Raw genomic sequence first — 71190 nt, forward strand, 5'->3', positions numbered from 1 at the left:
CACTTTTTAGACCAGGCTAGCCCCAAACTCACAGCAATCTGCCTGCCTCTACCTCTTGAGTGCTGGGATTAAAGGCATGTGCCACCACCGCCTGGCTAGATGTTAGTTTTTCACATATTTTAAATTAAATAATTAAGTAGTGTGTGTGGCTGCTTGTGCCACTGTGCATTGGGAGGTCAGATGACACATTTAGGGAGTTGGTTCTCTCTTTCTGTTTTGTGGGTTCTAGTCAGCAGATGCAGGTCATCAGGCTTGGGTGGCAGCAAGCACTTTCACCTGCTGAGTCAGGTTGATGGGCCCAAAGCAGACATTTTTTGACATGGAATGGTCTGTGTGTCTCCTCAAGAATTTTCTGGGCTGGAGAAATGGCTCAGTGGTTAGGAGCACTGACTCCTCTTCCAGAGGTCCTGAGTTCAATTCCCAGCAACTACATGGTAGCTCACAACCATCTATAATGTGATCTGATGCCCTCTTCTGGCCTAGCAAGGGGGCAGGGGGTACAAGGAGGCAGAGTAATGTATACATAATAAATAAATAAATCTAAAAAAAAAAAAAAAAAAAGAACTTCCCCTTCACTGTTAGAGCAAAGTCTTGGAACATCAAGCCACTCTTTGGTGTCTAAGTTGTTTGTGGCATTGGTCAACTTTGAGTGCTCTGCCCTGCATGCATACAGGTCGGATTGCTTGTTTTTATTTTTATTTATTTATTTTTTTTTTCTCACTCTCTTTGGGAAGAACTGGGATGGCCACCCTAGTGATCACTACCTCCTGGAGGGACCTTCCCTTTAGTATCATTCCCAGATTCTCCAACAAGAGTGCAACAGTCTCAGGCCGTCTTGCAAGTCCGACACCAACCACATATAATTTCTCCATCAGAAGTCTGCAACCTAATTGAAAGCATGGTGTTGACACTTAGAAAGGACACTTGGAAAGTTGTTCCCTTACTACTATTATTCTGAGACAGGGTTCTGCTATGTACCCCTGGCTGACCTGGAACTTACGATGCACATAAGGCTACCTTCACACATTTTAAATTAATTAAAAGGTGATCCTTCTGTCTCAGACTCCTGAGTGTCATGGTCACAGGTGTGTGCCATCACTCTGGGCTCCAAACTGTACTTAATCTGGGCTTCTCTTTATGAATAAGTTTGCTCCTCATATTTTAAAGAATTTTTCTGTTTCTATGAATCTTGTGTTAATATTCTTTGTCCAGTTACCTAATGGATAGCTAATTTTGTTCTGGCCGAATTTTTCTTAGTGATTTTTTATCATTTTATTCAAACTCAAAGGGAATTGAGCTTCTTGTCTGTGTTATGAGTAGCAAATATTCACTTATTTCTCAACTATGTTTTTATGTTGACTTTTCTCTCTTTAATGTAGACCAGCTTACCAGTTTGTTTTAGGAGTTCTGGATGTTATGCTAGTCTTAGAAAAATCCTTGTAACTCCATGACAACAACAAACCACCTCATTTTATATAAAGTATATCTACCTGAAATAAAAAGCCATTCATTTTTTTTTCTTCTAGAACTTTTTTTCCCCCTTTTTTGAGACAGGGTCTCTCTGGGTAGCCTTGGCTGTCCTGGACTCGCTTTGTAGACCAGGCTGGCCTTGAACTCACAGCGATCTGCCTGCCTCTGCCTTCCGAGTGCTGGGATTAAAGGCGTGCACCACCACACCCGACTCTCTTCTAGAACTTTTATGGCTTCATTTTTTTTTTTTAACCTTAAGAATATTTAATTTACCTGGGATTTATTTTTATTTACTTTTCAAGACAGAAACCAACTTATTTTCCTACGTCTATCCAGTAGTGTCAACACCCCTTTATGGAGTGGTCGACTTTTCCTTTGACAGATTTGAAATGACCTCGTGTGTGTTTGTATTTTCTTTGGAACATCCTATGACAGATGAGCTTTAATTCTGCCCTGCCCTTGTCCTTAAGGAGGCTCACTACTGCTGCCATTTTATTTTTAAATGAGAGACACTTGAGCATGTGCAAATGCAGAGAGAGAACAGCCACTGGTGAAGGACACGTGAGGATGTAATGGCGCCAGCAACCAGTGACAGATTGGAGGAGCAAACTGGCTTTTCTGTCTAGGCAAGGGAATGTGTGCTCTGAATTTTTCAAGGTTGTTTTTCCCTCTGTATAATGTGAGGTAGATTACTCTTATGCCATTGTGACAAAACACCCCACAGAAACAATCTCGTGGGTTCAGGGCCTCAGTCCTTGGTTAGTTGCCTCCCCTCCCTGCTCTCCCTCCCCCACCCCCGCCCTTAGCTGGAGAATCACGGTGATGGCATGTGATAAAGGCACTTCTTACCTCCTGAAGGACAGGAAGCAGAGAGGGAGGAAGACAGGAAGAGCTAAGGGCATGACTTAGCACTCCAATCCCAAAGATGGCTGTTCAGTGACCCATTTTTAACTTTTCCATCTTAACACCATCACCCATTAATGAATCATATTAACTCTATCATGATATTAATCTATTCATTAGATCAGAACCCATGTGATGTGTCTCTTGCGATCCCCCCACAAACACATGTAGAGGTGCTTTACCAATCTCTTAGGCGTTCCTCAGTTCAGTCAAGTTGACAAGATTACCATTGGAGGGCCCCTTAAAGTCCTATATCTTCCAGAGAGCTACTGGCACTTAGTGGTTGCCGAGGAAAGGGGAGACATTTCTCTTAATGGTGTAGCCAATGGGAAGTTAGTTATAGCCCTGTCAGTAACCCCTCACTCATGCTCATGTAAGCAGCCCTAAGTAAAACCATTGGGTCACCGAAAAGGAAAAACAATAGAGGTTTGTTGGGAGAGCAACAGTAGGGGGCCGGGTAGGGATGATGGGGTGAATATGATCAGAATGCATTATATACATGTAGGAGAATGCCATAATGAAATCCATCACTATATATAATTAATATACAGTAATTAAAACAATCAAACAGATTAGCTCTCATAGGTAGTTTTCTCCCAGTCTATTAGTCCCTCATTGGCCTTTTCTTCCCTGCCTAGTCTGGGATTTGCATTATATATGCTTTCACAGGCATTCTTCTTCAACGTGGGTCAACAGAGCCTTGCCGTGGCCAGGCAGACATCCTCCATCATGGCTCCTAACCCATTCTAGGCCTCCTAGCCTAGCTGTCTGCTTGTCTTTGTTCAGTTTTCTCTCTCTCTCTCTCTCTCTGGCCTTTGGCGCTTATGCCAAACCTTGAAGTCCAAACCCACAGTCTCAGCGAGTGAGCTCAGATGCTCATCTAAGTAGAATGTGGGCCCTCTAGATGCTGTTTGTGGTTAAGATTCAGTAGATTAGGTGGATGGGGGCTGGCTTTGTGGGGAAAGTGCTTGCTGTGCAAGCCTGAGAACACGAGTTTGACTCCCCAGAGCCCCATGGAACTGGCACAATAAGGAAAAAAATCAGTCACGAGACTCGGATCGTCCACTGTGTAAATGAGTTGGCAGGTGCACACACTTGACATAGTGTATACCGGAAGACAAAGACACACTCACAATTCGTGTTAGAACAATAATTATGTGAAAGCTCAATGGCAGGAACTATGCTTATCTTTACATATCACAGTGCCATCGAGTCTGTCCCAAAGGTTAAGGGTCAAGCTGTTGATTAAAAAAAGATATGGTAGATTAGAAAAATGAAAATTATACATATAAAATCAATCTGCCTCTCTGTCTCTGTCTGTCTCTGTCTCTGTCGCTGTCTCTCTCTCTCTCTCTCTCTCTCTCTGTGTGTGTGTGTGTGTGTGTGTGTGTGTGTGTGTGTGTGTGTGTGTCAGGAGACAACCTATGGGAATCTCTTCTGTCCTTCTACCATGTGGTAGAAGTCAGGTGGTCAGGCTTGATGGCAAGCAGCCTTACCCACTGAGCTTCCTCGCTGGCCCTGGCTAGTGTGTCCTTGAGAAGAATTTCCCTGTGCATTTGATGAGTTCCTCAGCATTCCAGTTACAGACTGTTTACTTGTATGTCAGGTATACTTCCCTTAACTTTATGACCCTATGCTCCTCCTCTTCCTGTGCCAGGCTCGTCCTCTTCCTGTGCCAGACTGCATCGTTGCCGGCTCCAGACTGTGTGCTGTCCTTCAGCTCTGCAGGCTGTACCTCTGCACTGGCCTTCCTTTCTAGCTGGTCTGTTTCCCTCCTCCATGTGCAGACACCAGCAACAGCAGCTGCTAAGCTCAACTGTAGTCCTTTCTTCTCAGTTTGTCCCCAGGCATGCCCTATGATCACAGTCAGTGCATGTACATGCCTCTGGCACGTGCTCGCCACACAGTATTCTAGCTGTTTCGGCATATTGTCTGCTCCACTGGACTGTGGCATTGAACATCAGGCCTTATTTATTTTTGTTTTCTTGGATCAGTGCCTTGCATCTTGTCCAGGCTCAATAAATACATGCCAATAGGGACTGATTTAGTGTTCTTTCTTAGACCAGAAAACAATATAATGGTAGAGGATTCAACTACCCAAGTCTGGGACATTTTCCCCCTTGTGTTTTTCTTCTTCCTTTCAATATTCTGCTAGATTTTTGGCTGTAGCTAATTACCAAGTTGGCCCCAGAACCTTCTCTTGCTCTAACAGAGAACTCAGAGCTCATTCTGGAAGCATACTTTGTATCATTAACACTTAAATCACTGTGATTTCTGCCCACAACAGAGATTGGTAGCTTGCTAGGAATATAAGCAAAGCCCACTTTGGAACAGTCTCCCACAAGAACCCCCCCATCTTATTGTCTCTGAAATTATACATTTATAAATTATCTAATTGCAGTGTACGAGAGGCTGGAGGCACCATGGCAACATATGTAATTGCTAATGATATACAATTGTGAATTAAAAATGACCTCTGCTCAAATGCACTACAATGTCGTGTCTAACTTCTTCATGCTGGGCCTATTGCCAGTGGTAGTTTTCTCTCTCTCCTCTTGCAAATTTTGCTTGCCATGAATATATGCCATTGTTTTGATAACGGCGCCTTCACTTCCTCTGAGGGACCCTGTGGTTCAGAGGCAAGAAATGTACACAGCACTGAGGGAGCCCAAGGGAACCCTGTCCAAGTCACTCTGACCCAAGATGGCAGCCAGCCAAGGGTTGCTAACACTAAGTCCTGTTTCGGGCTTGAAGGAGTGAGATCCACCTGGTTTCCGTTGACTCACCTCTATCCAGAGCCACTTTAGTCTCTGCCCTTCTATTCAACTCATGTGATCAGTTGCTGGGGGTGAGGTGGGATGGGGGTTGGGGGAGTGGGGCTTTCTGGCTGTGGATTGGCGTTAGAAATCCTATTTTTTAAAATTTTTCTTTCTTGCTGTAGACAAAAAAATCTAAGTGCATTATTTTGAATTGTATTGTGATTTATACAGCAGTCTGCGGTGAACAAACTGTGGTAGGCTCACTTCTCGTCTGCCTTGTTTGCGGTAAATGTACTTCTTGATATTAGAGGTTTGAGGGCAGTAAGTGAGGAGGGCATGCGCAGGCTTTTTAAAAACAGTCCATCTCAGTGGACAGCGCCGACCCAGTCATATCAGCCACCATGTGCCAGAGTGTGCCAGCTCCTCTCCCACTGCTGTTCTACACAAGGATTCTGAGACCTGGGTCAGTAGTTATCTACTGAGATAGGGATTCACAATGGCCAGACACGGATGCTGGCACATCTGGGGTGAACCGAGGGTTGACGGTATACCATAAGAAAGACTGGAATTGGCATTAGAATCTGGTGGGGAACCAAAGGCGAGATGGAAGCTAATACTGGCATATGTCTTTGACCCTGTGGTTGGTGTTCAATGACAGCACTCCCTCCCTCCCTCATGTCAGCGGGACTTGAATTCTCGATGCAGTTCAAGAAAGCCGTGACTTTGTGATCCTCTTGCTTTAGTGTCCAGAATAGTGGGATTACAGGTCTGTGCCACCAGATCATCGCTCCTCCCTCTCCCTCTCAGTGCCCCCTCCCCACCTTCATAATAGCCCACAATGGCTGGCTGGCCAAAAGAAACAGGATATCAGGATATTCTTGCTGACAGTACTGCCTGCTTCAGGAAAGCCAAGAATATTAAAAAACAACAAAAAAAAAAAAAAAAGGCTGCAATGTCTCAGATACAGAAGACATTGTATTTACGTATGTTTAAAACTATACTTCAGGATTCTCCTTTTGTAAAACCAGCCTTCTAATTGTAATCCTCTAAATGAAAAGGTTATGGAATGGTAAACAACTTCTAACCTTGCATACAAGGTCATAGTTAAACAGTGGCAGTGGTGGTGAGTGCTGGGGACTGAGCCCAGCATGTCAGTCCCACCCACATGCCCACACCCAGGACGTCAGGCCCACCCACATGCCCACACTCTGTTAAATAGCTTTTTTTTTAACAGTGAAAAAAACAAAAACAAACAACAGCAACAACCAAACCAAACAAACCTAAAACCAAACCCAAACCCAACCAGCCAAAGAGCTCTTCTCCAGCTACAGAAGGCTCTGGAAGTGCAGTGTGGAGCCTCAGCAGGGCATCAGAAGCCAGGTGAACTAACACCTGGGGAAAGGAGGCTGGACACTGCTGACACTTTGTGAGTCTGTCTTGTAAGCCCTCAGTGTTGACTCCTCCTCTTGGGTATAGTGCACTGGAGAGGCTTTTCTAGAAAGACCCATAGCACCATAGAAAAGCGGAAGTGGACAAGGCTTCAGGATTGAGAGCTGTGCCCCACCATCATCCATTTCAGAACAGTACCAACATTACTAGCCTTCATAAGACCCAAGAAGTAACATGTAACATTGAGTAACTTATGTAACTCCGAAACATGTAAGGCTCAGCTCCACACACACATCTCAATCTCGCCCCTCACAAAGGATAATTACATACTAATGTGATAAACGTGCTGCTAACACCTCGACAAATTGATAAACTCTATATAGACCATGTCCCTTACCCTACAAGCAGGGCTCCATTTTGTGTTGAGGCCAACCCAAAAGTCTTACCATGAGTTGGCCACCGCCTCTCTTGTTTTAGTCCCTCACTACCAAAACCATCGACTCCATCTGCTCACCAGAATGTGCTCACTGTTTGAGGCTGGTAATCTACCTCAGCTGAGAAGTCAGAGACCTGGAGAGGCCATGCAGTGAACTGGAAGGCCAACGTCAGTGGTGAGACGTCGGTCTGTCCTCTCCAGAGTTTGCACCTGGCCCTACTCCTCTCTTGCTCATTGCGAAAGGCATCAGAGCCCTATAAAATGTGGCCAAGAAACGTAGGATACTTTTCTTAGAAAATGCCGACAGGGCAGGAGAGATGGCTCAGAGGTTAAGAGCACTGGTTCCTCTTCCAAAGGTCCCAAGTTCAATTCCCAGCAACCACATGGTGGCTCACAACCACCTGTAACAATGAAATCTGGTACCCTCCTCTGGCACAAAGGGGGAACACTGTATATGTGATAAATAAATAAATAAATAAATCTTAAAAAAAAAAAAAAAGAAAAAAGAAAAAAGAAAATGCTGACAGACAGGGGAGTGGATTCAAACAGGCCTTCCGCTGTTTGGAAGTTGGGATGACAGGATGAACACCTTTTTGTAATGCACACAGAGCTACTTAATTTTTTTTTTTTTTTTTTTTTTTTTTTTTTTTTTTTTTTTATTGTCAATGTTAAATGGGGATTTGTGTCACCATGTGGCTAAGCCTCCCCCGCCCCCCGGGTGGCAGTAAGGCAGTACACCTAGTGGTCTGTCCCTTATCTGAGACCACAGGAAGCAGAGTAAGCACATTACAGTCCTATCTCCTCTCACTGAGAATGCAGGGGCACTGAGCATGCACAAATGAAATTTTTACTTTTAAGATTCATTTATTTTTTTTTAAAGATTTTATTTATTTTATTTATTGCATATGAGTGCTTTATCTGCAGAAGAGGGTATCAGATCACATTATAGATGGTTGTGAGCCACCATGTGGTTGCTGGGAATTGAACTCAGGATCTGTGGAAGAGCAGGCGGCACTCTTAACCACTGAACCATCTCTCCAGCCCAGATTCATTTATTTTTAAGATGACGTGTCTGACTGTGGCTTTGAGTACATGAAAACAGGTGACGATGGAGGCCAAAGAGGGAGTAAGGCAGCCTGGAGCTGGAGTTGCAGGGATTGTGGACCGGGTGCTGGGAACTGAATTCAGGGAATCTGCATGAGCAGCCAGTACTCTTAACTTTGGGGCCATCTCTCCAGACCATCATCTCCTTTTAAAAAGATTTGTTTTAATTTATTTTAGTACTTTAACTTTAAAAAGTATCAATTTCACAACATATGTTAGGTTTCCTCATAGCTAAAAAATACTTTTTTTCCTCTCATGGGGGGGGGGGGGCGGGGATCACAAAATGAAAAGGGCAGAATGAATACTTTTTCTTGGATTTTTGAGACAGGGTCTCTCTTCATAGGCCTGGCTGTTCTGGAACTTGCTCTGTAGGCCAGGCTGCCTTTGAACTCACAGATGTCTGCCTGGCTCCCAGTGCTGGGATTACAGGTGCATGCCCTTGTGCCTGGCCAGAACTAATATTCTTGTATAAAGTTTTATGGGCAGAAACTCACACACCTTAGTCCAAGGGCAGATCTGTCCAATTCCATGGACACAAGAAGCCTCTTCAATTGACTCAGAAACAACTCAAGATTTTAAAAGCAATAGTTTTTGAATAGGCTCCTTACACCAGTACAAAAAGTGTGACACTATTAAGAAATACTTTATATTGTAAATATAACAGTTTGCCCAATTTTTATAACGTTCACAGGAACTGGGGATGAGAATGTTTCCCATCAAAATCCTATGCTTCATGAGACCTAAAATACAGAGTTAGCAGAATAAGAAAATCTGCAGGAAATACACAGAATTCGCATTTAGGCTTTATCTCCCTATTTAGGAATAACTGTTTAACAGCTTAAGAGGCTTTGCTTACAGCATTAAACATGTAATACTCCCACAGTGTGGTTATTAGTACAGATTTCCTATTTCCAGTGATGACTTGGTTATTTTTAAAAGCCATCCAGAATTAACATTCCAGTAAACCAGCTATCAAGTGCTACATGCATATGAGCCAGATGATCCCATGTCAAGTTCCAGGACGCAGTCAGCTTGAGACCATGAAGACAGAGTCCCATAGATGTGTGTAATGTCCTTCAGACTGCCTCCCATACAAATATTCACTATTAAGGTTTTTAAAAATCGCAAGACTATTTCCTTAACATGAGATAACCAAACAATCTTTTTTACCTTAAAACCAATGAAACAACAACAATAACAACTTACCAGACAGTAAGTAAAAAGTTCCAGGCATAAAAACATGGAAAAGCAGGAAGGACAAAAGTCCATTTTCTGTATTTTCTAGCAGGTGTGCATTCACTAGGTGCACTTTGGAGGACAGGCTAGGCAATTCATGAATTTGCAAGACTTGGGAGCAAATTAAATATATTTGAGAAAAAAAAAAAAAGTCCAGGCTGTTATAGAGACTCAGTACAGTCTCACACAGAACTAAAAAGAAACTTGTATGACACCATAAAAAATTAGGGACTGGGGAGTTGTGGGGATGGACTCTTAAAAGCCAAGAACACTCAAATATTCTATTCTATATAAGAAACACTGACTGTCTGTTCCCATATTACTTTAAAGGAGACACAGACCAGGGTAAATTTGTATGTTTTTAAAGATTCTCTAGCAAGTAATGGTAATGGTAGACAGACAGACATCACACAGGGAAATCTCTCTGAGGTAACAATTCAGTTAGCTGAAAAGCATTTTAAAGTTTGTATTATCCTTTAAAATCACATCTGAATACTGATGTCCAGTTCATACTGCTACAAATCATGAGGAACTTAACTTAAGAAGCACCCTCTGCTCTCACACAGTTCCTTACCCGACACCACAAACTCTCAGATTCCCATCTGAGATGGAGAGATGGCAAACTAGCTGTCACTCAACTGAGAGCGGCTTCTGAAGCAATGAATCTCTTCTGATTGTGATCTTCAAAGAACTGGGCATAGTTGCACTCGCCTTTAATCCCAGCACTTGGAAGACAGAGGCAGGTGAATCTCTGTGAGTTTGAGGCCCTCCTGCTGGTATACACAGTGAGTTCCAGATTAGCCAAGGTTATGAGATCCTGCCCCTGAAACAAACAAGCAAGTGAACAAACAAACCTAACAAAAAAAAAAGAAAAAAGAGAAAGATCTTTGTTTTCCAGTGGATTGCATGACCACTCAGGCTGCACGCCACAGTCTGTGATGCACCTTCTCTCTTCATTGGAACCCTTAGCTTTTTTAATAAGCAATGTCCTGTTTGGCTATTGTGAAGACAAAGCTATTTTTTCCCAATAAGCCACATTTCCCCTCCAACTTTCCAATAGTTACAATTTATGAAAATGCAGATGCTGAATCTTCTTTATTACAAAAGGAAATGTATTTGTGCACATAATTACTATAGACCAGGGATCTTCTGAGGGCTCAGGCCCATCGGGATGGCGCGCTCATTGAAGCACACTTCCTTATAAAAACATGTTCCCTTTGCCGTGTGAAAACCGGGTGTTCAGTTCGTGGGATTTCTTTATTAGGGCTTTCTTCTGAGCCTCATCAAAGCGGTTAACCTTGAGGTCTTTATCCCGGTCAAATGGTATTCTCTCTTGGTGCCTGTTTTTATCTTCAGCAGCTTTAGTCTTTAACCTCTTATGATGAATGTCCATGAGGGATTCTGATCTTTTTGATTCCTAGGGACAGTAGGAAAACAAATAAAAATCTTAGTTCATGTAGATTACAGACAGCCTACAACCAGGAAGCAGACTGGGCCAGCGCATGTGAACACGCAATGTTTGCAAACCTTCATGGGGGTTTCTGGACCCAAGATGGCATCTAGGAAGAAAATGTACACGTGTGCTGCACATTCGCATGCAGTTCAAATGGGGAAGAGGAAGACAGGAAGGAGGCACGGTCCTTATGGGAACTCAAGTCCTAACAGGAGGATCAATCAAGAACAGAGGTGGGAAAGAACGGGCAATTTTATTCCCACCTCAGAGATGACCTGGTCCCTGAAGCCACTCAGGCAGAAAGGGGTGAAAGCGCTAACAGGGAGAAGCTAGAACAGAAGTGAGGTAGGAAAGTAAGGGGCTCAGGAGCGGCCTAATGCTAGGCTGTGCAGATGGCGCAGGCCAGAGCTGCAGGGTGTGTGTGTCACCCACTGTTCTGCTTGTGCTCTTTCCCCTAAGCTGCCTCTTTCCCCATCTTCTCTTGGCTTGCGTTGATGCTCACATTTTCAGGTCTAAATAGATACCATTTTCAGACAAGGTCTGTGCAGAGGCAATTGGTTTAATAAATTTAGGGATTTTCTGTGGACCTCTGAGTAGACTAGCCTGGGACGGAAAGATCAAGGAAGGGGCCTCAAAGCTGGGTGGATGTACACATACTCAGGGCTGCACAGGATGGTGTCAAGACCAGGTAAAGGTTTTAAGGTTATTCACAATGATTGTTATTTACTTAGGTGTTTTTTTGTTTTTGTTTTTTTTAAAGATTGTACACCTTCAGGCCAGAAGAGAGTATCAGACTACAGTATAGATGGTTGTGAGCTACCATGTGGTTGCTGGAAATTGAACTCGGGACCTCCAGAAGAGCAGACTGCTAAGCTGTCTCTCCAGAGCTCTTGGATGCATTTAAAAGTAAATTGCAGACATAAACACTTCAGCATGCATTCATTGCCAGATTCAATACTTATATTTTTTCCCTAACAATGAAATTGAATGCACAGGTATGAGGTGCAAACTCACTGATGTTTTCTAATTCAAATCCCCATAAGGATCTTGGCCATTTCCAAGCTCTGAATGCTGCTCCTGAGTAAATCTAGCACTCCTCTCCAACAGCCACCATTGGACAAAACGTTCGCTCTGCGCAGGGCAGGTCCACGCTGGCTTTTCTTTCTCTCACTGATGGACACCTGTGCTGTTACAGTGATAGCTATTATGAATTACCTTCTGCTGATATTTTATAGTTTTGAGGCTATTGCAAATAATGTTCTATTGGGAGGGGGGGATTGTGTTTCCAGCGTCACACTGTAGGTGTTTAGTTTTATAAGAAATGTTGGTTTGGAAAAGATCAAGCTAATGAATTTCAAGCCATTCTTTCTAAGATAACCCATTCTGGCTATATACGTGTGTCCCCATGTTTCAGAAAGTTGTGTTTATTCTTCAAGTCTACACAGTCTACCTTTCATTTTCATCTCCTCTTTGGATCTGTACGCTTCCCAGTTATGCATGTCTTTTAGGCTGTTCTGAGTGCAGACAGTGTGGGCTAAATGACTATGGTTCTTCAGCTATCCGGGACTTGACTCCTGAGCCAGCAGCTTACACAAATGTTTCAGAACCACTTCACACGTGCCTTACTGATTATGGTTCCAGTCAGCACATGGCCAAGAAATCGGCTTTTACACAATCTTCATTAACTTAAACACCTGAAACAAAGGCAATTTTCCTAAATACCTAAGGCCTTTTGAGGGCCAGTGGGTTCAGTAATCAACACTTAATCTCTGAGCTAGACCACTCCCCAGTTTTTGAAAGGGAGACTAAAACAAAAAAATGAAAAAATGAATAGGGACCTTACTATATAAATTCAGATTGAATGTAAAGCATTTAAAGTATTTTTCTCTAATGTATCAATCTTCCCACCAAACACTCCAAATTGCTTATAATTTTCAAAGTTACACACTAAGGATCTCTGAGGAAACAGGGCTATTGCTTTCTGACCACGTGCCTGTTAGTAATTAGGCTTTGTGTTTGTTTTCTGAGACAAGGTCTTGCTATGTAGCCTTGGCTGGCCGGGAACTCACTATATAGATCAGGTTTGCCTTGAACTGACAGACATCCTCCTGCCTCTGCCTCTGCTTCCTGAATGTGGGGATTAAACACATGTGCCACCACACCCAGCAGTAACTAATCTTTTGATGTAAGATTTACTAGATAGGAATTAAAACTTAAAAACATCTTATAAAATATACAGAAAGATCTTATACAAATGTCACAGACAATAGAGTCAAACATTTTTTTTAGGACTGAGACATGTTTGAAGTAAAAGGCAGTTGTAAAAAGGGACAGAAATGAACTACCACAATGGCCATGCTGGGTGGGGGTGGGGGGTGCGGGGAAAGCCGTGCGTCTGGTTCAAGCCCATCCTGGTGGGTGACAATGGCACTGGGAAGAAGACATTCTTGAGGTGCCAATTGATGGGTGAGTTTGAGAGTATGTAGACACTGTGGGGATGCAGGTGCAACTGCTGTGCCCACACTAACAGAGGACCCATCAAGTTCAAGGTGTGGGACACAGCCAGCCAGGAGAAGTTTGGGGGCCTACCGATGGCTACTACAACCAAGCCCAGTGTGCCACTGTGATGTCTGGTGGGACGTCAAGAGTTACTTATAAGACATACCTACCTGGCATAGAGATCTGCTAGGTGTGTGAGTGAACTGGGAAGTGAAAGGGAACTCTATTGTCTTCCACTAGAAGAAGACTCTTCAGTACTGTGACACTTCTAAGTAACTACAAGTTGCAAGGCCTTTCCTCTGGCTTGCCAGGAAGCTCACTGGAGATCCTCACTTCGGATTTGTTGCCATGCCTATCTTGTCCCACCTGAGGTGCTCATGGGCAGCTTTGGCAGCTCAGTACGATTTAGTGGTTGCATAAACAACTGCCCTCTCTGACAAGACTAATGATGGGTGAGGAAGCAAAGCTGGAGCCCTGCATCAAAAGTCTAGTGATATAGGCAACTGTCTGTGCTGTCAGCGTGGGACCACCTTGTTTAGCTAAGCAGATCGTGTACTCCATCGGGATGCTGAAGGAGATGCGTGGGTTTCCGGTGGATGTGGTAGTTAAAACACACAGTTTTTGGACTTGCATACTTAGCTGTTTGGAACACAGTTGTTTCCTTCTTGCATTTCAAAGGTGAGACTGCTGGCACACCACACTCAGTGGTCAGTGCTGAGACCTGCTGCTGTCATGCCCATTCTTCTTGTTTAGAGTCAGAGTAAAGTTGATTTTAAATAATCAGAGAGGGAGACAGAGTCAGAGAGAGAGGGGGGGGGGGAGAAGGGGGAGGGAAAGAGAAGTGGGGAGATGGGAGGGACATGGAGGGACATGGTAGGGACAGAAAACCAGCCAACTCTGGAGAACAAGTGTGAGGGCAGCCTGGGTTATGTGGTGAAATCCCAGCACAAAACAAAACACAATGGAAAAGAGAGGAAGAGAGGGAAAAGAAACAGATTATTTATATCTTTATGAATTTTATTTTCTTACTTACATTGTATGAAGATACTTGCTCAGCCAATCTCTTATCCCTTCCTGACAAGATGTTCTCTTCGTCTTTCTTACTGAATGACTTCCTTGCTTCTTGTATTTCCTGAAGAACGAACATAATAACATCACTTAAAACAGAATAAAAAAAGAAATACTATTAATTTTACTTAGATTAAATGACAAGAAACTGAAATAAAGCCAGGCTGGCTGAATTCCTCCCAGTCAGAAATAGCTATATACTTGAGAAGGGAAGGTTAGAGCAGGGGCTGGTCATCTCCTGAGAAAGGGAACCGTAAGATCCAAACCAATCCCCTCTCCAATCACCCAACTGGAAGACACTCAGGATGTGTCTGGACTAACAATGACAAAATGTTGGAAAATAACACACAAGAAATCTTCCACTGTCTGTTTCCAAAAATGGTAAAATAAAAATAAATAAATAAATAAAATACATATTGACCCCCCCAAAAAAAAAGCAGGAAAGAAAAAGAAAAGGACATTGCCACTATTCAATGATGTTAAGAGTGTCTATGTAGAAAACCTAGATGCCTACCAACAACCCGGAGCTAATGACAGCACAAATAGCAAAGGTATGGGACACCAAGTCAAAGAGAAGATAGGCCACGAAAGAAACAAAATAAAAATAACAAAGCAATTGCGCGTGCGCGCACACCCCCCACCCCCTAGCTTTCCCTGCAGGACGAGGAAGGTGCATGAACATGACAAGACGCCGTCCTGAAAACATATTTCAAAACTGCTTCTTGCTTGGGAAACCCTCGTATGATTCCCAGTATCCTCGTGGGGGCTCACAACTGTCTGTAACTCTCAGGGGCTCTAACGACCTCTCTGACATCTGTGAGCATCATGCATGCATATGGTGCACAGACATACAAGCAGGCAAAATACTTGCACACAACAACATGATTAAAACTTGTTAAAAAAAAAAAAAGAACAACTTGGCTAAGAGAAATGGCCAGCTCATGTTCCCAGCACTGGGAAGCACCGTGGGGAGACTGCTGAGTTCGAGGCTAGCCTGAGCTACAGGAAAACCTTGTTGCAACAGAACTGAAGCAAGCACTTCAGAGCCAATAGTCTCTGCAGGACTTAGATGTGTGTGTGTGTGTGTGTGTGTGTGTGTGTGTGTGTGTTTTCTATGTAGACTGGATTGCCTCACCTATTACCATACTCAGATTTCTTCTAATCTTTGGGATTAAAGAGGAGTTAAAATACTGCAAAGTGTACAGGCAGGATGCCAAAACGTGGAGAACTCAACACTCGTACTTTACCTCCTCTTTTTAAAAATATCTTTTACATTTTAATGGGGGGGGGATCTATTCCATGGTGTGGAAATCAGGTGACAACTTGGGAGAGTCATTTCTGTCTCCACCACGTGAGTCCTGGGGTCTGACCCTAGGCCACCCCACTGCTCCCCACCTTACCACTTCTAACTCATAACCAACTCTTCACCAAATGAAAGCTCACAGACAGCTTTCATCTTATTCACTTCTTTCTGTCACCTGCAACCAAACCCAAAGATTCGGCCCATAGCCACATGTGGCAGACGGAGCTGCTGAGATGCAGGGGCTGATGAACAAGAAAGACAGAGTAAATCAGATGGAGAGCTGTTTAGACCAAAACCGAGAAAGCTACTATCCCAAGGTGACAGTCAAGACTGATGTGGAACACTGTATAGTGATGAAACACTGAGATGAGACAAGTTTCACCAGTAGTTCTGGACACACTGGCTCAGGTACCAACACCCAATAGAGCATTTCTTATTAAACAAAAATGTAACAACTGCTACACTTTATGCACACATGCTTTTACATTTTTGTAATTTATTTAATACAGCAGTATTTAAAAAGGAGGTGCTTTTGCCTACGTTGGAACCTGATACAGTTGTTCTGAAGGGATCTCTATGTGTCGCTTCATTTGCTAGCTTAGCCTGCAAGATGAGTTTTCTTTTGAACTATTTTAGGGTATTATTTCAGGTGCAGTATAGCGGTGTATATAGAATAGTATATAATTTCATAGATAGTGTGAAGATCGGGGAATTTGGAGTTAGAAATTTAAACATGAATTGTTTTCAGTGGCCACTAACTAGCTCTGTGACAACCTGCGAAGGGTGTTCTCAGAAAGGGTGGTTTCCTGTCCATGAAAAGGGGGCACTTAGCCCAGTCTTGGAGCTTCCCTTAGGTTTAAAGATGGCAGTGGATTGGAAGACAGAAGCAAGCACTGTGACGTTCCTTCCTCCTAACTATTCTGCAGAGGACGATTCTTATTTTTCCTTCAAAGTCAGAATCTCAAAAAGTAGTAACGCAGGGGCTAGCACTCCATAGGAAATAAGGAAGATGGGCCCAGGGCGAAAAGTGCAAGTGGTTTGGGGATGTGTAGTGGGAAGACTTAAGGATTCAAAGAAATGTCCAGGTGACACTAGTGAGGCAGAGACACAGGGAATGAGTATCAGAGAAGAGAAGCTTGCAGCAGGGTATGAGGGAGCACACAGACCACGGGAGAAAGCAGGGTGCTGGACCAGTGTCAGCAGACTGGCTGTCCCTGGCTCAAAGCTGCTGAGGGCCTATAGCCCTTTCTTCTATCCTTTAGGTAATTGCACAGACTCGACTGGAAGTAAAGATGGTTTCTAACAAGAAACTTCCAGGGAGCTGGAGAGATGGCTCAAAGGTTAAGAGCACTGGCTGCTCTTCCAAAGGTCCTGAGTTCAATTCCTAGCAACCACATGGTGGTTCACAACCATCTATAATGAGACTAGCGCCCTCTTCTGGAGTGCAGGCATTTGTGCGGGCAGCACACACTATATATATTAAACAATAAATACATCTTTAAAAAAAAAAGGGCCAGGCGTGGTGGTGTACACCTTTAAAGGCAGAGGCAGGTGGGTCTCTGTGAGTTCGAGGCCAACCTGGTCTACAAAGTGAGTCCAGAAGTCCAGGACAGGCATGACTACAAAAGAAACCTTGACTCAAAAAACCAAACCAAAAAACAAAAACAAAAAACCAGACTTGTCTCAAAAAACAAAAGAGAAATTTCCACCTAGAGCACTGCCCCATAGACAGGGGCTTAGGCATGAGATAACCAAGAAAAACTGCAGCACTTCCTGGTGGCTGTGAGAACAGACAGAACTTGGTGTGGTTAACAGCATCTGAAACACTTGCAAAGCTAGAGTGAGAAACAGCAGCCAGTGACTAGCAGCTAGCAGACAGTCGAGGTCAGAGGTCAGACAGGGACAAAGGGGCCGCTTTGACCATGCCTAGCTTGATGGGCACATACCCAGCACATCTCTCTGGTTGGACCAGGGAACATGCAAGGAGCATGCGGGCCACCCATTACCTCCATGATAGCCCAGTGAACTAACCAGCCTCATAGTGATTACTCGGTCCTGTCTAGTCTTTACCACAGACCTGTAAAAACCTAATACAAGCAAGTTCTTGAAAACCCATGCCGCTCTCAAGAGTTCCAAATTCCCTTAATTTCACACTTTTCCTCCATTTCTCACATCTCTACAATGCTCCTGAATAAAACTTGCCTCTACTTTCCATGATGCCATTGGTACCATGTTTTCAGTCTTCACTAGTGTGAGACAGTGAACTCAGCGCCACCATCCCAAGTCATGTACACCTATTCTGTTGCCCTCAAAACACTGCATCAGTAGTACTCAAATAATTTCCTATTGTATCATTGCAAGTTCAAGGCAAACTAGACAGAATACACAAACAAAAATCAAGAAAACCAAAACATCTGTTACCTTAGCTTTCCTTTCCCGGTCGGCTGGAGTGTCTGTCCAGACAGACCGGTCTCCAGATTTGTCATCAGCTCTTCTCTTAAAGGTTCTTGGCCCAAGGCCAAAGTCTTTCATTTCTGGAGGAAGCTCAGTCATCCACGACTCTCTTGTGATTGGTTTAGATGAATCCTGTATAAGAAGTACAGTTAGAAACAAAGTCGTAAAGCTGGGCGCAGAGGTGCACCCCTGTAATCCCAGCACTTGGGAGCAGAGGCAAGTGGATCTTTGTGAGTTTGGTTTGTCTACAAAGCGAATCCAGGACAGCTAGGACTACACAGACAAACAAACAAACAAAAAAAGGAACAAAGCATTAGCTGAGCAAGCAGATGTCTATATGTTCAAGGTTAGTGTTGGCTACACAGTGAGTTCTAGGCTAGCCAGGACTACAGAGTCTCAAAACAAAAACTTCACACAAACAAAAACCCTGTTTCAAAATAAAAATGTTACACAAACAAATGCACTTTGCTACTTCCTAGGAAGAGCTGGCTCAGGTTAAGAGCACTTGCTGCTCTTGCAGAGGACCCAGCTCAGTTCTCAGCACCCACATGGTGGCTCACAAACAACTGTAACCCCAGGCCCAGGGGATCTGACACCTTTTTCTAAGCTCCTCAGACACCAGGCATGCACTCGGTGCACACTTACACATGCAGGCAAACACTCATACACATAAGTCAACACAGGAACCTTGGAGAACTTACATCACCTCCTTTGGTCAACTTTTCCTTCATTCTCTGGGCCCTTTTTTCAAACTCTGTGGTTATGCTATAGTTAACCGGTCCTTTCGCAGGCATTGGTCCAACAATACCCTCATCTTCGCTGCTCTCTGCTTCCTTTGAAAACAAGACAGTATCTTTAATCTAAGAAACCAACAGGTCACAGACAATTATCTTAAACTCCTTGGAATTTAGCTGAGATGTATTAGATACAATCAAAGAAAACAGAGAGCACACTGTTAGCCCATCCCTGAACAGTGGCCTTTCCCTTGGCTTCTTGGCAACGACAGCTCCATAGCATGTGGACTATCCCATACCTCGTCCTATGTCACCAGAGACCCCATTGAATTATTCCTATTCATTCTTGATCCCCCTCCCCCATTTCTTCCCCTCCCCCTCTTCCCTCTTCCTCTCTCCCTCCATTGCTGGTAGGACCCAGGCTTTGTTATGTGTTTAGCAAGGGTTCTCCCACTCTCCAGTCACTTGTCTAGGCTTTCAGCCCTCTGGCTGATGGGTGGAGATCTGGTCTTAGATTCCTTTCTGACATATTGGTCCTGGTATTTATTACCAATTAGTCAGAAGTGACACGTTTGAAACTTATTTTATGACAAGTGAATCAGGGTGTTACTATCAGCTCTTATGAACCATGAACTGTGTGACAGCTCCCAAAACACTGACCCAGATGCGTCAATTCAGCTCCCAGTATAGTTGACTTACTGCAAAGACAGAACAGTGCTGTGATAAGTGGGTACCTCTTGTTTGTTCCCTCTTTCCCTCCCTCCCCCCTCTTTCTGCTCGTGCTCTCTCTCTCTCTCTCTCTCTCTCTCTCTCTCTCTCTCTCTCTCTCTCTCTCTCTCTCCCTCTCTCTCGATTTAACATTTATTTGACTGAGCTATCCCTTTCTTCTACCTTGTCTTCAACACCCAAGATTCTTTTCCATGTCTTGCACTCTGTTGGTGAGGCTTAACTTTGGGGGTTTTGTTTGACATCCTAAAAATTTCAATTCCAGGTTTTTATTTTATTGTTTTGTATTGTTTGTTTTTTGAGACAGGGTTTCTCTCTGTGTGTAGCCCTAGCTGTCCTGGAACCCAGCTTTTTAGACTAGGCTGGCATTGAACTCACAGAGATCTGCCTGCCTTTGCCTCCCAAGTGCTGGGACTAAAGGCGTGGGCTGCCATGCCCAGCTCCTTTCCAGTTTTATTTCAGTTTAAATTTATTTTATAGTGATTCTATTTCTTTGTTAAATTGTACTTTCAAGTCTTGAATTGTTTTCATTATCTCATTCAGCTGTTTGTGTTTTCACAGACTTCACTGAAGCATTTACTCAGACCCTTTTTAGGGTCCTTGATTATATCCATAATTGCTATTTTACAGGCCTTGTCTTGTACTTCATCTAACTGCGTTTTTCAGGACCCACTGTAATAGCGGCTTGGGGGGGGGGGGGGGCGCGGACTGCCTTGCTGTTCACATTTGTGTTTTTGTAATGGGACCCAGGCAGCACGTCTGAGGTATTTCTTGGTGTCAGTACCAGGTGGGTTTTCTGCTCTCTGGTTGCTGTTACCCTTTCTGGATCTTAGGCCCGTGTGGCTGTGGATCCCTGGTAGACAGTGCTTCTGTAGGTGAAGGGTGAGGAAAAGAATGCAGATGGGCTAGGAGGAAAGCTGAGAGGGGCTGTGGTAAAGAGCTAGGGGGCTGGGGTCCACATGAAGAGGCCCAGTGCCCAGGGAATGTAGGTGGGTGGGCAAAGGGGCTCCTGCAAGCAGGCTGCTACAGGACCAGGCAGGTCTGGGCAGATCCTTAGGAGGACAGGAAGGACAGGGAAAGTCAGCCCTCTTAATCCCAGCGCAGTAGGGGTTCAGCTGACACAAAGGAGTGGAGACGGGCTAGAACTGCATCTTGATCTGAAGTCTTGCCTGGGAACCACGCCTGTGCTATGCACATCAGCCAGAGTCTGCACTAGGAGGCCACCTTCTGTGCAGCAGGGCCACTTGAGCCCTGATTGCTCTATTGGTTGTGGTGTGTCTTTTCTTAATAAACTGTCTCTGCTTCTGATGCAACTATGTCTATGCTCAGTTCCTTGTCTGCGGACACAGGAGCCTGGGCCTCCTCTGCGGATGTCCACTGAACCCAGTATCTGTGATAACAACTTTATTTAAAAACACAATAGATATTATGCACCATTCTAGGCCATTTTCCACAGCCCTTGCTCGTTTTTGGGGGGTGAGTGTAATGTGATAATAACTCCTACCAATAAAGTCTCTATTGTTAGAAGAACCTACATCACTTGCCCTCTGTTGAACCATGAAGCTGGGGCTTTTCTAAGTCCTGGGGGGAACCTGGATAATTCAAAGCCATTCACTCATCAGTACTAACCTGACAGGCTTAGGCATGGGCATTTAATACAATTTTGGTTAAACAAACATGAATAGAGAGCCTACGTGAAACCTTTGGGGAAAGTTTTCCTTCCTCTGTCAGAGGTGAAAACATCCGTTCACCTTCAGCATCTGGACACGGGGAACTGCATGTGTATTTGAAGACTTTGGCAGGTGTAAGGGGCAAAAAGAAGGTATAAATCAGCTGAAGAGGTATTAGCTGCCTAAGAAGACAGAGGAGAAAGATGGGGGGGGGGTGAAACCTGGAGACTGTGTTGTTAAACCACCAATCTCAGACGAACCTTACGTCTAGGCCTCCTACTATGTACCATGTGTTGTTAAACTACCAATCTCAGACCAACCTTACGTCTAGGCCTCCTACTATGTACCAAACACACTCTCCTCGTTTTTAGAGTGCAGTGTGTTCACCACTGTGATACCTAGCCTTGACTGTCACTGTCAAGTTGACATTACATAGGAGCACCTGGGAAGAGGTATCTAGATTGCGTTAATTGAGGCAGGAAAGACACCACTATGGGTGGTACCATTCCCTAGGCAGAGGATCTTTATTGTGTAGCAGTTTCCTTCAAGGTTAAAACCTTCCATCTTGGAGGGAAACTTCCTTTGTTTGAGACAGGGTTTCTCTGTGTTGCCTTGGCCTGGACTCACTTTGTACTCCAGGCTGGCCTCGATCTCAGAAATATCCACCTGCCTCTGCCTCCCTGAGTGCTGGGAGTAAAGGTGTGCACTAGCATACCTGTCCAGAGGGAAACTTAAGACAGGAAGTGAAAAGTAATGAAAATACTCCTTCAAAGACAAGGAGCACAAACCATGATGCCCAGCAGTCTTGTTTTGTTAAACATTATCAGGTGCGAGATCAACTTTTATTTCATCTTGGGTGTTGTACTCTCGCAGGGTGTTCTACTCTCACAGTAAACTGACAGAGTGCTAAGAGACTCAGACCTGTGGTCTCATATCTCATGTGAAGCACATGATTACAGACACCTTTCAGTTCTGAGTTTGTTATACATTTTATTCTTTAAACGAAAACTTCCCAAACCTCCGAGTTGAAGAATGATGACACCTGTCCTTGAGCCTCTCGGCCTTTGTCACTTTTCTGTGAAGACTTAATGAAACCAGGTGGCAATGCAGGACCTATCATAGGCCTGAAAATAAAACATACCATTATCATTCTCTCTTGACTTTGTAAAGCTGTTTTCAAAATAAAAGTTCACAGTCATAAGAAAACCAGCTAATAAAAAATGTTGACAATAAGAATTTTCATAACATTATTTTCACTAGTATTAATAGTTTTCTACTAGGTGTTTAAAACTTAATTTTTGGACCTGTTATTTTCTATTACATCTCTAGAAAAACTGTTTTCATTTATTTATGGGCACGTGTGTGCCACTATGCATACAGAGGTCAGAGGACGCCTTTAGGGGATGGATTTTCTCTGTACGTTGACACTGGGGCTCGAACTCAAGCTCTGAGGCTGTGCAGGGCAAGTGCCTTCATAATAAAGCAAAGATTTCCCATCTTTTCAGACTGTATTCATGAGGGTATTTCCCATCCTGGGCTTCCAGTCTGTTTTGATCTTTGCTATCTACTGAAGGATTCCACTGGGCCTTATAATTACAGTCAAAACTACTAAAATAGAAAGTGCTCTTCTAAGGACACCTACAGAGGGTACATACAACAGATGCCAGCAGTCAGTGGCAATACAGCACAGCAGTGTGGATCTATATAGTCCCTGTTAATAATCCAGTAACGACAATCCAGAGGAATGTGGCTGGTCCACTGTGCCCCGCAGATGAAGACGGTGCTGTGCCAACCACATTTCACTCTGTGCATGTTTCTAGTTCCGTGTCTGCCACTGTGCTTTGGGAAAAATTAATAGTCAAGATCCACACAGCCAGTGAGAGGCTGAGCTGGGGTCTAAGCCCTGGACTCTTTGATGTTAAATTCATGATTTTTAGAGTTGCGCTACTGCCTCGTTCTCAGGGAACTGCACTGATACAAGAGAACTGCCACAATGCCGAGCCTTTTGTAGAAAGGAAACCCACTTCAGTTCATACTTCCAGTTCCTTGACCTGATGTCTCCTCAGGGTTCTCCCTGGTCAAGGTTTCCTACCCAGACACCACTGAGGTCCTCAGCTGATTTCCAGGTGGTACCAAGCTGACTCAGAGCCTCTCTGGCAGCCTTCTCGGCAGAGGGGAACCAGTTTTGAGATGGTCTAATCCCTTAATAATCTCATCTTGTTTCATGAACCAAGACAAGAGTAATAGTTTTGTATATGGCCGAGTGCAGTTTCAGATTATCAGAAGGATTCAATTAGCTACCATTGGCAAGCTATGAGGAAATGTTAGAGGACTTTTTTTCTAAGTATAATTCTTACCAGAGCTACACAAACATTAATTGTTCAACTTTATGATGTTAGAGTTTGTGGAGAGAAATTTGTGGCATACTCTTAGAAGACAGTAAATAGAGTGGGCCAGTGAGAAGGCTCAGTGGGTGAAGGCTCTCGCTGCAAAGCTGACAGCCTGAGTTCAGTCCCTGAGACCCACAGAGTGAAAGGAAAGAATCAAGTCCCACAAGTTGTCCTGTGACTGTCATCTGTGCCTTGGTGTCAGGTGTGTGTCCTCCCAAGAATAAATAAAATGTAATAAAACATTTAAAATAAAATTTAAAATAGTAAATAAAGCCATGACATTCTATAGTTTTTTTTTTGACATTCTATAGTTTTATTAGAGGTTTTTACTTCAATATATGCTATTACTTATTTTCCATATGGATTTTATTGTCCAAATGTTCCTTTCTTTTTCCTTTTTTTAAATCGAAAATAGGATCCCTCCATATAATATAGTCTGATTATGGTTTCCCTTCCCCTGACTCCTCTCAGATCTTACCCACCTCCCCACCCATCCAAATCTACAACCTTTCTTTTTCTCTTTCATTAGAAAATAGGCATCTAAAAATAAATAAAACAAACAAACCAGAATAGGATAAAACAACAGAAAAAAAAAAAAGAGCTAAAGAGAACGCATAAGAAAGATATCTGGATGTAGATACACACATTTGCATACAGAGAATTCTCATAAGAGCACAAGATCAGAAACCATCATATGTAACAAAAGACCTGTAAGGTAAGAAGAACACCCAGAGCAGACACGAGAATGTAATTTTCAAGACGGGATCTGCCGCAGACTAAGTGCAAGTTGAAGACAGCTTATCCAAGACGCCTGGACATGAGTACTTCAAACTTCAGAGTCTGAACTATTTACATATGCGCAATCAGAAACCTTGGGGAAAGGGTCTCAAGTCTAAATGTGAAAATTCACTTGTTTCGTATGAACCTTCTCCAAATAGCCTGAAGGCAACTGTATATACTATATACATAAAACAAGGTTTGTATACACTGAATAGCAGATGTGTGGTGTCATGCTGGCTGCACTTAAAGTCTGGGATTTAGAAGCATTTTGGATTGCAGATTTTCAGGTGAGAGATGGTCCATCTCTAATGGCTTCTTCTGAAAGGAATGTTACACCCCAGGGTCCAATAACTTATTTATAAAAGGCTAGAAATAGGTCCTAACCTTTAGACTTCCAGGGCCACACTGATGTGCCTGGATCATTTATATTACTCTTGCAAAATGTAAAAAGCATTATTTGTTTGCGGATGACACAAAAATGGCAGTGCACTGTGTAGTCCTGCTACACTTAAAGGAAACGGGGTTACATGGAAATTAGGAATTTGCACATAAGGTCCTAAACTCTGAATATAAAGGACACAGTCAGCTCTCCTGTGTTCTCTCACACACAGGCATGCATGTGACAGGCAGTATGTCAGTAAATTGCCATGTGCTCCTTAAGCTCCTGAGAAGTGGTTTTGGGAGCGGGGGGAGACCACTTCAGCAACAGGCATGTTTGTCTTACACTGTCCTCCAAGACCCCTTGTTCAGGGACAGGCTGGCCCCTGGCCTGTCAGACAGGAAAGGAAAACAGAAAACATGCCCCCCACCCCCAACCAAACAGAAAAAAGGTCCAGTGAGTGCAGATAGATAGAAAATCAGTTGGGTAAACACTCTGTTCTTGAACACAGCCTCACGGTGAATTGCCCCCAGCACCTTCACTGCGTTTATCAGGGTATAAAAACGCATGCTGTGGGAACGGCTAGCTGAGGCCCTACTCCAGAGCACCCACTCTGCCTGGTTTCTCTTTGTCTATCAGGGACTCTGGCTGAGTGTCCTCCCCAGTGCTTCCCCAGTCATTTTTGCTGGATGCAGTGAGCATCTGACTTGATGTTCTATTGTGACTCTGCTGTTTGAGTCTTCTAGTCTCACTTGCTACATACTAATACATTTGCTCACTCGTAACTAACAGGATGGCTATCATGGCTCAGTCTCCATATAAAACAGCCTAGTATTATGAGCTCCAAAGACTGGCTGAATCATTGCACATTATTACCGTGGAGGAGAGTCATCCTGCTTCTTAAACCCAGGAGGAAGGGCTGGACCAAAAAACCCATCATCGTCATCATCTCTATCTTGGTTTCTCCTCTGCTTTCTGAGAACAAAATTTAAGTTAAACATATGTTAAATATTTACAAAAAGAAAAGCTTTAATATCAAAAGGACAAATTAAGCAGATATCTAAACACTGAAACAATAACCTTGCCAAAACAACACAACACAATACAACAACAACAATAACCACCCCTTAACAGCAGAATACTACAACTGCTTTTAATCTTTTCCTGGAATTTATCTTCAGTTTCTTATTTATCAGGACTAGATCAGATTTCTGTATCTTGTGGAGAATTCACGATTCCACTAAGTGAGAAATCTCAGCAGTCTGCGGCGCTTTCTTAGTGATATGCACGAGTTCAGCCTTTATTTTCCCTTTCAGAAGCACTGTAAGTTGCCTTTTCTGTCTCACAATCTTGAAAGGGCATCACAAACCTTATTAATCTGTAAAAAGGTTCAGTATCTACCGGACCCATGGTGGGTAAGGCTAGATTAGAATCATTCACTCAGACAGAACATTCACTGCATATCAATTTTAAGAAGAATGTCTATGAGATTACTTTTAATTTTTAGTTATTTCAACAATATATTAAGGAAGCCCTTTATATATAATCTTACTGGACTAGAGATATAGCTCAGTAGTAGAAAGTTTGACTAGCCTGCTCAAAGCCATAGGTTTGATTCCCCAGTGCCATATACACAAACTTTATTAATTCATTCTTTGATTTTTTAGGTCTATCCACACACTACTAGAATAAGCTGCTTTTTATTTTTTTGGAGACAGGGTCTCACTATGTAGCCCTGGATAACCTCCAACTCACATGGGTAACTTGACTCTGTCTCTGGAGTGCCGAGATTAAAGGGGGGGGGTACCACCAATTAGAACAAGCTTTTTTACAGAAGATGCAGATGTTGTGAAATGCCATCTGAGATGTCATCTTCCCTGTGCTGTACAACTCCAAACAGTGTTCTAGTAGCCATTGCTTCAAGCCAGCGTAGGAGAGGTGTGAAGCTTGGTTCACTGTCGGATTTAGTGACATACCTTGCAGTTGGACCAGTGTCATCTTCAGACTCTTGATTTCCTTCTTCAGACAAAGAACTACTGTCCTCGTGGCTGTCTGAGGAGTCGGAACTGCTGCTTCTGTAATTAGGGGGCAAAGCTGGGCCTGCAACTGTATGAGGTTGGAGGGATATGTTACAGCTCTCCCACCAAGCCCTCTTGGCTGGAATTTTCTTTTCATAGCCCCAGCTGGCTACCATTTACTATGGACTTATGTCTTCTGACTATCCACCCACCTACCAACTCTCCATCCACCAGTGACAGAGTAAGTATTCCTAAAGAACCAAACCTAAAGAAATCGCTTCAGATAAAGTGCTGCTATTAAAACAGTAAAAAACACGTGTCTCCATCGAGGGGGCAATTTGGAAGAGAGAGGCCAGAGAAGGAGTCTGACAAGATTTTGGATAGACTTAAGTGATGAGACAACAGTAGCCATACAACACTCCAAAAGACCATTCTAGGCAGAGACAGAAGAGAGCAAGCGATGCAGTATCCACGAGAACAGCCTGATGCTGAAGGCTGAAGAGGCTAGCATGCGTAGCACAAAGCAAGGCGAGGACGTAAGCTTTGGAGCTGGAGTCTTTGGCTCTGAATCTGTGCTTTGCCACTCACTGTGTGAATGAACAGTGTAAGTTAGCTAGCCTGCCTGCGTTATGCTTTGTTGCTCTGTAAAATGTCTCTGATAAAGTTTAAACCTCAGACCGGGAGTTCTCACTAGAAGGAAACACTGAAGAATGCTATACAAATCAGCCCTGAGGACATTATGAAAAGTCTAACAGACAGTTTCAGAAACTGCCTACCGTGCGAGCCCCTCCCTGCAAACGGTACTTAAAGCAGCACATTCAGAGCAGGCTGGCAACTGCTAGGAGCTATGCGAAGGGAGGGATGGGGGCTCAGTTTGTGGCTACACAAATGGTATGAATATAGCTAATGCCACTGAAAAGCATGCTTGCACATGGCTAATGGAGGACATCTTCTCAGAACAAGTAAGGAAAAACAAAAACAAAAACAAAAAAACAAAAAAGCAACCAAAACCCGAGTGTCTTAATTAGGGTTACTACTGCTGTGATGAACACTATGACCAAAAGCTTGTGTCAAACTGACAAAAACGACCACCCACCTGCAGAGCAACACCTGTACATCTGTGTTTGTTGATGCCCTAGTCAGAGTACGGAGGAAAGGAAACTGGCCTAAATGTCCACCAACAGATAAATGGACATGGAAATATGGTATAAAATACACAGTAGGATTTTATTCAGCTGTAAAGAAAAATGAAATCACGAAAGTTGCAGCAAAATGGTTATAACTAGAAAATATTCTACAGTGAGGTAAGCCAATTTCAGAAAGGCAAATACAGAATGTCCTCCCTGATAGGAGCAGTCTAGCTTATAATATCCATATATGTGTATATAAGTGAGGTGAGTATGGATATCAGCTATGAAACTAGAAAAGGCCACAAGGGGGTTAAAAGAGGTGTTGAAGGATAGGGGACACATATTAGACATGAAAGGGGAAAGGAGGTTATGGGAAATAGGTGAAGGCTGTAAGAGGGGTGAGGGGGGATAAGAAAAAGAATCAACAACACTTTTATTTTAAAAAATGCCATAATGAGGTCTTGAGGGATGGCTCAACCAGCAGTTAAGAGTGTACATTGGAAAGCCCGCCCCCCCCCCCCAAGTTCTAGTCCCCCATCAGGAGGCTCACAATTGCCTGTAACTCCAGTATCAAGGGATTCTGCAGAGGAATGTTAATTCAGAACATGGCTGTTCTGGCAAGAGATCACATCCAAAGATCTAGGTCTGTGTGATCCAGCTGGAATACAAAGACACCTTTAATCCAGGAGACAGTTTCAAACAGATCTGAGTTTGAGGCCAGCCTGGTATAGAGCAAGTATCAGGTAAAGAAAAGCTTGGATCCAGGTGTGGTGGTACATGCCTTTAATCCCAAATGAAGGTAGAGTTAGTTTGTAGAAGGAAGCACCCATGTTTGAAAATGATGTCTAATTGAGTGGCAGAAAAGGTGACGAATCAGAGAAGATTTGACGGAATAGATATGCCCAACTCTCATGAGAAGAGAGAGGAAAGGGAAACTATTTAAGACGTAGTTTTACAGAGAGGAGGCGGTTTACCAGAAGAGTAATAGAGAGATGGGTTGCAGAGAGAGGGAGTGAACTCAGATGAAGATGGAACGAGCCAAAAAATGAGAAGACAGAAGATTAGAGCAGATTGCTGAGTTAGTTTGAGGCCAAGTAGAACAATTCTGGGATGAGAAGCCAGATTAAATAAATCAGCTGGGCATGGTGGCACACGCCTTTGATCCCAGCACTTGGGAGGCAGAGGCAGGTGGATCACTGTGAGTTCAAGGCCAGCCTGGTTTACAAAGTGAGTTCAGGACAGCCAAGGCTACACAGAGAAACCCTGTCTCAAACAGCAGCAACAACAACAAAACCAAAAACACCCTCCCCCAAAAAACCAAAACCAACCACACGAAACAACAGATTAAAAAAGTCAGCTGAGAGAAGAGTTTGAGTTAGAACAGCTGAGTTGAACCAGCCAGCCCAGAGCTCCGAAAGAACAAGGGTGAGCTTATTAAGCAGAGAGTCTCACAGGCTAAAACATTCTAGATTAGATTTTATGGAGGCTAGAAACTTCCAGGACTAGGCCTAGGCCTAAACCAGCAGAAGGAGATAGTAAGCCTCCCAGACAACAACTAAGCCAGAATAAATGTTACTTTTACAGGATTCCACAATCTGGCCTCCTCAGATTCCAAAACACAAACACACAAACACACACACACACACACACACACACACACACACACACAGAGAGAGAGAGAGAGAGAGAGAGAGAGAGAGAGAGAGAGAGAGAGAGATGAATATAAATAAGGAGACATAATGCTTTGTATACTAATTTTAAAAACTCAACAAATTAATAAGACAAACAATTCAATAGAAAATGAGCAAAAGACTTTATCAAAACACAATGGTAAAAAACTATAAGTGGTTACTTTCATTTCTCACAAGGAAATGCAAACTAAAACTACTATAGAATATGGCTTCAAAACATTAGCTTGAAGAGAGAAAACGATTAGGAAGAACGCAGAACAATCAGAATTCCCATTCTTGCTGAGGACTTTGGTAAATTGGTAGGATTCTGAAGCTGAGGGGATATAACACAGGATACACAGACAGACAGACAGACAGACAGACACACACTGCATTGTGCACTCTTCATAAGAATTAAAAACCAGAATCTACTCAAATGTCTGTCACCAGTAAAGCAGGTAAATAAATTGCCGGGGATTTACCCAATAGAATTCACACATATTTATGCAACCTCAATTGAGTGGGAAGTTCCTTGCTAACAAAGAATAAAAGGAATTTTTTTTTTTTAAACGGCTAAACTAGAAACAAGGTCTGGAGGGAAGACTCTGGTGGAGACACGGTCTCTGGGTGACCAGAAAAGGATAATCAGATTTAGAAACAGTTGGCAATATTCCTTCAGTTTTTTTTCTTTTCCCTCCAATTATAATCCTTCCCAGCCTTCGAATTGGAACAAACATTAAAGTCAGAAAAGCATGAAAGAGTGAGAAAGACAATGATGGGGCATATAGGATGTGCCTACTGCATGTGAAGGTTACAAGGCATAGTGAAATGGTGGAGACGGACATGTCAAAAAAATATTCGAATAGAGTGTGTTAAATATTAGTGTCACTGGGGAGAGGGAAACCGGGCGGAAGACGTGACAGTGCTAAGGAAGGTGAGGCGTAAACTGGGATTTAAGGCATGTGTTAGAGTTGTCAGGCGTAGAAGTACAATCAGAGCAGCCAAAAGAAGCCTATTGTCAAGGAAGCATAAACACGGACTGTATGAGTAAAATGGAACGATAGAATGAGAGGCCAGGAAGTCAGGCCAGGACGAGAGGGGCATCGGTTCTTCAGCAAGTTTTCGAAGTCCGAAAGTATACAGAGACTAGGTTCTAATTTGGGCTTCCTCGCTGACTAGCTGTGTATCCTAGGCACCGATTTATAACAGGTCCCAGTCACCATTTGTAACACACGCACCATCATCTTTTCTTAAAAAGTTAGTTGATGCAAGGGCTAAACAGTCGACTGGACGAAGACCGATCAGTTAGCACAGTCCGGCTCATATTAATAGCGAATTGGGGCTGAATCGTCGTTTTAATGATGACTAAGGTTCCTAACACTATTGCGTGCCCAGCTTGCTCCTCAGGGCTGACCGCGCCCACTCCGCCTTGCAAGCTAGCCCTTCCGGCGAGTGCAGGCGCCAGCTGCCGCTTACCCGGGCTCAGGTCCCGCTCCTCGTCCTCAACTGTCGCGTGCTCCTTGAAGCCTGGCGGCAGAGCCGGCCCGATCAGGTCCCTAGCCATTCGCTGCGACGACAGTCGCTCAGAGCCCAAGCCAAACTGCACTCGCAGCTTAGCTAAACCCAGCCTGGACACCAGACCAACTTTGCAGCGAGGGCCGGAAGTTTATCCGGCTTCGTCTGATGACGTAAGCTTGCGATTGGCTCATCGGCTAGACTGCCGTAACGGAAGTGACGCTTAATGTTGGGTCCACAATTGCACTTTGGGCTCTCTGCTAGGTAGCATGGCAGAGCCGACTCCCGCGGCGTGGCCTTCAGCCCCCCAGGTGACTCCCGCGCTGGAGACCTCGAGCGAAGCCGCTCCGCCGCGGGACAACTGGGTATACTGGGCCATGCTGCCGCCGCCGCCACCTCCTCTTTCGTCCCCAGCGGCGCGATCCGAGCCGTGCCGGAAGGGGCAGCCCCACGTGCAGACACAGCCTCTCTCCGGAGCGCTTCCGCCGTTCGATGTTCAGATTCCTCCCGCGGCTCAGCCTAATTTCGAATCCCAGGCCCCGCTGGATGTTCAGCCTCAGTTCAACAGCCAGCCTGCCTGGAACTTACAAGCTTCGACGCCTTGGTACTGGGGACTGTCTCCTAATGGGTTTCCCACGAATCACACGGCCTTCCACTCACCGGGTAAGCTGCTGTTCCTAGTGGTACCCTTTTACTGTCTCTTCCTTCCCTCTCCCAGCTTTCCCTTTTCATCCTTCAGCCCTGCCTTGTCTTTTTGGAGGCTGGTTGTGTCCCACTAGGTTTTCCTCTACCTGTTCATACAAAGTTTAATAATCCAACCCAACTAAATACTTATGTAGCAATCCACAAAACACAAAAATCCTTACCTTTTGGGTGAGGGGCTTCCTATCTTCCTAGTACAGGGGGACACAATACAGGAAATTAACCGATTAGGAAGTAATGATTGGTATGGATGTGTTAGAAAGGTATCGGTAGGGGCTGGAGAAATGGCTCGGCGGTGAAAAGGGTCTATTGCTTCTGCAGAGGACCAGAGCTCGGTTCTCAACACTCGCTTCGACCACCTGTAGCTACGGCTCTGTCTTCTCCCCTCCAGGGGACCCACGCTCACATGCTACCTACACACATTTTTTTTTTTTTTTTCTCTAAAGGAAAAAAGAGCCGGGCTTGGTGGCTCACGCCTTTAATCCCAGCACTCGGGAGGCAGAGGCAGGCGGATCACTGTGAGTTTGAGGCCAGCCTGGTCTACAAAGCGAGTTCAGGACAGCCAAGGCTAACACAGAGAGAGGCCTTATGTCAAAAAACCGAAAAGGAAAAAGGAGTGATAAATAATTGTACATTTCCAGTCTTACAAGAATCTCTCTTTTCTTTTTTAGCTACACGTTCTTATTATCCACGAACACATGATGGAAAATTCAGTGACTTCAGTTTGCCTCAAAACAGAAAGCAGAAGAAGAAGGTATTTCTGAGATGATGAATGTGACATTTTAATTCTTATATTACCGCTTTTAACTGTCATGTCTCTTGCGCATGTGGAGTTTTAGGGTAGGACTTTTAAAGAGCTTGGCTGTAAGTAAAAAGTTGAAGCAAGAAATAGTTTCGAAAAATAAATGATGAAATTATAGAAAATGAAAGAGAACATAAAAACAGTCTCTGTTCATGTAGTTGAGAGCCAGGCTTACAAATAAATGTAAGTATTAACCTTTGGTAAGGCTTTGAAGAGTGGTTCTCAACCTGGGGGCAGAATGACCCTTTCATGGGTTGCATATCAGATAGCTACGTTACAGTAAATATCGGTGGCAAAATTAGAGTTAGGAAGTAGCAACAAAAGTAATTTTATGGTTGGGGGGTGTGTCACCACAGCATGAGGAATTATGTTGAAGGGCAGTAGCATCAGGATGGTTGAGAAACACTGTTCAGAAAAAGTTAGGAAGATTGGGGCTGACGGCTAGAGCTTGAGAAGGAGACTGGAAGTTCCAGGCTTTTCCTTACCGAGTCGGAAGCACTAGCAAATTGTACTGACAAAGCTTTTGTTTTTCATAATCTTGTTGCTTTTTAGTATGAAAGAGTCTTTCTGTGATATAAAAGCAGATTCCCCATCCCCGCACACCCTCTGTTTTCTTGTTAAACCCAATTAAGCTATAATCTACTGTTTCAAATTTAGGATAATTTATATTTACCCAAGCTGTGCACATAATGTCTTAAATTCAGACAGGATCTATTGTGTTAGTATGTTTTTGTTTGTCCTGCTTGTAAGGTTTCAGGAATGGGTATTTGTCATTGTTGTGAAAGTCTTTTTTTCCTACTTTATTTTTTGTTGGGGGTGGGTTGTACGTGTGGCAGTAAGAGCACGGTCAGGTGTCACTTCTGCCATGTGGGTAGAACTGGGGATTGAACTCAGGTCCTGATGAAGCGTGGCAGCAGGTGCTTTTACCTGCTGAGGCATCTCTCTGGCCTGGAAGCCGTTTTTTTTTCAAGTGAGGTGAAATGCCTGCTTATACTTCACAAGCCAAATACTGTATTAAAATAGGTTTTCTTTATTCCAGTTTGAACCTAACTTACAGGTCAAGTTTCTTCTTTGTATAAGTCACATAGTTAGTTTAGAGTGGGTTGGGTACTGTCTAGAGCATGAGTTAATGCCCTCTTATTGTGGAAACTCTGTGCAGTTAGTGTCCTATGACTACAGTCTATGTATTCTGGTGAATAGCAACAATGTTTACAAGATGGAGCTTATTTCCTGTATCAGTTCCTAGTACATTACTACCCTTTGTGACACGCTAGGTCACATGCTAGATCTTGACAGGTGCTGTGTGTACCAAATCTTCATTAGGGCTCCAACCTGAAATCTATTTATAGTTTGCATTAGCTCTTTTAGATTTAATTGTTGCCTATTGTTCTATTGTTTCTGGCTTTTGCTATATTGATTTAAAAAAAAAAAAAAAAAGGAAGCCCCCCCCCCCAACCCCAGGAGTGTTTTAAAACAAATCAAATATGTATTCCTGGAATAGTTGTGTTCAGATGAACAGATTTCCCACCACAGTCTTACTGCTTATTTTTCTTTGCAGAAAAGAAAGGAACCGGTTTTCCAGTTTTTCTGTGATACCTGTGATCGTGGCTTTAAAAATCAAGACAAGTATGACGTACACATGTCAGAACATACAAAAGTAGGTTTTCCTGCTGGTTGTGATCTGATGCAGAAATAGCCTTTTATTTGTAGTTTTGGTAAAAGCGCCAAGCTTAGTTTCCTTTTAAGTTAGTTTTTAAAGAAAGAAATGTTTTGATGACACATGGGGACAGTGCCTGGGATTGGAGTTTGGGGGTGGGGAGCCCACTGCTTCACGGTGGGGAGGAGCTGTGGCAGCCTTTGCGTATGTGCCCCTCCGTGGGTAGCTGAGAGAAGAGAGCTGTAGCTCCCCTGCCGTTGCCCTGGGAACCTCTGAATGCTTTCCCTCTAGTGCTGTCCTGAGCTGCCTCTGTACTGTGTGGTGTGTCATAGCTTGCTTACCTCTAAATATGGTCAACATATTGCATGGCTTTTAAAATGTTAAGCCATTTAGAATGCTTGAGAAAATTTGTTTGTTTGTTTGTTTAAGAAAATTCTTGTTTTGGAAACATTCATTTGCAGAAATGCCTCTCACCATTAGGAATTAGGATTACTTTGGTGTGACTCTAGAGGAGGAACTAGGCTGTGCTGCGCCTGTGGAGGATGCTGTTCTTCCCTGAGTGCAGCTGTGTTTCACAGCCATCTGTGTCTTGCTGCTGGCCTAAGGATGAAGGAGCGATGTAGCCCAGGCAGAGTAGTTGTGAGAGGACCACAGTCTGTAGACCCCTGGTGGTGCGCATCATTAAATTGTCTTTGTTATACTTTCCAGTGCCCTGAGGTGGACTGCTCTTTTAGTGCACATGAGAAGATTGTTCAGTTCCATTGGAGAAATGTAAGTTTTTAAGGCCTTTTTCACCCTTTTTAAATGTGTTCTCTCTGTATGCTAATAAGTAATATTCATGGAGTGTTTTGTACGTTGTAAGAGTTTTACATCTACTCTATTTTAGTCTCAAACCATGTAAAATAGATGAATATTAGCTCCTCCTAACAGACTGAAAGAATGACCTGCCTGCTCAGAACTGATTCTTGCACCTCGAGTTGGGTTCTGGTTTTTACCATACCACACCTATTAAAATGATCGTGTCTGTGGCTGCTGACAAGAAGGCTCAGCAGTCAAGAGGTTGGTCTGCCCTTCCAGGAGACTCAGGTTCAGTGCCAGTACCCACAGCATACAACTACCTGTAACTCCTGCTTCGGGGATCCAGTGTCTGGCCTTTGAGGACACTCCTCCTCCTTTTTCTCCTCACTCTCAAAAGAAAAGGGTTGGGTAAAAAGGATCGTGTCTTTTCATTTCTTTAGTTGTCACCTTCAGTTTTTCTCAGTAAGTTGTCACTTGGGTATTTAATGTCAAGTGAGAAAAATGGGTTATATATCTGTGCAATAAAAATTACGCTGCTTTCCCCCTGTCAATAGCACTGAGCTAGCTTCATGAGAAATGGTTGCTTTTCCTTTAAAGGTAGGTAGGTTAGAGTGAGAACAATAGCTTAAAATATTTTCTGCTTGCAAGTTTAATGTCGGGCACAACGTTGCATTTAGCTAAAGCCCACAGTATGCTTCCTGATGTTCAGCAGGCTCTCTGCTCCTAGATGCATGCTCCTGGGATGAAGAAGATCAAGCTGGACACTCCAGAGGAGATTGCAAAATGGAGGGAAGAAAGGAGAAAGTGAGTACAGAGCTGAGAACTTTGTTTTACCATGTCCAGACTGGCTCTAACAAATAGGAAGAGAGAAACACGGCCTTTTATAACATTAGAGACAGTCCACTGAAAGTAACTGAGCTTGATTTTTGTGTTCAATAGTGGTACATTGCAACTAAGAATAGTGTTAGTTGATGGTTTAAAAGTAAACGTCGGTAATGCTGACACTAAGAATGTTGTATCAGGCTATTGAATGTAGTTTGCAGAGAGTCAGAGAACCCTCCATTTAATAACAGATGTGTCACAAAGCGACTCTGAAGAGAGTCCATGTCATAGTGGCTGGGGAAATGATAGTTAAAATGTAGAAAATATTGCTGTGTTTGTTTTTCTGTTTGAATGCACAGCTGAATGACTGTTCACAGTTAGGCAGAGTGGGTGCAGAAGCAAACAAGATGCACATGTGCTTGTCTTTACCTGTAAAAGTCCAGGAATTAACTCCTGTAATTAAGATTTAACTAATTAATTAGTTAATGTTAATGTGCCTTACTGTGTACCTTGTGGCTTTACACGTGGTAGCAGAGATGGCCTCGCTGATGTCTGGCTCCAGTGTGCCTGTGAAACACCTGCCTGTGCTCTGTTTGACTGCGTTCTCACATACTTGATTCTGTAACAGAAGACGGAGTAGAACCATCGAAGCGCTACGGTGCACTGTGAGAATCAGTTATTTACGTTAGTTCGTTGTCTGTTGCTCTGATAAAATACCCAGTAGCAACTTAGGGAAGAAAGTCTAGTTTGCCTTATGGGTCCAGAGAGGTGGTAGGAATGGTGTGGCAGCAGGCGGCTGGCTGGTCACACTCTGTTGTTAAGCAGTGTGAGCTACAAGTGAGCCGAGGCTGTCAACCTGGAAAGTCAGCTGCCAGTGACACACTTTGTCTGGCAAGGCCTCATAACAAACACTCCATAACCTCTTCCAACAGTGTCACGATTGGGGTCAGGTGTTTACATACATGAGTCTTAAGGGGACACTGTCAACCAGGCCACCACAGTCCTGTTTTCCTAAAGTTAACAAAGTAGGAAGAGTCAGCCGTAAAACAAGAGGCCATTCGTTTTGACTGTTTTCATTTTGTAGTGTTGGAGTTGCACTTAAGGCCTTGCTTTTGCTAAACAAATGTCTGCCACTGTGCTACAGTCCCCAGCTGTCTTTAATTAAAACAGCAACAAGAACAACAAAACACAATCTTAGTAGTTATTTTATGAATCTGCCTCTTTTGCTGGTATGTGTGTCTGTGTACCACAGGTGTGCTTGGTGTTTGTGTACCACAGGTGTGTTTGGTGTCTGCGCACCACAGGTGTGCTTGGTGTCCAAGGAGGCCAGGAGGGTCTCCTGCAACTGGAGTTGCCAGTGGGTGTGGGCTACCATGTGTTGTTTGGGTATCGAGCCTGGGTCTTATGGAAGAGCAGCCATGTTCTTAGCCATTGAACCATCTCTCCATGCTCTCTTTTAAATTATTTGTAAAGCCGGGACCGGCTACCTTGCTCAGGCCGAGGTTGATTCACTCGGCAGCCCAGGCTGTATTTGCACTCCTGAGCCTTCTTTCTTACCCCAGCGTTAGAGGCCTTCGCCCTCCAGCCTGGCAAGACCTTAGTCTTGGAGTTTGAGAAAGGTGCTTGAAACTCTTAACCATAGAGCGTAGCATGTTAATACAGTCACTATGTGCCTTCTTTGTAGCTACGTTTTATTTTATTTATTTTCTTACGACACCACTCCTCCTGGATCCGGGCTTTGTTCTTTCTTTGCTTGTTTCTGTTGTTATGAGCTGGTTAGCTTCCCTTCTTATTTGTGTAGAAGGGCAAACAAGGATTGGCTCTACCTTCTGTCTGGCGCTCTGGATTTGGAAAGCTCACAGCAGTGATACTGACGGTATCTAGCTAGCTGGGCTGGGCTGGGCACGAGCTTTTCTGCTGGAGTCTGGTCACTTGGAGGTTGCTAGTCCAGTCCAGTGGTGCTAACTTCCTGTACAAATGTTTAATTCTTTTGAGGGACATGAAGATGGCTTCCTGTCCATAATTCTTATCCTTGTAGTGAGCCCGCCCTGTTCATCACAATACCTCGGCAGTATCTGAGCTCCCTTGTTCAATTGTCCTTCCCTCACCTGACAGGCTCTCAGCTCTGCCTCGATTGCTAAGCCCTGTTGAGAGAGCCACAGTTGTGCTGTGCTCTGCAGGTGAACAGGTGGTGCTCGCTGACTTGAGGGACTGACTTGCCTAGTGAGAACATCAGTGTTCTCTTTCCTTGGTTCTCAAACTCTGATAGCAAATGATACTCAGTTATACACATGACCCTTAGTGTACAATTTAGACATTTGCCAAGCTCATTTTCTCTTAGCTAAAGTGCTGAAACCTTAGAATTCTAACTGTGGGCCTCCTTTCAGGTACTTTCTACATAATTTCAAAGCTTTTGGTATCAGGTAGACTTTTTGTCTATCTCATTGACTACTTTGTGGGGTTTGTTGTTGTTGTTGCTTCTTTTTCTTTCTGTTTTTCTGTTTTACGACAGACTCTTGCTACCTAACCCTGGCTGCTGGAAGTCACTATGTAGACGAGGCTAGTCTGCTGGAAGTCACTATGTAGACGAGGCTAGTCTGCTAGAAGTCACTATGTAGACGAGGCTAGTCTGCTGGAAGTCACTATGTAGATGAGGCTAGTCTCCGTCTTGGGGCAGCCCTCCCGCTTGAGCTTCCCAGGTGGGCCACCCAGCCCAGCTGAGCTCCTGGCTTGTTGGTTTTGTCACGATGCTGCTTCTGTCACAGAGCTGGGCCTTCTGCGTCTCGAGTTCCAGCTAACGGGCTTAGCCACCAGAGCTCCTGCCCCTGTGGGGTCTTTTTACTCATCCTTGAATCTACAGGAAAGCCTTGCCCATCTTTAAAAATAGTGTCATGTCCAGTATTGTCCCACTGGAGAATTGTTTTACATTGTGTGTTCTTGACTAAGTTAAGTATTGGAGAGGTAAGAACAGCTTTTTAAGTGGCTGTTTGTGTCACCTGGTGCCATAGATAGAAGTGGTGCATGTGATACATGTAAGCGGGTTTATAATTTATTACAGATACAGGTCCTTTTCAATACACAAGGTACCTGGAGAAACCATGTGGCCTTCTATGTGTAAGTCACTTTTTGAACAGCACCTGTATTTTAGAGAAGTGTGCTCAAATGAGTTGTGCTGATTCATAATCGTGATTTGGAAGCAGTACTGTATCTAATACTTACACTTGCCTTACATGGTTGTGCTGCTTTTAAGAGAAGTGTGCGTGCGTGCGTGACACCTCCCCCACCCCTACTCTCCTTCCACTATGTGGGTTCCTGGGTTTGAACTCAGGCTTTCAGGTTCAGTGGCAAGAGCCTTCACCCTCTGAGCCGTCCTATTGGCTCACAGCTGTGGTTTCAATATCAGACAAAGCATCAGTCTCTAAAAGCCTGCATTCTTAAGTGGCTTCTCTCTATGAAAGTGAACTTTGCCCCCCTGTGGTCCCTATAGCAAGTGATTCAAGGAAAAACAGTCTCTGATGGAATCAGTGATTTTTCAAGTGCTAACAAGAAACCTTAGACCATGTGTTGATGGAAACCTGTCTTTTACTAATTTCTGGGGAGTAGTTTATATTGAAGGCTAGAGGTAAACATGTCTTTTTTAAACTTTCTTTACATTTTAATTTGTGTGTGTGTGGGGGTGAGTGTGCACATGGTATGGCAAGTGTGTGGAAGTCAGAGGGCAAGTTTAGGGCCTTGGTTCCTTCCTACCACTATGTATGTTCCAGGAACTGAGCTTGGGTCATGAGACCTGGCCACAGGTGCTGTTATCGGCTGGCCCTTCTCATAAGCCAGCATTTTGTAACTGAAAAGTTAAACGTTTTGCGGTTTATGGCTAAGGTCACCAAAACCAGAGACTCACTCTAATGGGAAATAGTGAATAAGTATATGAGGTGCCTAGAAAGCTGCGCGCAGTTTAAACACTAACTTTAGCACATGGGGATAAGAGTGCTTAGCCAAAGGGTACTTCCCTTAGTCAAGGGACTCTTTGGAGAGCAGCACTGACAGGGTGTTGGGAAAGGCTGCCTGTGAGAAGTGAGCTAGCCACCTTCCACTCCACCCTTACAGTATAGTACACACAGCAAGTAATTCCCTCTTTTTAAACACAGTTACATGAACACTATCACAAGTAGGCATAGGCCAGAGCTCCATTCTGCTGCACCATGTGACCTGTGCCTTTCCTAGCAATCACTGATCTGTCAGGTCACACATAAGTGGCATCATGCAACATGTAGACTTCTGAGTTCAGAACTCACACGTTGGGTGTAGTACTAGTTCATTCTCGTTTCTGAGTATTTTACTGTTCCATGCATGGCTATATAAAGCACAGTTGTTTCTTCATTTCCAAATTGAGAGTGGATTCCAGTATTTGGCATACTGGAGACCTCCATAAACATTCACTTAAGAGTTTGTGCTTTGAATGAATATATGCTTTTTTTTTTTTAATTGGATAAATACCTCGGAGGGATGGTGTGTGATCGTGTAGTGAGTATATACTTCAAAGGAAGCTGGCAAGCCCTGTGGAGAGGCTTGAACTCGGGCTGTGCTGGTTGACTAGGGTTTGGCTGGAGGGGTTTGCATCAGTTGCCGTGTACTCAGGAAATGGAGCAGTAGCCTTGCGTCCATGGCTTACTGCAAAGTGGCCTGGGAAAGAACAAGTTCAGGACACTGATGCTGCCATTGGCACATTGGGCAAGCTGGTTGTCACTGCTCTTCAGTGCCTGACAGAGGTTCACATCTGTTCTCACATTCCCCCCTCATTCTAGATAGTCAGGCAAAGGAAACACAGCCTAGTTTTGAGCTTTTCATTAGGAAAGCAATAGGTGTGTTTCAGATTTAACTAGATTTTCATAGAGCCCTCATTGTCTGGAAGTAGTTGTTTGGTCACTTTAGTGGGAGTGGGTGGAATGTCCCCCAAACAGAATTGTCGAGAGGGAGGATATGCAGCTGTTTCTGATGGTGCTTGGTGGGGCAGTTTTGAGTTGGTTGTGTTTCAAAGCTATGAGTGAAATTTGGAGGCAGCCCTAGCCTCTTGAATAAAGGAGGGCTGGAGCAGGATTTCCCACACATAATGGCAGTTTTCCTCACATCGAACAAGTGTATCTGGTTCTGGGTTCCAGAGTGTAGGCTGCAAGTTACTCAGTGAGCATCGTTGGAGGTGCTGGAAAAGGAACGGGTGCAGGGTGTGGTGGTGGGTGCACGATGAAGTGGAGTTAGGCGCGGCCTGCTGAGCCTGGAGGTACCAGGAGGAGGATGCTGGGGTGGCAGCGCTGGGTGAGGATTATTTGTACCTGTGCTGCTGCCTTGTTAGTGTGTTCTGCACATATCTTTTGGCACCTTCTAATTCACCTGCAGTTCCTTCACATCTTCTCAGGGTCTTGTCCCTTCACTTACTCAGAAGTGTTGGTGGTACACTCATTAGCAGGATATGGGAGCTGGGGGTGGGGTGTACATCTGTAGTCCTGCTGTGCGGGAGGCTGGGTAGGAGGTCTGACCTTGTGCTGCTCTGCCTGTAAGTATATAAAGCAAGGCCTCTTCTAGAAGGCGAGAGATGGGTGGATTGGCAGGAAAGAAGGGACGTGGGAAATATGCTCTTTATTTTGGTTCATTTGGTAGATTTCTGAGACATGTACTCTATCATTAAGCGGTTTTAAAAACATTATGAAACTATATTATTTCTAGGTACCTATTCTCCATTTACTGTATCTTTATTTTTAATACATATTTTAAAGAACAGAAAAATGTTTAGTTTTTATTTTATGTGTGTGTGGGTGTTTGGCTTGTATGTATGTTGTGTGCCACTTGCATGCCTAGTGCCCAGGGAGGCCAAGATGAGGGTGTTGGATCCCCTGAACTGGAGTTAGAGTAGGTTGTGAGCTGCCATATGAGTGCTGGGAATTAAGCCTGGGTCCTCTGGCCCACCTCTCTAGTCGCAATTTATTTTATCTTTACGTTTCCATTGTATAAATCCATAGTGCACCATACTGATTTAATACAGATATTCTCATACAAGCATGTATTTTACAGTGCTTCAGTCTCAGCTTTTGAAGAGTGTACCCTAAAAGTAGTGAACTCCACATTAGTACAAAAAATGCTTTTTATCTTGAATGTTGCTGTTTTGTGAAAGCTGCCCTTCTGGGGGAGCCAGTGTGTTGTGATGTTCTAGAGCGCTAACACCTGCCTAGCTATTCTGCTAGATAACCAGGTAAAGAGTCCCTGCACTCAGCATCTGTAGCCAGCAAAAATTACATCTTTGCCTTTATTCCTTCACCTTTATTTTGTTTTACTTTATTTTATTTTTCAAAGTAGGAAAAGTTGGAGGGGCCCAATGTATTTGAAAACTAAAGCTTCCCCCAAGATAGGAAGGGAAAAGTGATTCTTAATTCCTGAGCTGCCACAAGGTGGAGCTGTTCTGTTTCCTTCATTGCTCCTTCTGGTGTTCCCAGCTGGTGCAGACTTGCATGTCTGCCTCTTCATAACGTTTAATAGTGTTGTATCTTTCTGACGTTCAGAAGGACTTTGAAATTACATGCAGTGGCATAAGCTTGTGTTAAAGCCGTTTGTAAAGAGGGATTGTGATCTCTAGCCAAAAGGTGCAGGAGGAAAAGTCAGTAAGGGCTCGTAACTTGAGTGCAAAGAGGAAGTTGGATCCTGTATGCAGAGGTAACAGTAGGCTCAGTGTCATCAGGTAGTGGTCTCTATCCACTAAGGACGTCACTGGAGACCCAGGGCATAGGCAGGAACTGGTCAGAGGTCAGAAACACAAAGACAGTCGACAGAAATGAGTGTCTGATGTCAGGACAAATCCAGTGGGGATTGATGACAGACTTAAACAACAACACGGAGAAGGGTGCCGAAAGTCTTGCATATCGCTGGGTGTGGCTTCCCAGTGCTGTCCACTAGCAGGAGACACTGCGCCAAGCCGTACCCACACAGCCGTGCGTTTCTAAGATATACTGGATTTCCCCAGTAGCGTTTGCATATTTGTCACATGAACTCTAGGAGGAGCTTTGAACTTGGTGCCTAGCCAACACAGTGCCTGTGGCCATCACCACACCCTTTTTTACCATTCCTGCTTCTGTGTCCTGTCTGCAGATAAGAACAGCTGCCGACCGTCCTCCCTGAAGGCTGTTTTATAACCAGTTCCCGTCTGTCACTAGCTCCCATGGTTTCTTCCATCTTTCTACAGAAATTTTAGGTTTCACTCTCTCAATTGTCTTTGAGTCACTTCTGAGCCTCTTACAAGTTTTCTTTTTCCTCAGCATTGTTTTTTCCATCAAACTGACACAGTTCCTCAACAGTGTTGAACCATTTTTGAGTATTAGGGAAGAGTTCACACTCATCCAAGTGCCAGTCATCCCCTTTGCATAGCTTTAGGTCACGCTTGCTTTTTATAAGTATGTGTTGCTGACTGCTGCCGGGTTCCCATCTTGTATGACCTTGCTCTTTTCTGTTAGGGTTATTTATAGCATGCGCAGTCATCGTCTCTTATTGAAGGATGTTATTTATGGCTGGGCACATGCTCTGTACTGCCCTTACTGAAATTCACTGCCTTCCCCTGATTCTTTAACCATTAGCCAAAGCCAGTGTGCCTAACCCGTGGGAGTCACTGCGGGTGCTCCTCGGGTGACTGATGCAGATGTGTTTGCTAGTTTAATGATACTGACAGTTGAACCTAGGGCATGCGCATTCCTCCCTCTGAGCTATAGCCCTAGTCAGCATACATGTTTAAAAGAAGGGCGAGAAGAACCTTAGAAAACTCAGCAGAACCTTTGCTATTTCTGATGAGCACCAGCCTGAGTGGTCAGAGCTGTGTCCCCTCTTTCAATTTTTCTGTACTATGAGGATTTGCGTCTCTCACTGCCTGATTTTAGGTCTGGCTGGCATCTCCGTATCATGTGCCAAGAAACGGATTTAATCTCACTCATAGCCATGTGCATGTCTAGAGCTTTTATTTTTTATTTTTATTTTTTTATTTTATTTTTGGAGACAGAGTTTCTATGCATAGTCCTGTCTTGAAACTCACTGTGTAGATCATGCTGGCCTCAAACTCAGGAACCGTTTGCCTCTTGAGTGCTGAGATTAAAGGTCTGTGCCACTTTGTCTAGCATATTAATTTATTTCGTGTGTGGATGTTTTGCCTGCATGTCTCTGCACTCACTATGTGTGTACCTGCTGCCTAGAGTGGTCAGAAGAGGGTGTTGGTTCCCCTGAAAATGGATTTACAGATAGTTGTGAGCCCACTAGGGGGATGCTGGGAATTGAACCTGGGCCCTCTGAAGAACAGCCAGTGCTCTTAACCACTAAGCAATCTGTCCAGCCCTCTAGGAGTTCTCTGTGGTTTGCTATCACCTGTTGGATTGAGTATAAACTTAGTAGGCACATTTTGGGTTGAGCCTTCTTTGGTAGTTCAGTTCCTTGTAGTTAAATTATGTTTCATACAAAATAATTCCCTGGGTCGTGGTCACTCTTGCTGTGATCTTGAGTGTTTGTGTTACCTGGTTTACTTAGAATACCTCTGAAACTTGCCACCTGAGTGCTGTCCGCAGCACCCTGTCACACCAGTTGGTTTCATGTCCCTTTCTTTGTGGATTTCATTTTGAAATATCTTGCCCCACGCAAAAGAAAAATGTTCTCTCCTGGGTCCTTAACTGTATTTTGTCTTAGGTATAGCTGTTCTGACATCCTTCATAGTAGAGTACTGTTTGAGAACTGTTTCTTACCTTGGTGACCTCGTGTGTGCGTGGCAGGTTGTTTCTCTACATGAGGGACACTAGCCGAGATGCGGGAGCAGTTTGCACACGTTACATGAGCTGTGCCGTTGACATTCTAGCCTACGTCCCTTACCTGCCTGTAGAACTGTGTGGGAAGCGGTGAGGAACGTGGACTCATAGCTGCATTTTTCTCTCTTAAATTTTAGAAGTAATTCAAAGTTTGTAATAATTTTTTTTCTAGAAACTACCCAACTTTGGCTAATATTGAAAGGAAGAAAAAATTACAACTCGAAAAGGAAAAGAGAGGAGCAGTGTTGACAACGACGCAGTATGGGTGAGTTCCTTGGAGTTGTTTGTGTGAGCATTCTTACTGCTTCCTTAAGAACATGTGCTGACAGGGTAAGAAGGGAGACACAGCAGTGTCTTCAAATCCCTGTGTCACCCATTCTGAAATGTCGCTCTGTAATAGTTGCTTTAATCTTTTTTAAGATTGTATCTTAAAATACGGCTATTCTGTACACACGTGATATGCTCTGACCAAGTCCTTTCTGTCCATGTCTCCTTGCTAGTCTTCCCAGAGAGCCTCCTTACAGCTCAGGGATGACAGAACACGCTTACCTCGGGTCACGCTGTCTGCCCTGTGCTGCTTCAGACAACCAGGATCTCACCTGGAGATGTGCAGGAAGCATGATCAAGGATGTGCCACAGGGTTGTTGGAGTCTGTTCCTGTTGGCATTCAGTTAGCCAGCTGCCTGCTAATAGAGTGGATCTACCATACACGCAGGGCCATGCTCTCCTATCAGTAACTTGTGAGGTCTCACTTCTTTGTTCACAATTTCTCCATTCTATTTTTACTGGCCTACAATTTAAATATGCAAACCCCCACACACACATACACACTACACAAGCATGCACCTACCACATGAATTGATTTACAGAATGTCTTTATTTCACCAAGCTCTCCTAAGCCCTGTTCTATTCAGTGTTTCCTCATAAACATTAACTCTGTTTTGGCCTTTATTAACATAAATTATTCCTGTTTTTATAATTATGTAAATGAAATCATACACTATGCATTGTTGAATAAATGTGATTTCTGTATCTCAGAACTATTTTGTGACGTATATCCATGCTACACATAACTCATACTGTTACACAGAACTCAGTTGTGAGAGCACATAGCTATTCTGTTGGTAGATAGTGGCTTTCAGTTAGGGTTGTTATGATTCAAATTCCTACAAACATTTCTTGTACATGCCTCTTGTGCACATAAATGTTCATTTTCATTTTTTATGTAACATGGTATGTCATAGCTTATCTATATTATTAGCTTTAATAGTTTACCAAGTGGTTGAACTGATTCTGCTCATGGCATCTGATTTTCTGTCCCTTGGTGCTTGATATAGCTAGTAACAACATTGAGCATCTTATTAAGGTGGATGTTCTTTTGGTGAATTCAAGTGTTTGACTGTTCTTTTTTCCTTGTTTGTGTTTTGTGTATTTTTTTGTTTTTTTTTTTTTTCTGATTATGTGTGTGCATATGGGGGCTTAATTGTGTGCATAAGTGCAGTGCCTGTAGAGACTATAGGAGCAGGTAAGACCGTCTGGAGCTAAGAGTTACAGGCAATTGTGACCCACTCAGTGTGGGTAGCAGCAGTTAAACCCCAGCCTTCTGGAAGGGAAGGAGGTGCTCTTAACCACTGAGCCTCCTCTCCAGCATCAAAGGGCTTGCTGTCCTTGATTTTCAGGAGGTACATATTTGGTTGCATACATATTGTCTTGTATACATTAGAGATATACCTCTTAATTTTTCTTGCCTTTGTGCTCTTAATGGTGTCCTTTTAAAAAAAAGATACAGCAGGAAGTACTTGTCAGCGGCATCTTGGGTCATGTGGTGTCAGGCACATCTGCTGGTCATGACACAGCTCAGTCATAGCTGAGGACTGGGTGCCAACGGCAGTGATCGCTGAGTGTTCACCATTTAGGTGTTACTCGTTCCTGTATGGGGTCATCAGCCTTCATTTTCCTTCTGCTCATAGGACTTCCTTAACTGTTTCTCGGAGAGGATCTGCTGAGGGAGGATCATACGTGTAAATGTTTTGTAAACCTTGAGGCTCCTTAAAGAGGAGTAGTTTTTTAAATAACTAAGAATGGGCGTGTTTTATGTACAGTATGAGAATGCCGCCAGCTAAAAAGAGCTGCCAACGATGGCACAACACCGCCCTATTTCAGGGCTCAGAATACTCGTAGCTGGGGATGAATGAGATTTATGTTGTGGGGTGTGAGCCTTTAAAGTTCCACTATAGATATTTCCTTTTTTTGGGGGGGGGGGGGGGCTTCTTTAATGCCTTAGAGCTTAAATATTCAATTTAACATTTATGTTCTTTTGTTCCATTTTTTTCTTACTCCAGCAAAATGAAAGGCATGTCCAGACATTCACAGATGGCAAAGATCAGAAGTCCTGGTAAACATCATAGATGGAAAAGTGGTGGGGCTAGCCAGACAGCAGGCGCTGGACCAGGCAGTCATGCCAGAGAGCCGAAGCCTGAAGCTCCACCCACAGTTCATGTAGACCCTCTCAGTGCTTTGATACACAGTGACTCTGGTAAGCTAAATGGGAAATAACATAAATACATACATGTGTGTGTGTCACATTAGATTGGAAAAGGATTTTGGAGTGTTGGCTTAAGTATAATGGGATAAAATTTAGGAATGATAATTTAAGAAGCGGCACAGCTAATACTTACTGAGTCAAGTACTTGCCATGCTCCATGCACTTTGTATATATTAACTCTTTCCTGTGCAGGGACCTTTGATGCAGGCGGTATTGTGACTTCATCTAGAGATGAAGAAGAGACACTAAGCAGTTTCCTGTGGTCACACTGCCAGCTGGTGCAGGGCCAGAGCTTGACCCCAGGAGTTTGACCCCTAGTTCAGCACTAGTGGTGGTGCACATGTACTATAGCTGTCAGCTCTGAGTTTAGGAAGACCTCTTCTGGCTGTAGCTGTAACTCAGTGGAGGAGTGCTTGTCTGACATGTACAAAGACTTGGGTCAATCCTCCCACCCCAAGTAAAAGTAAGACAAAGCTTTCTTATCTTTGAAAAGACCAAAGAAAGGCAGTTAGGTTTTGTTGTTGTTGTTGTTTTCCATTGTTGTCGTTGTCATCATCATTGCTGTAGTTTTGGCAGGCTCTTATTGTGTAACCCAGAATGGCTTCAAACTTTGGAGTGGCCCTCCTGCCTTAGCTTTTAAATGCTGGGATTACAGGTGCGCATGCACTGTCGGGCTGGCCCTTCCACTTTTTTGGAAGCAGTTTCTCCTACCTTTGGACAGAGCACCCAGCTTTAGTATCTGGTCTTTCTAGTTGTCAGTGGTGTTGGCACAGAGATTCTCATGGCAGCTGACATGCTCACTCTAAGAGTAAAGTCTTCATGGTAGGTGACACACACCTTTAATCCTGACACTCAGGAAGCAGTGTCAGGTAGTTCATGGCTAGCCTGGTCTATGTAGGGAGTTCCAGGCCAGTCAGAACTACCCAGTGAGACCCTGTCTCCAGAAAAAGAAAAGAAAACCATTTTTGAACAACAGAAAAGTGAAAGTAAAGTTCAGCCACTTCCTTCCATCTTTTACTTTTTCTGCACTGGAACTCGTATTTTAAACAAGGTGGTAGCTCTGGTCTCAGAGCATGCCTGGGGAATCACTGCAAGGTCATCTTCTCCCCTGTACTCAGTGCTGTGTGCGCTCTGAGTGGCTGCTCTGCACCAGTTCAGTCATTGGAGACGTATCAGCGCTGAGCATGTCGACTCCATGCTGTCTGGTTTCCTTGTGTGCTGCACTTGCTAGTCTACTTGGGGGCTTGTTCCTACTTTAGTGTCTTTGTGGTATTCACTAGTGTATTAACTGCGTTTCTGTTGCTGTGACAAAGCACTGTGACCAAAACAACTTATAGAAGTAACAGTTTATTTGGGGCTTATGACTCCAGAGAATTAGGGTTCATGATTGCAGAGTGGAGATAGCAAGTAGCAGGAAAAATAGCTGAAAACTCACTTCTCAGACCACAAACATGAGGTAGAAAGACCTAACTCAAAATGACAGGAGTCTTTTGAAACTTTAGAGCCCACCATCAGCAAAGCCACACCTCCTAATTCTCGCCAAACTCCCATCCAAATATTCAGATGCCCAAGACTTAAGGAGAACATCTCACTGAAACTGTCACCATAAGCTGGTGGCCACACGGCAATGCAAAATGCACTTAGTCCAACTTCAGAGTTCCCAAGGTCTTTCACAGTCTGAGCACTGCAGTCCTTCAGGCTCCTGCCAGGATGGCCCACTAACCTGTTTCCAGTGTTCAGCTGCGTTTCTAGTCCAAAGCTGCCAAGCCTTCCACATACCTCCAAACAGCCTATGGTCAGGTCTGCCACACAGCAATGGCTGCTTCCTGTTACCAGGTTTTGTATCAGCTCCTTCTCTGTTGCTATGATAAAACAGCACAACCAAAGCAACTTACAGAAGGGCGGGCTTGTTGTTTGTGTGCTTACAGTTCCTGAGGGGTAGGTCCAGAGTGGAGGTAGCAGGTGGCAGGAGCAATTTGTTTAAAATTGTATATATTAGAGTTAGTTTGTAGGCATAAGGCTATTGTGCAGTTCAAATGCTGATTGCTGTACTCCCCATATCTGGTTGCAATCCTTGTTCTAAGAATCTCCTGTCTCAATGTTGTGTAAACACTGCTCCCCAATTGTCCCCTAATATGCCAAGAAAGCAGCTATAGCCAGTCACTGAGCCGGAATGCATAGGGCTAGGCTTCTTGCCAGCCAGGGGAGGAGAAGTTAGAGGAGGAACTGAGGGAATTCAGCCATGGGAGAGGTCCCGGAAACATCAGGAGAGGCGCTGGAGCAGGCAAGCTACAGAGTGCAAGTAGTGCTGGGAGGAATCTCTCCCATTCCCCTGTTCTTTCTGCCTTGTGTTTGTGGTTTGAAATGTGAGCTCTCAGCCTTTCCTGTAGCCACCACATGGACTCTAATCCTCTGTAAGCCCAATTAAATGCTTCCTTTTATAAGTTGGTTTGATTGTGGTGTTTTATTATAGCAACAGAAAAGTAACTAATGTGGTGCTTATTCTTAAATTTCTTTCTTGAGAATATGAGAGTAAAGCAAAGTTCCCATGTGAAGTGCTATGTGTATGATATTATTTTTTCTTTCCAATACAATGCTTCCCTCCCCTGCCTCCCTGCATGGTGATCAGCTCAGGACCTTAAGCGTGGAAGGTGGATAATCTGCAACTGAGCTACATCCCAGGCTGCATTTTCTGTAGTCAACTTAATTATAGATCTTGGGGCTAGAGAGAGTGATAGTTTTGCTTCTCGAGGCAATGTCGAGTAGGAGGGTGAGCACGCACCATGCATAGAAAGAAGCTGTGCAGAGAAACAGATGGGAAGCTGCAGGTTGAAGTAATGACAGCACAGCAAGGAAGACTTTTCTATTTTCATTTCAAGAGGGATTTATGGGAGGCTGGAGAGATGGCTGAGTTAGCATGCTTAGGATCAGTTGCTGCTCTTCAGGGACCCAAATTTGTTTTTAAGTATCCACATGATGGCTCACAGCTTTGGGCACCAATCATGCATGTGGCATACATACATACATGTAGGCAAAATGGATTCTCTTTAAAGGGGGAGGGCGTGTGGGGTCCTACATTTTTCTTGCCTAGCACTATAGTTGAAAAGGGGGGCAGGGGATTTTTAAAGAGCTCTATCCATGTGCCTAGCAAAGTGCTTCCTGAGTCTGAGGTGCCAGCAGCCCCCATTAGCTTCAGGATGGGAGTTGGTCACACTGACTTCCAGGGAGGGAGAGGTGCTGAAAGTTGAGTTGCTCCCCAGTGGTCAGTGAGCCAGTGAGCCATGCCTGTATAATGGAGCCTCTCTGAACATCTAATGGGACAGAGTGCAGAGTGCAGAGAGCTGACCATGTGGCGATCTCTAAAGAGTGTCAAGAAAGGTCAGGGACAGTTCATGTCTCTTCAGCTATGTGTTTGATAATAAGCTGATGTGTGAGAGAGAAACAGACAGGCATTGATGATTGACTACTGGTCTAACGATAGGTAATCCAATATTTTTCTTTTGATCAATGAGAACACGCTACTTTTTTACTCTAAGAAGGTGTTGTTAATACTTTAACAATAAGATTGTTTGAATCAGTATTTTGTGCTAACTCCAAAATTTGATTTCATGATCTTGGTTGGTAATCTGTTTATACTGGTATTTTTATTTCAGAGAACAGGGCTTAGCTGTGTTTGTTTGTACGTCTATTTTTAGGGCGGGAGATTTTTATTTCTTTAGCATTGTTTCTGTTGGTGTGGTGCCTTTGACAGTCTTCAGCTTGGGTGCTAAAGTGTTTATGAGAACTGATAGGCAGATCCCAGGAAATTTGGGAAGAACAACCCCTAAGCCCTCACTGTCTTTATTTGGGATAATGGTCCTATAATAGACGTAAGGGAAGAGCTGTTGGTGTGCTTTACCCTTTCTCTTCTGGGGCGGCGCTTGGGCATAGGGAGCTTTGTGACCTTCCCAGTTCACTCAACACTCACCTTGTGAATTTTAAATACTTTTCTCCTGAAACCAGAGTCCTGTAGAAGTGTCGATCTGGGCAGAAAAGCATGGGGTCAGCCTGGGGTAGCTCATGTTATCATAACATTCTCTAAACAATGCAAAGGTCTCCAGGTGATCCCAACGTTCAGGAGGCTGAGGGTCTGGGCCATACAGTAAGACCTTGTCTTCACTAAACAATAGAGGACAGAATAGCATATGACAGAAGTGTGCTGTAAAGGATTTTCAGCTTCATTGAAGTTGGAACAATTGAAATGACAAAATAAATAAGTAGTAGTAAGTTATGTCCATCCTCCCAAAAGTAAATATTCATGAGTCTGTACTGATTTAAACACATACTTGAATAAGTAAATATGAAGAAAAAGAACTTTTTTTTTTTTTTTTTTTTTTTTTTTAGAGTACTGGGAATGAAACCTGTCGTCTCCAAGACATGTCCTTAGCCACTGAGCCATATCTGTGGTCCAAGGGAAAGATCTTTTTTAGAGAATAATTGCAGTGCATATTTGTAGAAAAACATGAGATAAATACAAGATAACACTAGAGTGCCTTAGTAATAATTGTTTTAAAATAATTACATTGCTTCACCTGTTGCTCGGGTGCTGTGGTGCTTTTAAGATACCTCAACAGTTCTTTGCTACCTTTCACTTGAGTGGCTACTCCAATTTTAGTGTGGACTAGTAGCTCTTTTTAAGGAATGGAATAATGAAGGAAATCCTAACTTTATAAAAGTGGAGAAACTGGACGATCACCAAGCACTCAGACATCATCTCCCCTTCTGTTGTAGAGTCTGATAAGGAAGAGAAGCCACAAAGGACTGTGGTACCTAAGGAGGTGACACCAGCCTTATGTTCACTGATGAGCAGCTACGGCAGTGTTTCGGCATCCGAGAGTGAACCAGAAGGTAAGGCAGGGTGCCTGTGCCTCGGTGTGGGTTTGCCTTTGGTTCGTGCTAGGCAGTGGTAGCATCCAGAGTGCAATATATTTACTCTCCCATTTCAAGGCCCTTTGTCATATTTTTAGCACCTTTGGTAGACAAATAGCAGTCCCAGCACTCAGGAAGATCAGAAGTTTATGATCATCTTCAGCTAGATACTGAGCCAGTGGCCAGCCTGGACTACATGAAGCCCGGTCTCAAAAAGTAATGACGTGAAATAAAATTTAAGTCTGTGTAATACAGTGCTGTTCATGGTGCACATTTATATAAGTTATCTTACTTGGAATGCTCAGTGGTCCTACACTTGTGCTTACATTAACCTATTGCTTTAGTTTTCATTATTATTGTACATGCGTGCGCACGTGTGTGTGTGTGTGTGTGTGTGTGTGTGTGTGTGTGTGTGTGTTGGTGTGTGTTGTACATGCCTGTGGGTCTGTGCCCATGGATGAATGTGCAGAGGCCAGAGGTCCATGCTGGGTGTCTTTCTAAATGCCCTCCTTACTTTTTGAGCTAGGATCTCTCACTGAACCCAGAGCTGATCAGTTCAGCCAGGCTGGCTGGCCAGTTAGCTTTAGGAAATCCCCATCTGTTCCACAGCTCATGCCAGCACGGCCAGCTTTTTCCTGAGGGTCAGAGCTCAGATCCTCAGTGTGGCAGGTGCATTACCTCCTGAGCCACTTGCCAGCCCTCATCTGTTTGTTGTAGAGTACTGAAGAAATGGAATCCTTTTTAAGAATCCGTCTGAGACGTTAGTGATGCCCAGGAGACATGTTTTACTTTTACAGATGAGTCTCAAATGCATGTGTGGTTTTGTTGGTGATAAGTGCATTCGCCCTCCTACAGCATCTCTTCTAGGGCCATATACTCGGGCTGTGATAGGCTATTGATCTGATACAGTATAGTTTTAACCAGGATTTGCATCAATCGTATAGTGTGTGCTTAGCAAATAAACCAATGTTCTATAATTGGCAAAGCCTAGACCTGTACGGTAATTGTCTGTAGGCTTTTCCTACTGTGAGAGGGTTCATGTGTTTGTTGTGGTGAAGGTGTGTGATCAAAGCAGGAGCTGGGAGATGAGTGAGAGACCAAGTGCTCATGTAGCATGAAGGACGTGTAACTGGATGAAGTCAGCAGTTCTTTGAGATAACCAGTGTTTGTGAACTTAGAGGCTGTAGACAAAACTTGGTGTTGATCCATGTGTTACCTGGAAGCTTTCTGCTATTTATGGGCTGCGGGCTATTCTCATAGTTGTTAAAGCTACTTGGATTTTGAAATATAAGCTGCTCTGGTTTTATCAGAGTATTCCTTAGCAGATGGTTGCCTTTTTTTAATTTTAAGAAAAATAGTATTTATTTCTTACTCTTGTTTCTAGTATACTGATAGGAAGACGGAGTTGTTCTTTAAACACATATTACATTTACTCCTTATCAGCTGTATTTATAACCTGATAAGGAAAACTATTAACAGATTACTGAATCCCATAAAAGCAAGGTGAACTAATGTTTTCTTCTTTCTCTCTGAAGGTGAAACATGTAAGGAATACTTTGCATACTCAGGTCTTTAGTTTGAGGCTGCGATTTTTAAGTTAGAAGGAAGAAAAGAAGCTAGGAGTCTTTGAAGCCTCACACAATGCTTTAGGGGCGTCAGGCTTAGGGTGAGTTTGTTAGCCCTAGTGTGTCGGTGTCAGAGAACCTATGTGAAAACCTAGGTTTGGGGACTTAATAGTTGAAAGTAGCCAGCCAATTGCATTCCCTGTGTGTCATTGGCTGCCTTTCTGAACAGGAGAGGGAGGCATAGTGTCTTTTATAGTAGCAGCGGACATATATATGAGATTCTTATGTGAATTTATTTTGGCTGAAGGTTCCTGCTTCAAGGAGAAAGCCTTTGTTCAGTACTCTTAGCTCTTAAGTATTTTATATAGTTTGAATTCAGCTTCATCAGCCAGCCAGTCGCTACTAGGTGTGTAGCGCTAATTGTCCTCTAGGAAGGGTTAAAGGAGGCCACTCAAGCGGCTCAATCAAGTAGCTTTAGCAACTACCAGAATAGCCCATTAATAGCAAAGCTCCCAAGCTACAGGCATGGTTAAGGAGTGGGAAGGTGTTGATTGATCTGGGCGGACAGAATTATGAATAAGGAGGGTTTCGAGTGGCTTGCTCTGCTACTTTTCCTGGCTTTGTACAGCTCCTTCAGCTGTTTTGTTTTGTTTCTTTTTTTCCCTCAGACTAGTTCAGCTATGATTACGACCCCAAACTGAGAACTGATTTAAAATGCCACAAACCAAAGAGTGATCTTAACTTAAAAGGTAGCATTGCTATAGTTAAAACTGATGGAATTGGTGAACACTAATTACATTAATACATGCCAATTAGCTGAAAGATGTTTTCTCAAGAAAGAGAAAAATATCAATGGCTCCGTGTCCTCTTCCTTAGCAGAAAATTGACTGACTGACGGTGTAAGCTCTGACTCTTCCGACCTCTGTGTTTCTTGCTTGAGTGATCATACTTGAAGGTTAAGGAATAACAGAGTGATACTGTAGCTTTTGTTACTATGTCCATTGTGCTAAATTCTACAGAGGGCTTCAGGGATTCTGAGCTGTACTGTTTTATGGTTGCAGGTCTCTTTCCTCTTTTCCTCATCACTGAAGACGCATCCCTCATGTGCTCATGGCAAACACTCATACAGTGCTCACTCCACGCCATGCCCTGTTGTATGCTTTCCTCAGTTATAACTACCTTGTAACCTAGGTACCACTGTGTGTTTCCACTGTACAAGTGAGGGCGTGTACACAGAGATAAATACCTTGACAGGAAACTCTTTGAGTGATGTTGATTTGAGCCCAACAGCCTGACGCCCAGGTCTGTGCTTGAATTATATGCCCTATAATTCCTTTGAGATACAGTTTCCATGTTTGGTCCCGTATAAAACTTGAGAATGAAGAGTATCATACCATATTGATTCATGGTAAATACATATATAGAGTCATGTTTGAGAGGAGGGGGTAGAACTTCTATCTTAGAACTTGTGAATTGTTCAGTGTTTATGTTTTTCCTCTTCATTATTGTAATAATATTGTGGAATCGGCTGTCAGGTATCAGGTGAATCTATGTGGGATAAAATCTACTTGATTTGGTGTAGTGTACTTTTAGCATGTTGATGGGTTTGGTTTTTCTGGCATGTTGCTAGAGTTCGTGTGTGCTCATATGGGTCACCAGCATTTGGGAGGTAGTGGCAGGTGGATTTCTGTGAGTTTGAAGCCAGCAAAACAAGTCCAGGACAGCCAGGGCTACACAGAGAAACCCTGTCTTGAAAAACCAAAAGAAGAAAAAAAGTTACTTGATAGCCAGCATTATGTCTGGAAGGGTTATTGTACCTTTTGGTAGTTTTTAATTTTTTTTACCTGCTTTTTCTTTTTGTTTGCTTTTTAACATTAGAAACTCCCATCAAGACTGAAGCAGATGTTCTGGCAGAAAACCACCATGTTCTTCATAACAGCCCTCCCAAGAGTCCAAGACAAAGTGTTAAAACAACTGCCAGAACTGTCTCTAGAGCCAAGTGGGGGAACCAGAGGAATGGTTTCAGAAAGCTAACCCTTAAGCGGAAAAAGAGTCGCTACCACCCATTGTTTGAACCAAGAACACGTCACCCATATCTCCTGGAAATGGTGAGTGGTTTTTCTTCATGCCATGGAGACTCGTTTGTGTGATGTCTTACCTCTGCGTTTGTCATAGAGCTAGTATGGAGTACATGCAGAGCAACTGCAGTTTTCATCACTGCTTACCACCAGTATAGCATAACTGTTGACTAGGAAGTATATGTTGAGGCTAAAAGTTTCGCTGGAAGCACAGCTAAATACAATTGCAAGCTGAAGGAAAAGACAGTTATTTTTTGTTTTAAAATATAAATGCCTACTAAGAGCTGCAGAGAGATGGCTCAGCAGTTTAGCGCACTGGCTGCTCAAGGACCTGGGTTCAGTTCCCAGCACCGCATGCAGGTTCACAACTGTGTATGAGTCCTATTCCAGGGTATCCCATCCCTCTTCTGGCTTCACAGGCGCCAGGTGCACATACACACATGCAGGCAGAACACCCACATAAAGTAAAACTAAATAACGGAGTGAATACATCTGTTTTTAAATGCCTTCAAAAAAAACCCCAAAATGTCAAGACAAGTCCTGAAGTGGCCTGCTGTATGTCTCATTTCCTCCCTGCACAGCCTGTGCTCTTCCCCGGCTATGCCTTTATTTGTATCTGTCTTAGGCTATGTGGCTTTAGCAGCATTGTTATTCAAACATTTACCAAGCGCTTGAAGCTGGAAGAAAAGGAGCAGCGTGTCTTGCTTCCGAGTAACGGGAACGATGCTGTTCAGAGGTAAAGTCTTGTCATGTCGAAGAGAAGCAGTGTTAGTGTAGCCGGGAAGTGTCTTACCTCGTCAATGGAGACTTGTGCTGTAGCCGAGTGTCCTCTCTGTCCTGTGGGGTCACATGCACACAGTTCGACTTACTAAATTGCATCTAGAATATACTGTCTGGTATGACGATTCCTAGATATACCAGATGTTCATCTGGTGCTAAGTCAAAGGTCACTGAGCTTCCAAGCTGTATTATAGACACCAGAAAGACATGCAAATGGAATCAAACCCTTATTTACCACATATAGACTTGGATTTGGGGTGTCCTCCTTGTGACCTCTTCCTGGCTTTAAAAATAAGATGATCTTGTAAGCTGCCGTGGAATTCCTGTGCTGAAGTGGTGCTCTTGTCCCAAGGATCTGAATGTGCGGCGAGTGCACGCACCCGGTGAGAGAATGGCAGGCACAACTTTCAGAGGAAGATCAAGACTTTTACATCTGTTTTCCTGCTCTTTGCTCTCTGTCTCTAGAGAGGAGCCAGCTGTGAGCATTGTGCTGTTAGCGAGAACGGCTGTCTCACTGTGCATGAACTGGACAAGGCAGAGTGTTTGTATTGTGTTCTGACAAATCTGTCTGTTTTACAATTCTGTGCCCCCTCTTTTAGGAGGGGACGCTTGTATTTTAAGTTGGGTTTCTTGGGCATTTTTTTTTTAACTAACTAATGTTTTTCATTTATATTTTAGCTTCTAGCTCCAGACATTCGACATGAAAGAAATGTGATTTTGCAGTGTGTTCGATACATCATCAAAAAAGACTTTTTTGGACTTAATACTAATTCTGTGAAAGCTGAAGATGTGTCAACGCCGCATGCTTCCGCAAGTGTTAGTGAAGCAGGTGAGAGCGCAGGGAAAATCAACAACCTCTAAAGACCCGGTCAGTAATTAAATCGTAGGACAAATAGCATGTTATGCTGGATTTTAAGTCTGTCCTTTGGATTTATGCAAATAAATGCACAGCTGGTCTTTTTAAAGAATGTGTCTGTGTTATTGGGGTGGGGGCGTCATCTGAGCAGGCTTGTTAAGCTTTCCACTGGTGACCTTTTTCTGCTCAAGGAATCTCTATGTGACCCCGGACTTAAATAAGTGTACAAGACAGGTATAAAAATGAAACTTTACTGGTAGCCATAAAGGACATTTTAAAAAAAATAGTTCTTTGGTGTGCATATAATTTCATCATTCATTAAAGAGAAGCATATTCAAATACCAGCGAGGTTGATGCGTCTGTCTGTCTTATGTAAGAATTGTGTCTTGGCTGAGTGTTTGCTGCTACAGGATGTAGAGCTTCTTCAGTGTTTTCTGGAGTTGGTTGATAATTTTGATCTTGTAGTGTTAATGCTGAGACACTGCTTTGCATAAATATGTAGTACAAAATGGCAGAATTATGTAGAGTGCCATTTCAGAAATTGTTGGAAATTCTGTCTTAATCTCAAGCCAAAAATCCATGTACGGTGTTTTTTGTTTGTTTGTTTAATGAAGCTCAAGTCAGCAATGCAAACAGCAGTTTTTAAAAATCAAATACCTAGTGGAGGCTCAATTTTATTAACAAATATATTTTATTACAAACTTATTAACCGAGAGTACCTCACTTATAACCTGACTAACCTAAACAATAGGGAAAGAAGATTAAAGAATACATTAATGAAACCGTAAGGATATCAATTCCGAGGAACAATTCTCCTGGCATAATCAACAGGATTTCTTCTCCTGGAACCTGGAGCAACCAGAACCCGGAACCTCAGTCGGAGCCAGGAGCCCCGAAGCCTTCCCTCGAGCGCTTCTCTCTAGCAGTGTCTCAAAGTGGAGTGAACAGCCAAAGCTATCCCAAGTCTCCAAAGACCCTGCCTCCAGTTTTGGGCTCATTTATATCTCTCCTCCCAGAGTCTGTTCACGGACCTTTTCAGCTGGCAACAATGAAGCTCCCGCACGAGGTGGTTTGCCTTCTAGTGGATTAACATCACCTGTTCTCTCACAAGACCATTCCCCATCCCACACTTGGGATCATAACAAAAACAGGTTTATCTCTCCTTCAACCTACCACGCAATCTAATGATATACTAACTTGATACAGGCATGTGAGGCATAACAATAGAAAAATATTAAAAGTCTTTATTTTCTGTAACTAGATCATAAGAGCAGAAAACTGTATGCATAGTAAGAAACAACTGCTGTTCACAAGCCCACAGCTGGCATCTGAGCTGAGGTTTGTTGCTGTGGCACAGTGCAAAGTATGTGTTCAGAATTAAAACCACAGCCAAGTCACATGACACAGCACTGGCGTGTACAGCCAGAAACACTTTGGATTCCCTACATGTTGAATTTTTAATAGATTGGTGGTCATTGTGTGTGTGTGTCGCTTTCCCTGTTGCCACACTCATTGGTGCACAGTGGAAGGAGCATTTGCTGGGAGAACCTTCCCTTTCTGTTTTTCCAAATTGCTGTCATGTAAGTAAGGAAGACTGTGGCTGGGTTAATTAAGAATTGAAGATACTGGGTAGTATCAGGAGACACTTTTTTAAATGCTTAATTTAGCTAGACACATTTAGGTAGGGAGATAGGGAGTTGTGTTCTAACAGTGGCAAGAGGTAAGTATTTTACAGGCGTTGTTGGAATGGCTCTGTGAGTAGAGATCTTGCCTCCTGTGACATCAGGGAATTAGTCTATCCCTGAGCCACAGCCATTATATTAGCTTTCTACTTTTTAAAAATTACTACTTTTTTTTTTTTTTACCTTATGTGCATGGGTGTTTACTTTGCATCTCTGTGCACCATATGTGTGCTCAGTGTCTGAAGATCAGAAGTGGTCCTCAGATATCCTGGAGTTACAGACAGTTGTGAGCCACTATGTTGGTGCTGAGAATTGAACCCAGGTCCTCTGGAAGAGAGCAGCCAGTGGTCTTAACTGCTAGGCCATTTTTCCAGCTTCCACTTTTACCTTTTGATGGGTAGCTAAAAGACGCTAGAATTCTGAAAACAAAACAAAAGAACAACAACAAAACCTGTCTGTTATAGCTGACAGTTCATTTATCTGACATTGGATTATTGAAGTTTGTGGATCTTACTTACCTCAAGACAGAAGGAGCAACTCCTTTATGTTGGTCCTGGCCAATTGAGGACCCTAGAATGCCTGACTTGCAACACTAGTGACATGACAGATCCCAGATAAAGATTCAGGGTCACAGCTGGGCTGTGGTGGCACACACGTCTAATCCCAGCACTCTGAGTTCCAGTCTAGCCTGGTCTACAGAGTCCAGGCTGACTGAGGATATACAGGGAAAGCCTGTCTCAAAAAACCAAAAAATTAAAAAAAATAAGAGATTGAGGATCACTGAGTTGTCCAGCCTGCTCACCCCACTTTGGAAAGCTAATCTGCCCAGTTCAACTTAGTAATTGCGCTGAATGCTTACCTGTGTGCCCCACTGTGCTAGTGGTACAGGCCTTCCCTGACTTCAAAACCTGCTTAACTCTTACATGTTCAGTGAAGTGCTTCTCAAAGCAACTCATGTTACAAACTACGTTAACCCCTACAGTACCGAGACTCAGCAGTTTACCCAGTTAGCATGCTAATTCCTCAGGCTTAGAGTTTATAAAAGGATTCACAGATGCCTGCACTACTGTCTGGATCATCTTATTTCAAAGGATAGCAACAACTACTGTGAAACTGGATAGGAATCATCTCACCTTCTCCATTCTAATTCTCCCTCCCTCTCTCCCTCCTTCCCTCCCTCCCTTCCTTCCTAAAATAGGGTCTCACTGTGTAGCCTTGTCTAGCCTGGAACTCACAGATGCGCCTCCTGAGTGTGTGCTGTAAGGTGTGTGCTACACGCTCAGCTCACTTGTGTTTTGTGATAGATGTGTTTAAGACTAAAACCACTCTGCTGAGTTGTGACTTGGCTGTATCTGACAGGCTTTCAAAGCAGAGTGTTATCTGTTCCAGTGGGATTACAGACTGCTTACCTTGTGTGTCTGTGTGTGGGGTGGAGGTATGTGAGCATGTGTGTTTGGCTGTGTGTGATTGTGAGCATTTGGGGGTCAGCTGCCCTGCTCTATCACTATCCTGACATATTCTCTTGAGAGAGGGTCTATGCTGAGCCTGGAGCCAACCTAGTGGCCAGTAATCCTCAGGGACCCTCCTGTCTGCTCCACTGCTGCACTGGTTTTTATAGGCATGAGTGTCCACACAGTGTTTTATGTACATTGTGGGGATTTGAACTCGGGTCTTAATCTTGTTCAGTAAGCACTCTGACCCCACTGATCCACCTCTCCTGTCCAGTTGCTTTATCTTTAACAAGAGCTATTTATTTAAAAGTATGTTTAAAACTTACAAATGGGTAGAATATAGCCTGTTTTTTTTGTTTTTTGTTTTCCTTGTGGAGTACATGTTAAATATTTGTAAATATTTGAGTTTTGTCAGTTTCTAGATACAGGGTTTTGGTATTTTTGCTTACTAATTATTCAAACTTAATTCGATAGTTTAACTCATTTAATCCATTGAATTCCACTGTCTGATGTGGAAATTTTTACCTTTTATATCTGAAATACTCTTGTCATCAGCATCTTTAATGCTTCTTAGCCCTTTTTCCCAATTAATGTAATAAAACAATTTTTTTTTTACCTTTTTATTTAAGTGCATGTGAGTGTATGCCATGTGTGTAGAGGTCAGTAGAAGCTGCTGGGTCCTTGGAGTTGGAGTTCCAGGTGGCTGTGAGCTGCTTGACTGGGGTGCTGGGAACAAAACTTGGGTCCTTGGGAAGAACAGCAAGCCCTTAGAACTGCTGAGCCGTCTCTGCGACCTTCAAACAGTTTGACGAGCCTGGGGGATTCCATCTGCTCGCATCAGTTGTAATCCTTGAAATGTTTAAATTATTATGCTTGTCTGTTCTTCTTTCCCTTTGTTCTTTTGGCTGCACTTAACCTACTTCAGCCACTGGGGCTTGCCCACGGCACTTGAAGCCTGCACATGCTCCCACACATGCGGACTTAAGAGCCTGGTTAGACTCTCCTGCCACCTTAGCAGCCCAGTTAGATGCATGTAGGCTCTCCTGTCACCTTCCCATGGCCATCACCACAGAAAGCATCTGGAGATCGGTGGTGAGCTGCAGTCACCTTGGCTGCATGTGTCTGTGCGTGCAGCTTTCTGTGGGCCTGCACCCCGGGTTGTGAGGGCTGCTTCATTTGAGGTGCCAAAGGGTATGGTTCTTGCCAGTTCTTCTGGCCCTTGTGTCCATGTGGGATACCCACCCACAACTGTGACCTTGGCAGTGACTGTGGGGCACTTGCAGCTTGCTGTGGACTTAAGGCTTCTAGTGCTCCGGAAGAAACCCTTGTCTTTTTCAAAGGCATAGTTGAGTACATCTGCAGCTCTGTTTCCAAAAGCCCTGGGTCCTGTTCTGCCTCCTGGAAGGGTTTCCTGCAGGCCTTGTGCAAGGTTGAGAGGAGGCCCTCACTTACCACAGTAGCCAGAGAGACCTTGATTTGATTCCAGCATTTTCTTAGATTGATTTAGTATTGTTTCTGGTTTTCCTTTCTTTTCTCCCTCCTCCCCCACCCCCCTCTCTCTTTCTTCCTTTTTGGTTTTTCAAGACAAGGTTTCTCTCTGTGTGTAGCCCTGGCTGTCCTGGAGCTCACTTTGTAGACCAGGCTGACTTCGAACTCACAGAGATCCACCTGCCTCTGCCTCCCGAGTGTTGGGATTAAAGGTGTACGCCGCCAGGCTTGGTGCTTTTTCTGATTTTTATTGTTGATTTGGATAGATGTTGTTGTGACTTTTATTTTCTTTTGTCTTTTGCTTTTTTGACAAGAGTATCTTGTAGTCCTGGCTGGCATCAGACTCCCTGTGTGGCTGAGTCAGGTCCTGAATTCCTGGTCGTCTTGCTAACACCGTCCAAGAGCTGGACTACAGTTTGCACTTAATCCTACTCGATCCCCTGGCTCACCCCTGGCTGTCTTTGTGAGACTCGGTTATGTTGACTCAGTTGCCACATCCGTTCGTCTGTCTACCTCACTTTTTCATTTCCCTCTCCTGACCTCTTCTGATATACTCCTGAGATTTTTAGGTTCAGGTTAATCTGTTACTTTGTTGTTTGAGACAAGGTTTCTCTGTGTAGCCCTGGCTGTTGTAGAACTCGCTATGTAGACAGGCTGGCCTTGAACTCAGAGATCTGCCTGCCTTTGATTCCCAAGTTATGGGACTAAAAGTATACACCACCAGACCTTGCAATCTCGTACCTTTTGTGTTATCATTTGCGTGATAGACAGGGTTTCTCTTCTTGCTCCCACGGACTGCTCAGCTTTGAGGAGAAATTAGGGCTTTCCCTGCCTTCTGCCGTCTTGCTGAGTTTTAATTTTTTTCTTCGTATTGGCCTTTTTTTTTTCTTTTGTTCTTTTCTTTTTTTTTTTTTTTTTTTTTTTTTTTTTTGGTTTTTCGAGACAGGGTTTCTCTGTGTAGCCTTGGCCATCATGGACTCGCTTTGTAGACCAGGCTGGCCTCGAACTCACAGCGATCCGCCTGCCTCTGCCTCCCGAGTGCTGGGATTAAAGGCGTGCGCCACCACGCCCGGCTTCTTTTGTTCTTTTCTCACCCTCTTTCCCATCTTCTGCAACCCCCTTCTCTTCCTTCCCTTCTCCCCTTGCTCCTCCTCCTTCTGCTCCCTCTGCTGCTGCTCCCCTCCCGCTTCCTCCTCCTCTTCCTCTCCTCCCCCACAGCCCCCCTCATTTCCCCCTCCCCCAGCCCCTCTCCTCTTCTCTGCCCTTGTTGCTTGTTATTTCAACTTAGCGCTAGTTTTTTAGTTTATTGCAACTTCTATTCAGGTAATCAAGTTTGAGTCCTAATTCTTTGAATTTTTGTTTCAGGCTAAAATAATTTTCCTTCAGAATTTTGAAGGCATTTTACTGTCTTCTAGTTGCTTACTATATCCAGTATCATTTGCCAGACACCAATCTGATCAGTTTTTTATTGGTTAATAAATAACCTGTTTTTCTGTCATGAAAACTTTGAGGGTTTGTGTGTATGTGTTTCACCAACATATATTCATCTGCATTTATGATTTGTTTTGGTTTTTGGCTTTTCAAGACAGAGTTTCTCTTCCTGCTCCCACGCACTGCTTGGCTTTGAGGAGAAGTCAGAGCTTTCCCTGCCTTCAGTCATCTTGCTGGCTGTTCTAGCATGGCCAGACTAGTCTAGGATGACGCTTTTTCTGTTTCTTGTCAGTCTGCTCAGCTTTGCAGTGGTTTTTAACTGTCTTATGAGCAAGCTCTATGCTACATTGTAGGGTCACACTCGCAGAGCTAGGGACTGTAAATTCTGTTTTGGTGAGTTAGGGGCCTAAGTGTGAGGGGTGTCAATCCTGAGAAGTGAGAGGTTCTCAAAACTGCTGGGATTCTCAAACCACCCACTGTTTAGACCTTTAAATTAGCAGGCTTGCCAGGTGGTGGTGGAGCACGCCCTTAATCCTGGCAGAGACAGGCAGATTACTGTGAGTTTGAGGCCAGCCTGGTCTACAGAGTGAGTTCCTGAACAACCAGGGCTAAAACAGAGAAACCCTGTCTCAGGGGGGGGAAAACTGGGGGCTTTTGTCTTGCTTTGCTTTTGTTAAATGAGGTATTGCTGTATAGCCTAGGCTGGTAGCTGGGAACTCTGCATCCCACATGCTGGGATTCCACACATTCAGTGCCCACACAGCTACACCTCACTGCACTCCTGTCTAACTCCAATCCCAGGTAGTGTGACACCTTCTTCTGGCCTCCTTTGGCATGCGTGCAAGCAAAACACTCATACACATAAAATAAAAATTAGCACATCTTAAAAAAAAAAAAAAAAGTAGGTGAAAGAGAGATGGCTTGGCTGTTAAGAGCACGATCTGCTCTTCCAGAGGACCTGGGTGCAGGTTCCAGCACCTACATGACAAGCTTACAACTTTTGTAACTCCAGTTCCAGGGGACCTGACATTTCCTTCCTGTCTCCAAGGACACCAGGCATGCAAATGGAGCACAGACACACATGCAGCTAATACCTATACACATAAAAAGCAAAAAGGTTAAGAAGAGGGGAAAGCCAGGGGTGAGTATAGCTCAGTGGCACAGTCTTACCTAGCTGGATATTTTTCTGTATGTGTATGTGTGGCTGGTGACTGGTGCATGTGTGTGTTTATGCTTGTGGAGACCTGGGCTTGGGGTCAGCTGAGTTCCTCAGTCACTCTCCACTTTATTCACTGAGACTGAACCAGGGATTTTCCCAAGAGCTGGGATTACAGGAGCCAAGCCCAGGTTTTTTATGTAGACGCTGAGGACCGAACTCTGGTTCTTACACTTGTGGGGCAGGTGCTTTTTCTACCTGAATTGCTCCAATGCCCAAACTACACACAGGGAGAAACCCAAGTGGGCAAGGTGAAGATGCCAAACAGGTGAATAGATGGTGGCTCTTGCCAGATAGGGAACCCAGACTGTCTGCAAATGGTTGCCAAACTCCACCAGTCCCTTCCAAAATTGCTGAGTTACTCAGGCCCAGATAGTACATCCCTCAGTTAGACAGTTGAAGACACTGTGTCCAGACCACATGTGCACAGGTGAACCCCACAGGAGAAAGAGAAGCTCTAGAAGGGATCCATGCTCAAGAAAGCATCCCTGGAGGACATTGGGAAGTGGTTTTGATCTTTGCCAGGTGTGGTTCTGGCAGGGTAACCAAGGTATGGAGAGGGTCTGCTGCCCTGTTTCCTGAGGCCTCTGGGGGGATCCTGTTGTGATGCCCTTTGCAGTGGACAGTGGCTACCTCATCTTTCCCAGGTGTCAGTGGCTTACCCCTCTGAATCTCTCTCATCCATATTCCTAAACCCTGCTACCGATGACTTCTCAGGTCAGTCTTTTTGTTCTGTTTTTTTCCACACAGATATGGGTATTTTAAACCTCATGAGTAATCACCAATAATCAGGACATGTTTGTACCCTCAAACGCTTCTAACTTTACAGAGATAAAACCCACGGTTCTCAGGTATAAGTGTTTGTTAGTTTTCATAGATCCCCTCTCTGGATGGGTGGAAGTCTGTCCTACCCGAAAGAAGGCAGCCTCAATGCCAAGAAACTCCTCCAGAGTTGATTTCTGGCTTTGGACTGCCCTTCTTCCTGGGGTCCAACAACAGTCAGGCCTTCATGGTCAAAGTGTCCCCAAATCTGACAAAGGTCCTTAATGATGACTGGAAACTCCAATGTGCCCATGGGCCTCAAAGCTCAAGACAGAGAGAAAGGATAACTAGCACCCTGAAGGAAACTCTAAACACGCCGTTGAGACTGGAGAAAATTGGACCAACCTCCTGCCATCTACATTACTAAGGGCCAGGTTCACCCCATATCAGGAAGGTTTCATCTCATTTGACATAATGTTTGGGAGACCTTTCTTCTCCCTAAGCTGAGAAGTGTTCGCTAGGTGGCGATTACTAACCATTCCCTCCTCAAGTAGGGAAGGCTTGCAGGCTCCGCAACTGACCCAGTGGACTGTTCATCAGATGGCTCGAGAGGCTGTACCCTTGCTCTTATCTGATCCTGTCCACAAGGTCCAACCCAGCGGCCTTATGTGGGCACAGAGGACCCTGACCCAGAGCCTGGAGCCAACCTGGAGAGAGACCTACACCCTGTTCTACTGCAGTGAAGATCTTTGGTGTCACCCCATGGCTCCACCACACCTAAACTGAAAGAGGCTGCAGAGGACAATGATAGATGGGTCGTCACCAGGTCCTCTGACCACCTAAAGATAAAACTAACATGGGCTCTATAACTATGGTAGTCCTTTGGGGGGGGCAGTCTCCCCATGGGAAAGGCTACTACTCCGCATAAGCCAACCAGTCAGAGGTAATAACAGAAAGTTGTCAGAAATGACCTTAATATTAAAGAGATGCCAAGATTCTGACAACTGGTACCAACCCTTATTCTGCCCTGCTTCCCCCTAACTACTTACGACCATTGCTGTGCCGTCGATCCCATTGCTCCTAGCCCTCACTATAGGGCCCTGCTTGTTGAACTGTATGTAAAGCAGAGAGTAAATTCTGTTCAATTGTTGGTGCTAAGGGGACGACATAGCCCCTGCTTCAAGGTGAGTCCATGATTTGATTCATATCCATAGAACCAGGGGGGGATGTAACGACCATTAGCACAGCTGAGCCCTGTTAGAGGCGCCATTCTGACCTTGAAACCCAGAAGCCAGGCGGATCTCTGTGAGTTTGAGACCGGCCAGGGATACAGAGAAACCCTGTCTCAAAAAGAAAAAAACAAACAAACAAACAGAAGGGAGGTGCCAACACCTCCCAAAATGGGAGCAAATACCTAGCCATAGTTGCAGGAAAGTCCCTGAGTGTACAAACCTTGCTCCTGTGGTTTCTCTTCTCCCTAAGTATGACAACCCAGATGTAGCTTTTGTGCATAAACAACATAAACAGCTGTTGGGCTCTGCGCTGCATGACTTAGGCATTTTCCCCATACAGATGCTGGCCAGCAATAAAGACTTGCTTTTGGCTTTGTTTGTTAGAGACAGGCTGTCACTATGTACTTCTAGCTGACCTGGACTCACTGCGTAGATCAGGCTGGTCTTGAATTTACAGAGTCCCACCTGCCTCTGCCTCCAGAGTGCTGGGATTACAGGCGTGCACCACCATACCTGGCTATCAGGGTGTCTGTGTAATAGTCTCTTGGGGAGGTTTTCGTGAGACATTAAGAAGGTAACTGTTACTTAAAGAATGTTAACCACTGGGCCAGGGAAGCAGCCCACTTTGTAGTGATGGCCTAGCATGCAGGAAGCTTGGGGTTCAGACCCCAGAACCACGTAAATGGCACTGGAGAGACTGAGGTAACGGATCGGCGGTTCATGACGGACAAACTGTGCATCTCAGTGGCTTTGCTCAGAGAAGAATTAAGAGAGAAAACCAGGGCTGGAGAGATGGCTCAGCGGTTAAGAGCACTGACTGCTCTTCCAGAGGTCCTGAGTTCAATTCCCAGCAACCACATGGCAGCTCACAACCATCTATAATGTGGTCTAATGCCCTCCTCTGGCCTGCAAATATATATGCAGGCAGAGCACTGCATACATAGTAATAAATAAATAAATATTTTTTAAAAAAGAGAGAGAGAAAACCAAACTAGTTACAAGCAACAACATGGCAGGAAAGGGGTGGGGGGACACAGATACCATCAGAAGAAAAAAATTAAAAAGTCCAAAGTACCAGAGAAAGCATACTTAGACTCTGGTCAGTGGACAAAAAGGGAAAAGTCAGGCTCCACAGCTAACTGCACCGGGGGTGAGTTTTACCATGGCTAGAGGTGAAACAGTCTTAGCCTGGTGGTGGACCTACTGAACTGGATTAGCACTTGCAAGCAGAGGAGCTCGAGATGTGGGATGTATACCCAAGCGAGAGAAGCACCTTTCCCTAGCTGGCTTCCACAGAGCCCAGACCAGGGTTACTGTAACATTCCTGTCTCTAAAGGGGTAGTGCCATAATCACAGGAGATGAACTGCAATTGGGAAGTCTTGTCCCCTTTTACCAAGGAAATCTGGAGATCCAGTTCTAAAGCTGGTCACTAGGAGGAGAAGCGATGAGGTAAGGTGTGCTTGGAGTTTTGGTCACGCCCTCAAGTATAGCTTCTGGGCAACAGTGCTCACTTAGGAGATAAGAAACCAGCACTCCCTTCTGGAAGTTAGCTGGAGGACCAGATGTTCCTGGTCATACTGATTTCCAGGTCCCTGGCCCTCAACCGCCTAGCCCATTTAAAATCCCTGATCTCATGAAGGCAGAAGTGCCCAGCTCTGAACAGCCATTGGGATCTGCAGGGTGAAGCTCTTGGGAGTAAGAGACTGAAGAGAAAATACCGGGGTATTTCACAGTGCTTCAGAGACATGAGTGCTTTGGTTGCTGGCTTGACAGAGTTTTAATTCCAGTGATTTCTCATGCTCATCTTCAGTTCAGTTCAGACTGTAGTCTTAGTGCCCTTCATTCTTGAAAAAAGGTTGTTCACAATAATAGGTGCTGCCAGAAGTGATGAGGTGAGAAGGTGTGATTGGAGTGAGGGTTTCTCTGGAAAGATAGGGTTTACAGTCTAGTGAGAAACGATGAACAGAGTCTAAGCTGAACATCACACTGTAGCCCTGCATTCCCTTGGGAAATGAGCAAGCTGAATGGACAGGTTGTTAAACTTCCTTTTAGATATTTATGCTTGTACCCAAGGACTAATGTAGCTCGCGCAGCCTTGGTCAGAAGCTTCTTTCTGCAGTGGTCATAGTGGGGAGGGGACTGCTGAGTGCCTTACCCCAACAGGGCAGCTATATCACCTGCTCTGGGGCCCGGGAAACTATGGGGAAGGAAGTAGGGGACTGTGGGAAGTAAAGGATGGGGAGGGGAGGAGTGCTGTCTTCCGGATATGACATCGAGGTTGTACTCAGCAGTTATGACTGCCTGCATGGGGAGAGAGGGAGAGAAGGAAGGAGAGAGGAAGGAAGAGGGAGGGAGGGAATAAGACTGGAGAGATGGCTGCTCTTGCAGAGCGTTCAGTTCCCAGCACCCACATGTTGCCTCACAACCATCTTAACTCCAGTTTCAGGGATCTGATAGGTACCAACACACATGTGACAAACATACATATATGCAGGCAAAACACAAACAAATCTGAGGAAAACATGGCTAAGAAGGAAGGAAGATGAGGGTGAGAGGAGGGCTAGCTGGTAAGAAGGGGTTGGGTGGGAGTGGAGGGGGTGGGAGGGTAGTGCTGTGAGAATGGACCCGTGCTGCATCATATACAAGCATGATGTCAAAAATCTTAAATTTAAAAATTGGGAGGTTATTTATAAAAACTGAAAAGGCAGCTGCAAATATGCTAGGCTATTATTTTCCCAGAAATGTTGAAATGTTTCAAAATTCTCGTGTCAAATTGAAAAGCAAGTCTATGTGTTTTCTCTGTTCACAGGGCTGTGTTTAGACAAGTGTCCACACACACAGTGCTGTTTGCCTCAGTCAGAGCTTGCCATGATTTCTCTTTCATTTGGAATATTGTGATTTGAAACATTGTATTGCTAAGATGCTTTTCACTCTGAAGACACCTGTTCAACTCATTTAAATAAAGTGGTGAAAGCCACTAAAATGCTAAGTCTGTAAGGCAGTTTTCATCATCAAATTCTGGCATGAATTTTGGGCTTGATACTGTAAATGACTTAGTAGCATAACATATCAACATCTGACCTCAGCTCAGCACCAGCCCCTTTAAGAAGTCCCTAGCTTGGCAATGTTTAGTCTCTAGATCCCTATAGTGACCATGGTCTTGAATGACGTTAAGCATTTTTAACTCTTTGGTGCATAAGTGTTTAAGCACTTTTAACTCTTTGGTGCATAAATGTTATGGATGAGCTATACAATAATACGTACATCATTAAATGTGAGTTTGAGGTAGCAATTATTAATTTTCTAAGTCTCCTCTTTTACCTGCCATCACAAGGGCGCCATCAGTAACTACCAGATATGCTGGCGATAGACAAAAACTATCACATCACATGAGCATGCATTCTTCCTGCTTCATGGAGACCACTTGGAGCCATTTCCGGTGGCATCATATTCATCAGCAGTGGAGCTGTCATTTGCAGTATCCATGCTGTCACTCATCACCAAAGATTACGTTTAAAATTAGCTGCTCTGTTCTCCAAACTTCTTTGAATAGATTTTCCAGATTCTTTCATTTGTTCGCCTATTGTCTAGTGAGACAAACTCATTCTAGAAACATCTCCTTGGGCTGGAGAGATGTCTCAGTGGTTAAGAGCACCCTCTGAACTTCCAGAGGTCCTGACTTCAATTCCCAGCAACCATATAGTGGCTCACAACCATCTATAATAAGATCTGGTGCCATCTTCTGCATGCAGGTGTACACGCAGATAAGGCACTCATCTATATAAAACAAATAAATACATCTTTTTTTAAATCCCCTCTCTCTGCCCTTCTCTCTATATTGCTTAATAACATTTACTATCAGTAAATGGCTTTTTATTTATTTATTTTTTTTGCCATGAAATATCTCATACATAAATAGCCTTTACGGTGGAGTCCATCTCAGTTTTAACTTTAAAAAAAAATTGGCAGAGAAGGTTCAGTGATGGCTCGGAGGTTAAGAACACTTGTTGCTTTTCCAGAGGACTCCAAGTTCAGTTCCCAGGCCAGGCACTTCGTAATTTCCTGGTAGCACCAGCTTCAGAGGACCTGGCCTCCCTATACACTGGGCATAAAGTCACACATAGATGCAGATACATACAAATCTTTACAAAACAAACACATTGTTCTGCTGCAAAGACAGATTGTTTCTCAGCTTTGCTAGTTTGTCCTTGTAACAATTCTTAGTCTGCCTGGAATCTGGACCTATGCTTTTCTACGTCTTTTCAATCCGTCTTCTGCAGTTGCAGATTCCTACAGATTGAATGGAGAACCTGATCATTTGCCTTCACACACACACACACACACACACACACACACACACACACACACACACACAGTCTTCATTGAAGACTCTTCTTCTGGGGTTCTGTTTTTGTTTGTTTGTTTGTTTTATTTTTAGAGGTGTTGCAGAAGCCATACTGGGATTAAACTATAGCAATGGAAAAGGGTCTATATTTACTTTTATTGTGA

General features: G+C 43.9%; 2 protein-coding genes and 1 pseudogene across 2 annotated transcripts; 2 read left to right on the forward strand and 1 right to left on the reverse strand.

Moving 5' to 3' along the window:
* Nucleotides 1–10173: 10173 nt before the first annotated feature.
* Gpalpp1 (GPALPP motifs containing 1) lies at nucleotides 10174–31251 on the reverse strand. Its single transcript, XM_051160847.1, has 8 exons — nucleotides 31048–31251; nucleotides 26730–26859; nucleotides 25630–25728; nucleotides 22223–22328; nucleotides 18776–18907; nucleotides 18042–18206; nucleotides 14283–14381; nucleotides 10174–10714 (listed from the first exon to the last, which is right to left on the reverse strand). Exons 1-8 carry the CDS (start codon nucleotides 31133–31135, stop codon nucleotides 10496–10498), a joined length of 1038 nt encoding a protein of 345 aa, XP_051016804.1. The 5' UTR covers nucleotides 31136–31251; the 3' UTR covers nucleotides 10174–10495.
* On the forward strand, nucleotides 13087–13705 carry LOC127201955 (GTP-binding nuclear protein Ran-like; annotated as a pseudogene).
* An 84-nt stretch (nucleotides 31252–31335) lies between the features above and the next one.
* On the forward strand, nucleotides 31336–57549 carry Nufip1 (nuclear FMR1 interacting protein 1). The gene is made up of 10 exons (XM_051160848.1): nucleotides 31336–31749; nucleotides 32460–32542; nucleotides 34149–34247; nucleotides 34956–35018; nucleotides 35773–35849; nucleotides 44859–44951; nucleotides 47029–47222; nucleotides 52002–52118; nucleotides 55583–55812; nucleotides 57241–57549. Exons 1-10 carry the CDS (start codon nucleotides 31356–31358, stop codon nucleotides 57421–57423), a joined length of 1533 nt encoding a protein of 510 aa, XP_051016805.1. The 5' UTR covers nucleotides 31336–31355; the 3' UTR covers nucleotides 57424–57549.
* Nucleotides 57550–71190: the final 13641 nt, after the last annotated feature.

Source organism: Acomys russatus, chromosome 18, assembly GCF_903995435.1.
Source record: "Acomys russatus chromosome 18, mAcoRus1.1, whole genome shotgun sequence".
Taxonomy (NCBI): Eukaryota; Metazoa; Chordata; class Mammalia; order Rodentia; family Muridae; genus Acomys; species Acomys russatus.

Bases quoted from the DNA above. Each gene is read 5' to 3' on its own strand.
- Gpalpp1 (XM_051160847.1), bottom strand. From the start codon at position 31,135: ATGGCTAGGGACCTGATCGGGCCGGCTCTGCCGCCAGGCTTCAAGGAG. The intron at 18,207-18,775 runs GTAAGTTCTCCA...CTTCTTATACAG, and splicing joins AGTTGACCAAAGGAGGTGAT to GATTCATCTAAACCAATCAC. The intron at 10,715-14,282 runs GTAAGTAAGAAA...TACTGTCCCTAG, and splicing joins AGCAAGTATCTTCATACAAT to GAATCAAAAAGATCAGAATC.
- Nufip1 (XM_051160848.1), top strand. From the start codon at position 31,356: ATGGCAGAGCCGACTCCCGCGGCGTGGCCTTCAGCCCCCCAGGTGACT. The intron at 44,952-47,028 runs GTGAGTTCCTTG...TTCTTACTCCAG, and splicing joins TTGACAACGACGCAGTATGG to CAAAATGAAAGGCATGTCCA. The intron at 55,813-57,240 runs GTGAGTGGTTTT...TTTATATTTTAG, and splicing joins ACCCATATCTCCTGGAAATG to CTTCTAGCTCCAGACATTCG.